Source organism: Dioscorea cayenensis, chromosome 11, assembly GCF_009730915.1.
Source record: "Dioscorea cayenensis subsp. rotundata cultivar TDr96_F1 chromosome 11, TDr96_F1_v2_PseudoChromosome.rev07_lg8_w22 25.fasta, whole genome shotgun sequence".
NCBI classification, from domain to species: domain Eukaryota; kingdom Viridiplantae; phylum Streptophyta; class Magnoliopsida; order Dioscoreales; family Dioscoreaceae; genus Dioscorea; species Dioscorea cayenensis.
This window is the reverse complement of record NC_052481.1, coordinates 15,436,637-15,508,725: the sequence shown is the minus strand read 5'-3', so window position 1 is coordinate 15,508,725 and position 72,089 is coordinate 15,436,637. Positions and strand designations below refer to the sequence as shown.

Here is a 72,089-nt window from a genome sequence, read left to right as displayed (position 1 = left end):
CTTAGATTTGGGACCATGTATTGAAGGATCTCCATGACTCGTTAATGCATTAGTTAGAAAGCATAATAGAGGGTTTTGCACTTAAAATGATTGTCCTAGGCGGAATAATATCCGGGTACCCGATTTTTATCGATTGCCTTACCTCTACTTTACGTGTGTTCTGTTCCTTGTCTCTTTTACTTTTGTTACGTTATATCTTGTCACACAACTATTATTCACTTTACGCATAGTTAAGAAACAATTTAAGTATTTTTATTCCTTTCTACCTGTGAATATGATACCCACTCATCCAGGATTCATTACTTCGACAAACCCGTGAAATTTGCGGGACATACACAAGTGGGGCTTGTCATGTTTTTGGCGTCGTTACCGGGGAATAGGTGTTTAGAGATACTTTGCACTTTGTTTTCTTAGCTATTCATTCATTCATCTATTTCACATCTTCTTTTTGTATCATCGTTTTGATTTGTTTTCTTTCTTTGGGTACAGCTCCAGGTTATGACCCGAGAGAACCCTTCGATATTGATTGAAGAAAATCGTAAACTTGAATGTACACTCAGAAGAAGGGGAAAAGAATCTGTGCAAGAACCATCTAATCAAGCTGAAATAGAAGTTAAAGGGTCAGATAATATGGTAGAACAGAATGAGCAATAGAGTACACTTTCTGATTATGCTAGACCCTCAGTTTTGGACACACAATCGAGTATTGTGTGACCCCCGATTACAGCTCCGAACTTCAAGCTCAAGCTAGCATTCATCCAAATGATTCAGCAATCAGTGCAGTTTAATGGTTTGGCCGATGAGGATCCAAATAACCATATAGAGAACTTCTTAGAAGTTTGTGGTATGTTGAAGATTAATGGTGTATCGGATGATGCTATTAGATTGAGGGCTTTCCCATTCTCTCTTAAGGGAAGAGCCAAGCAGTGGCTACATTCTTTACCCAAGGCCTCCATCACAACTTGGAACGAGATGGTCGAAGCTTTTCTTGCTAGATACTTTCCTCTGAGGAAGTAGGCCAAGCTTTGCAATGAGATATCATCATTTGTACAGATGGAGCTAGAGTCACTATTTGAAACATAGGAGCGCTTCAAGGCTCTTTTGCAGAGATGCGTACAGCGCGGATTTCCTGAATGGATGCTTATTCAGACTTTCTATAATGGATTGAATCCGAGCACAAGGCAATTGCTAGATGCCGCCGCAGGAGGTACAATGGGGAGTAAAACCCCAGAAGAAGCACGACAGTTTGTAGAAGACATGGCCATGAATAGTTATCAGTGGAATGCGTGGGAAAGGAAAAAGGTGGCCGGGCTTCATGAAATAGATGTTGTAACTTCATTGGCAGCTCAAGTACAATCATTGAGTAAGAACTTAGACCTTCTAACTTCTAATAGAGTGGTGGCCGTGACAACTTGCACCGGATGCGGTGGACGACATGCTCGCTCCGATTGCCCGATCTCTATTGTTGTTGCATCTTCAGTGGAGAAAGTTGATTTTGTGGGTAATACAATGAGGAACCAAGGGAATCCATATAGCAACACCTAAAATCCGGGTTGGAAGAGTCATCCCAATTTTTCATTGAGAAACCAAGGATCACAAAAGGCCATGGCACCAACGGGTTTCCAACAACAACAAGCCCTAAACATTGAGAATCGAGTTTCAAGCTTGGAAATCCGAATGACTGATTTACAGAAGGCCTTGACTAGGTTTATGTAATCATCGGATACAAGGTTCCAATCTGTCGAGGCTACACTTCTTTGCAACCACTCCACTTCTTTGCACAATCTTGAGAATCAAGTGGGGCAAAATGCGAATTCTCTATCAGAGAGACCACAAGGAAGCTTGCCGAGTAATACCGAGACCAATCCTAGAGAGCATGTGAAGGCGATAACTTTGAGAAGTGGTCGTGAAGTTGAGGGTAGGCTTCCAAGTCAGAAGCCCAATGTAGATGCACCCGAGGTCATAAAGGTTGAGGAGGGAGTAAGCAAAGAGAAGGAGGTGGCACCCCCACCTTTCAAGCCAAGAATCCCTTATCCTTCTAGATTAAAAAATGATCAAGGGGATAAACAGTACAGAAAGTTCCTGAGTTTGTTCAAGCAACCCCACATCAACATTCCCTTTGTTAAGGCATTATCCCAAATGCCTAAGTATGCAAAGTTCTTGAAAGACTTGTTGACCAACAAAAGGAAATTAGAGGAGAGTGCCTCTGTGATTCTAGATGCTTCTTGCTCAGCGGTCTTGTAAAAGAATATGCCGAACAAGAAGAAAGACCGGGGAAGCTTCATCATTCCGTGCAACATTGGCAAATTGGGTGAAGAAATGGTATTGGCGGACTCAAGGGCTAGTATTAACATCATGCCGTATACTTTTTTTCAGAATGTAGGCATGGGAGAGCCTAGGCCTACTCGGATGACATTGCAATTGGCAGCGGTGTAGACTTCGTAGTGTTGGACATCGATAAGGATGCGGATATAACTTTGATACTTGGGACACCATTCTCGCGCACTTCCAAGGCATTGATCGACATGGACTGCGGAGAGTTGACACTGAGGGTTCAAGATGATAAACTCAAATACCGCCTTGCTGAAGCCATGGGACATTCTCTTGACTTTGATGATACTCTTTACATTCTCGACACTACTGATGAGATTGTTAATGAATATATGCAGGAATATTCAATCCAGACCCATACGAGGGTTTGTTCGACCAAGAGGTGGACAACAAGGAAGTAATGATGCTTGGTTCAATGGAAGAAGTACCATCTACTCCGGGGATCATGAAGAAGGTGCTCCAGAAGATGAAGAGGGTGAGGCGACGCCACCGGAAACGCCCAAGGCTATTGCTAGGTGGTACTAACCCCGATAGTTCCCCCTCTATCTTCAAGAGACTTTGCTCATCATGCTTTCAAGCTATGGGTAAGATGGAAACCTTTATTTATAAACCCCCGTGAGGTAAGATAAGGTACGTCAAGCTTAGTGATGTTTAACAAGCACTTCTTGGGAGGCAACCCAAGTGTTTACTGTTTTCTTAGTTGTTAGCTTAGTGTTTGCATAAATAAAGTGTTGAGTGTTGGTGTCTTGATTTTAAGTTGCTTTTGCTATGATTTTATTGTGGACCCTTAATGTCATTGAGTGTTTTCATGTGGATTTGGCAAAGTTCTAGACGTTAGAGCTAGTTTCTCATGTTTTTCGCTGGTGTATTTTGCATAATAGGGCAGGCTCTGAGTGTGTATACATTTTTAGAAATTTTCTACAGAGCCTGCAGAGTTTTCTAAGGCATCCAGAGAAAATGCATGGGTGTGTGGAAATTCTGCACGCCCGTGGTTTTGCATTACGAGCTCATCCAGAAAAGACACAGGGGTGTGGACACGCCCCTGTGAGCGACCTTGTGACTCCCGCATGCCCGTGGGTAATTTCCGCATGGGCGTGCGTTTTCCTGGAGGACTTAGCAATTTATCCTAAGAGCAAACAAGGGCGTGGATTCGCCCCTGTGGGTGAACCTGTGACAACCACACGGGCGTGGGTATTTCCCGCATGTCCGAGTGGATCTCTATAGCAGAGCTCTCCTCCATCCCGAGAAGACATAGGGGTGTATGCTTGCCCCTGTGAATTGGACCTGTGAATGTTCACGCCTGTGCGGAATTTCCGCACGGGCGTACAAAACACTTAGTGATTCTTCTCGGTTGGACAGAGCAGCCACAGGGGCGTTCGTCTAGCCCTGTGGGTCGAGTGCACGGGCGTGGGCATTTTCTACATGCCCGCGCGGTTGTGTTCAGAGACAAAGGAGTGCTTTCCCGAGAGCGCACAGGGCGTGTGTCTACCCCTGTGGCTCTCTCCTTTGGAGGCGCATGGGTATGGGTAATTTCCTCAAGCCTGTGCCGATGAACAGGACGTCAAGAAGCACGAGTTTTTTTTAAAGTCTCGTCATTTCTCTCCATCTCCTACTCCAGCATCACCTATTCCACGTGCACTCTTCGGTCTAGCACCAGCATCAATGGTGGAGGAGAGACCTGACAACACCGACACTTGACTCCGCTTTTCATTTCTTTACTTCTTGTTTTATTTTGGACTTGTATACTGACACGTCTGAATATGCGTGTAAACAGTAAGTGCAAGGGTGTCGAAGAAATAATTACCCGGTGAGTCGGGTAGTCGAATCCACAGGGAACAGTGCTACTAGTACTAACTTCTCCTCTGCTTTCTAGCCAAATGATAATGGGATAGTGTGATCTAATGTGGGAAGAAATGAATACCGGAGACGAATATGCAAGGGTAAAATAGTGGAAGATCTCAGTCATTAAAATTGGGGTATTCGGGCAATGATCCCCCTAGGATTCAGGTATTAGGTACCGGATAGGCAAAGTGTTTTAATGATAAGTAAGTTAAGTCACGGAAATCCAAATATAATCGGATCTGTCTCTAGATCACTGAAACTAGCCCCTTACGAGGTCCCGGTGGAGAAATCGCTCAATCTTAACACTTCACACCACATATGACCGCAAAGCACTGTAGGGATTCCGAAAGGTGTAACCGATTCCTAAAGATTGATCCAACCTTGATTCCCGGCAAAGGGTCCTAACCCCTATAAGGTCTCGGTGGAGAAATCAAGCAATCTCACTCCTCACACCAAATATGTTTGCATAGAGTCTAGGGAATGGAGATAGAATACACCAATCGGAGGGGAAAGGGGATACTTCACTATCTCATGACTCACCCTTCAACTCTCTTCAATCTTGAGGTTCTAACCCTAATGGAGATCTCTCTCCTACCAAGGTAACAAATCATGAAAACTAAATAACCACAAGATCAATAATGCAAGAAAGCATTAAACAATCAAGAATGAAACTTAATCAAACTCGGATTAAATAGAAACACAAAGCAAATCCACACAAGATAAGAATCCTAGGGTTCACATGCCCAAATACACTCTAGGATTTTAGTTCTCCATTGAGCAACATACCAAACACACCATCAATGAATGAAAGTACATTAAAACCATAGAAATAAACCCCCTTATATATGAACTGATGACCTTGATGGAGAGCTTCGACGTCTTGAAGGACCCTCTACGAAGCTAGGTTCACCAGTAGCTTCCTTGATGCTATGACAGAGGAGGAATCGATCAAATTTGGTGACAAAGCATCTCCCAAACCTCAAAGACCTTCTCTCCAAACCCTAGCCGTCTTACCCCTCAAGAGCCACACAAAAGATGAGAAAGATTGGGGCAAAATGGCTATTTATAACCTGTCACGTGCTTCCACGCACACATGTGGGCTGCAGGAATTTTCACGCGGGTGCATAAACAGTAACTTTGCTACAGCGTTGCTGTAGTAAATCACTGCAGTACTTTGCTACAGTGATTTCCACAAATGCGATGACAAACATTCTCCTCTTGAGGCCACACAATCGGGCACACAATCATGTGGTAGGCTATAAGGCTTTTTGTCATCGACGCGTCTTGAAAGGTCTTAAAATCTTTACGAAGAGAAGGAATACTGATACATGATTACCTTTGTACCCTTCCAACTAGTGAATTAGCTTGCATAACCATGGAAGTTGGCACACATCTTCTCATACATGAACTCCTCTTGTGTTTTCATCCTTAACTCGCACAAGAACTCTCAACATCATGCCTTGATAGCCTATCTTCGCTCCCTTTTGAATTTCCAATGCATTCACAACCTATATGCATAAAAGAACACCCAATACACGAAATGAGAAATAAACCATATAAAATATGATGCTCAATGTATGTAAAACAAGCATAAAAATATGCTCACTCAAGCACTTATCATATACTTAGAAAGGACTTTCCTTCTGAGTTTATTTTGTTGTCTCGAGTTGTATTCATTGCTTTATCTTCTATATATACTCGAGTTGTTTAACTTTTATTGAGCTTTACTGAACCTCCCTCGTGTATGTGTGCAGATGGTCTTGTCAGTATGGGACTTGAGAACTAGTCATGGACACGGCCATTGTGGGCGGTGTGTGCTTCAAAACCCGTTGGAACTTTACTCCCAAGGATTTATCTCCATCAAAAGCAACACTCAGGGTCATGGGAGTACTATTTCAATTGCCACTCTCACATCTATGCTTGATTGATTTATTTTCTATTGTGAATGCATGGTACATTGGGGACAATGTACAACTTAGTGTGTGTGTGTGGGGGGGGTGGGGGAGTTTCATAGTGCACATATCTTTTATATTAGTTTGATTGTTATAGAGGCCCACATAGCCAATGGCGGTTCACCTTAGTTTCAATAACTGTATTCTTGCGTTTAGGAGAGTTTTTAACATTAAATGTTCTCATGCTCTAGTTTTTACTTGAATTTCTAGGAATTTTTCCCCGATTCACACTTGTTGTGCTACTCACTCTTTAAACTATTTTGGAAACTCAAGTTTGATATTAAAGGGACTAGTTATATTTGTTTCTTTTGTTAATTTCAAAAATAAAAAAGAGTTTCATTGTTTAGTTATGCTTGTTGGGTGGAAAGAGCTACCGCCTATGAAAAAAAGAGTATTCAGCCGTAATCGTGTCTTCATGTCCTCCGTGGCTTCTCCATGCTCCACAAAGCAAATAGCAGTCGATTAAGCACAAAACAAGCAACAATTCCTATGAAAATACATGCTAAGTGTATAGAATACATATTATAAAATACATACATTTAGACACTTATCAAATATCCCCACACCTAAACGTTTGCTTGTCCCCAAGCAAACAAATCATGAAAACAGAGAAAAAATAAGTGGCTAAATGTATTATCTCAGGATAGAATGAATTGACAACACCCCTTACAAGTGACTCGCAAGTGCACGGGTTTGTCAAAGTAATAAATCCCAGCTGATTGGGTATCGTTTCCGCAGGGAGTAGGGAATAAAAATACTAAGATTACTATCTAACTAAGCAAAGACGGAATAATGATTTTGTTGATAAGATGAAATAAAAGAAAGAATAAAGAAAACAAGAAAGAAAGAAGCATAAATAGATGAGAGGTAAGGCAATCGATAGAAGTGGGGTACTCGGATATTGTTCCACCTAGGAAAATTGCTTCAACTGCAAAATCAACTATCATATCTCCTAATTGACATTTAATGAGTCATGGAAATCCTTAATCAACTATCATGACTAACTCTACATTATGTCCCGGCAAAGAAATCGATCAATCTCAACACCTCACACTGTGCAGAGTTGCAAGACTCTCTACGGATTCCAAGTGATAACCCTATTGCAATGTATATGATAAGTGCTTGTGTGATAAGAATGCAAAGTGTTCTTTCCTTAGGATGAGCATTAATTTTATAAGGTTTTAGCTCTAATATGTATACATTTATCTTACTTTTATGCATATAGGGTTGTGAAGCCGAATGATAGAGAAAGAAGCCAATGTAGATCATGAATGCACCATTTGGATGAAATCTTTAGAAGGATCAAACACGAAGACATAAGTCGGGTTCAAGATGCGAGAATGTGTGCCAACCTCCTCGTATTCAAGTCAGCACAATGATTTAGAGGGGCACAAAGGCAGTCACATTCAAGTATTCCGGCTTGTGCATGTATAGCAAGATCCCCACAAATGTAGATGTTTATCAAAGAAGAAAAGCGATCTATGATGTAAACGTGTACCCGTTTACGTTATCTCGATGAGAACATCGATTCGGGAGTATTTTGGGCCGGTATCATAGGAGGGTAGTGTAGCAAACACTGAAGTAATTTACTGTAGTAGATATTGTTCACAGCTGGCCGAGAAAGGTGATTTCCAGAGAATCCACACTGACATGTTGAAATTCCACACACTTGTGCAGTTTTCCACAAGTCCGTGTTGTGAATCCATACAGGCATGTGGATTCCCGATTTTAGCCCTATTTAAGGATGATTTCAGCCGCCATTTGGTCATTCTTTTCTCCATATTTTCCCCAAATTGAAAGGGGCCGTCGGCTAGGGTTTGGAGAGGTATTAACTAGAGATTGGGACAGGTTCTATGGCTCCAACATCGCACTCCATTTGCAAGAAGGTAAATGGGAGAGCTTTTGTTGGCATAAAACCATCGTCATGACTATCGAGGGGGTTTTCTATGGATTACTTGTTTTTACATTCGATTTCGTTGATTGTAACTAGCTCCATATAGAGCTAAACCCTTACTGGGTACTTGGATTTGTGAACTCTAGGATGTATTTGTTTCATTAAACCTTTCATTATGCTTTCATTAATTGATGTTTTAATTGAGTTCCAATCTTGAATGCTTGATTGTGTGAATATTCTCTTAGAGTGACACTAGGATTGAGGATTCTTATTGGTAACCCTTGTGATTGAGTGACACCCCCTGAGAGTTGGACAAAGCTATATTGGAGAGGGTTAAGAGGGTGAGTCGAGATGTAGCGTAGCATCCCCTTTCCCCTCCGATGTGATTTATCCTCCCTCCATTTCCTCGAGTTCTTTACGGTCATAGTAGAGTGAATGGGCTAAGGGATGATCTTTCACTAGGGCTTAGTTGCAGAGGCAATGGAGTGAAGCATTGAAGGGATTTTAAAACCTAGGACTTAATTGTGATTATGTACTTTTGACCTGGACCAAAGTGTTAGGTCTACATTTGGGAAGAGGATTTATCACTTGGAATCCTTAGAACTCATTGCGATTTTTTGCGAGTGCGAGGTTGAGAGATTGTTCAATTTCTCCTCCGGGACATGTATAGAGTTAGGCATGGTTGACCTTAGATTTGGGATCATGTATTGAAGGATCTCCATGACTTGTTAATGCATTAGTTAAACAGCATAATAGAGGGTTTTGCACTTGAAATGATTGTCCTAGGTGGAACAATATCTGGGTAGCCCTTTTTTATCGATTACCTTATCTCCCCTTTACGTGTGCTCTCTTTTTTGTCTCTTTTACTTTTGTTACATTATATATTGTCACACAACTATTATTCACGCTACGCTTAGTTAAAAAACAGTTTAAGTGTTTTTATTCCCTACTCCCTATGGATACGATACCCACTCATCTAGGACTTATTACTTAGATACACCCGTGTACTTGCGGGACATATACAAGAGGCGTTTGTCAGTATAGATCTAACCCTTTGGTCCAGGCGAAAGACCTCTAGTCATAATAAGCCCTAGGTGCTAAAGTCACTTCAACACTTCACTCCGTTGCCTGTGCAACTGAGCCCCAATGGAGGTTATCCCTTAGCCTATTCACTCTACTATGACCGCAAAGAACTCTTGGAATGTGGAGGTAGAATAAATCACATCGGAGGAAAAAGGAGATGCTCCACTACCTCTCGACTCACCCTCTCAACCCTCTCCAATCTTGCAATGTCTAACCCTCATGATGTGTCACTCACTCACAAAGGTTACCAATGTAGACTCTCAATCCTAATGTTACTCTAAGGTAGAAATCATGCAACAAGCATTCAAGATTGAAACTCAATTAAAGACATCAATTAAATAAAACATAATAGAAAATTAATGAAACATATACGTCATAGGGTTAACAAATCCAAGTACCCAATAGGGGTTTAGCTCTCCATGGAGCTAGTTACAATCAACAATGAAATTGAATGTAAAAACAAGTAATCTATAGAAAACCCCCCTTGCTATTCATGTCGATGGTCTTGTGGAGTAACCTAGTCTTTTCCAAAGGTCCCCTTATCCTACCTGGGGCACACCTCTCCGGATCAGTGCCGATGAAAGCTCTCCCAATAACCTTCTTCCAAGCCGAGCGTGGTGTCGAATCCATAGAACCACTCAAAAGACTTGCCAAATGCCCCTCAAAACCCTAGCTACCGCTTCCCAAACGAGAGGAAAAAGTTGGAGAGAAGAATGAAAGATGGATCCCAAAATCATGCTGAATCACGACTTAAATAAGGCTGGAATCAGATATCCACACGCCCCTGTGGATTCTCCATATGGGCCAGTTGAATTATCACACGCCCGTGTGGATTCTCTGGAAACCTAAGTTTGGTCGGCTATGAACAGTAACTGATTTTCGTGCCCGTCCAACTGATTGTAATGGCTTCAATACAAGGAGATTGTCACACATTCACATATCTTAGAGCCCCACTTGTGTCTTCGCGTTTGTTCCTTCCAAGATTCCACCAAATAGTGCGTTCACGATCTACTTTTAGCTTCTTTTCTTAATACTTAGCTTCACAACCCTACATGCACAAAAGAACACAAATGCACATGTATTAGCGCTTAAACCTGATAAAAGTAATGCTCATCGTAAGGAAAGAATACTTCACATTCTTAAAACACAAGCACTTATCAAACTCCCCTACACTTAAGCGTTTGCTTGTCCTCGAGCAAAAATAAAACATTGAAGCATAGCAGAAAGAAAAATTGAAATTGCTTGGCCTTAGGTTCACCAAAGCATGGAAGGAGAACATTCTACAAGAAAGGGAACTTTCAACACTAAATACGAAAAATCAATGCTCTAGCTAAAAAATTGAATAAGAAAGGACAACAAACCCGACATCGTGTAAGTGTGTGTAAACTCACTTAATTCAACACAAAATATACTCCTTAAAGTTCTAATTACAAGGAACTTATTTATCTACAAGACATAACAAAACAAAAAGATGGTAATAGCTTCACACATTCTCTAAGGTAGCCCTTTCCGAAGAGGCCGCTAAGGCGGCTTTCACACTTTTGAGGTGATAGCTCTTTCTACCGGGGTGGTAGCTTTCACTCATCTCATGAGATGGCTCTTTCTCTCATTAGGGCATAACTAGTATCCGACTTATGAGAGTAGCTTCGTACCTCATAGGTGGTAGCACTTTCCACCCCTAATGCACAATTTAACAATCTATTTTTTTTTTTTGCAAAATAGAACAAGAAACAAAACTAATTAGTCCCTTAAACATCAAACTTGAGTTTCCAAAAGAGTTTCATCAGTGAGTAGTGAAACAAGTGTTCATCGGGCAAAAATTACTAAGAAATTCAAGTAAAAATTAGAGCATGAGAACATTCAATGTTAAAATTTCTCCTAAACTTAAGAATATAAGCATTGCATCTAAGGTGAACTGCCATTGGCTACGTAAGCATGTATGTCAATCAAAATTTGTGTAAAAGACATGTGCAAAGTGAACTCCACTCGACACTTAAGATGTATATTGCCCTCAATGTACACATGCAAGAACAATAGAAAGTATAACAATCAAGTAAATATGTTGGAGTGGGCAATTGAAACAATACTCCCCTGATTCCTAATATTGCGTTTGATGGAGCTAAATCCTTGGGAGTAAAGTTCCAACAGGTTGTGAAGCACACACCGCCCACATTGGGCGTGTCCATGACTAGTTCTCAAGTCCTATACTGACAAGACCATCTGCACGCATACATAAGGGGGTTTAGTGAAGCTCAATGAACAAAAACAACTCGAGTATATAAAAGATAAAGCAATGAATACAACTCAAGACAACAAAATGAAAATAAAAGACTTACTTGATTGATTCCCCACAAGTGTTCAGGATCGCCAAGTAATACCCTGTGTGTGACATAGGGGTCGTATTCCACAGGGCCAAGGAAGTACTATTACTCACTCTTCAACTATTATCTAGCCTGCAATCCTTAGTAAGAAGAACAAATAAAACAAAATAAACTAACCTAAGCTAATCCTATGGCTGGGTAACTAGCACACAGACGTAAACAAACAAGGGAGTATCAAGCATGAGAAGGGAGTGTTTGGATAAGGAATCCTCCTAGGGTTGTCATTAAGGCCCAAACTAGGATGGTTTAAAGATGCATTGATGATAGTTAAGACCTAGAGACTTTATGAGTATATTAGCCCCAATCTCTCGGTAACTAACCCCTGATCCCACATGAATACCAATCGGAATCTCTTCCAGATCAATACACCTATGATCTCATTAAGTTCAAGAAAATCTCTAATAGGAGTAAACCTACTCTTCTTCTGGGCAATGGAGGGCTACCAACACCCGATCTCTGGGCGTGTCGGCACATGTATCCCCTTTTAATCTCTCCTAGATCTAGTACGCATAAGTAGATCACATCTACGCATACAACTTATAATAGAATTATGGATTTCTCCATAAATGTAATTCTAAGCATCAAAGCATGAATTATGGAATCTCAAATAGCCATCAACTTAAATGAAGAACAACATCTCAAGTTTTTACACAAGAATACACCCTAGGGTTCATAAAAATCCAAACACAACAATAAGTTAATCCCACATGATAAGGGACATTTATACAACATATAAGGAAGACAAAAACAAAAAAGAAGTAATGAAAACCCCCTCTAGGTTGTGGTTCCCTTGAATGGATGAAGATTCACAAGTTTGTCGATGATGGCCTAGATCTTCACTCCAACTCCTTCTCCTTTGCTCCTCTCCCTCTTGGTGAAGATGTGTGCTCGTTGCCCTCAAGAATCTCCGCCAAAAGATGGTGAAAGGCCCCACAGAAGTGTGGTAGCGGCTGCCCAAACGGCTAAGGAAACATCCCCTCTTTCCGCCCTAGAACTCGGCATTTATACTCTCCAAAGCATACGGGACTTATGGGAGCTATATAGGGGCCGAATAACACTCAAACAACCTAGATTTGCGCTTCATACACGGTGCATACAGGGACCATATGGGGTGCATATGGCCTCCATACTGGGTAGTATGGGGGCCGCATGAAATTCCTGGCAGACAACTTCAAACTGTCCCACTACTATAGTGTTGCTACAGTAACTTTGTTACAATAGCCCTGCTACAGTGACATAGCTACATATGGCTGTTTTGAGATAGGATCTTTGTTCAAGACTAAATACTAAATACTAAGGAGTAGGTAAGCACAAACATACTAGATAAACTAAATACTAAGGAGTAGGCAAGCACAAACATACTAAATATGCATGAAATTCCTTAGTATTTAGTATGTTTGAAATCGCATAAACTAAATACTAAGGATTAGGCAAGAACAAACATACTAGATAAAAGGAAGCAAAGTTCCACACAAGTTTGGTAGGGCATCCCCTTCCCAACTTATTAAAATCAAACAAACACACTTGCAACAAAAGTAAAGCAAAGAAATAAGTTGCAAAAATAAAAACAAGTGTCAATGCTCAGAAGTGAAATATATCATCAAAAGGTGCTGCAGATGGCGGGGCGATGGAGCAGGAAGCAGAAGTGGCCTGTGAGGATGATCCATGGGAGGAGATGACAAACTACTAGAAATGCTCTGTGAGCTGGCGCTAACCCTCTAAAACCTGGTAAATTGGTCCTCGCATCTCGTGCTACTCATGATAGATAGCCTGAATGTCATCTTCCATAGTCTTGTATCTAGAGTTGAACTCTGATGGGAATGAAGTGCCAGGAGGGTCCTGAGTGGGTGCTCCATCAGATTCGGACTCTGACTCATCATAGTTATGCTGACAGGATTCTCCTGTGGTCAAGTGTGAAGCAAGTATGCATATGCCACTCTTTTTCTCTAACAAACCAATTGCTCGCAAGACAGGCGCTCCAAGACGTGCCACATCCCCGACTATAGTCATGCCTCGAGTGCAGTCCAACAAATTCATACCGCTGATTAATCTTGTGATGTAGGACCCTGCAAAGATAGAACCCAGATGAACATACTGGCCCTGATGAATGAACGATTGAGCAATAAGATGCCCAAGATGGATAGGATACTCCTCAAGGATGCCATACATGGTGAACAAGTCAGATTGTTTAACTACACCCATGCTATCTTTCTGACATCCAATAGAGCATGAGATGAGAGCATGAATATATCTGTGGAGGGGGTTCACCAAACGGGTAGCCTTCCACGTATTTATGGTGACACTAGGTGCTAAGGACTTCCAATATTTGCATGCACTCATGCCAAATGGATAATCAATGCCGGGCCGACTAAGCAATGACGCACTAATGAACTCATCATCATAAATTCCCATGTATTTTGCAAAATCCATGTGGTTCATTTCATGAATCTTGCCAAAAGCTTGGAACCTAATGGCAACTTTTCATCGAATGAGAACATTCCTCTCATCTTGCTTCGCCTCAAATGTGCTCAACACCTCCAATGTGAGTTGGCGAAAAGTAGGTTCATCGATTGAAAATAATTCCGCCCAACCATTTTCAATAAATAAATCTTTCACTTGCTCACCCCACCCGAGTTCTCCTAGGACATTCCAATCAATATGCTGAAAATTACCAAATGGTTGGTCTTTAAATTTTCACAGCGAGACTTGTGAAGAGAACAAGAGAAATAGGGTTCTTCGAGGGTGTGAGAGTCGTTCCTCGGCCATTTAGAAGCGAATCTCCTGACGTGTGGCATTCCTACATCAATAATACTTCAAGTAAGAATTAAAGGAATCCAAGAGGGTGCATATTGTGGCATGAAAATAGATAAAAACATGATGAAACTCAAGAGAATAGGATCCATATGGAGCCCGTATGGATACTACTTAACTTACAAGAGGTTCCCATCAATCATGACTTCGAAATATTTGTACATATTTTCAAGAAACTTCAAAGCATGATGTTCATACCACACAATACAAGCTAAAAGCTTGAAACAATCCACACAAAAACTCAAGAAAGCAAGAAGAAAAGAATAGAATAAATTTTCCTCATCAAGTTTCTTACCAACAAAAGCATGAGAGCACTTGAGTTTAGCTTGAAGAAGAACACGAGATCTACTCCCCAAGGAGATGGGGAGATGATTTAGAGCAAGAAGTGGTGAGATTCGGCCATGGTTTGATGAATGATGGAAGCTAGGGGTTGGCTAGAGAAGAAGAAGAATGGAAAGAAAGAAAAGGTGGCAAGGTTCCCATGTGACACTAGACTCCAAACGGCGTCAATGAGCACCTCATTGAGGCCGTTTGGAGTAGTGTAAAGTTTCTGGATTTTCCAAAAGGCCTCAATGAGGAGCTCATTGAGGTCGTTTGGCTTAAGCCAAACTTTATGGAGTTTCCAAACTTCCTTAATGAGGAGCTCATTAAGGCCATTTCGCTTAAGCCAAACTTTCTAGAATTTCCAAACGGCCTCAATGAGGAGCTCATTAAGGCCGTTTGGAGTTAAAATTAAGATTTAAGGATTTTAATGCTACTCCAAAAACATGGGCACGGCTACAAAGTGTTCTAAAATCATCTCCAACATGAAATAATGGTTCAAAATTTCGGTCTGATGCATGAAATGATAGCTCAAACAAGTGCTACTCAACAATAAAAATAGTAAACAACCACATGGACAATGACCATGATACACAAAATAATGAGAGCATGGACTTATTCAAATTAATAACTCCAAGAGAATACAAAAAATAACAAGAACATAAACACAAAGAAGACACAAACATCAAAATAAACCCCTGAATGCTTCGGTTTCCTCCCAAGAAGAACTTGTTTAACATCATGAGCCTGACGTACCTTGTCACTTACCTCACGGGGGTTCGAATAATTTGAAATTTCCCCCGGTAATCTTCGAATTGTTGGTGTTTCTCCCCGGTAAATTCAAGGACATCAATGAATGAATTTCACATTTTTCATGAATGAAGGGAGGTGAAGATTGTACCTTGTTTTCTTGAGGTGTTGGATGAGAATGATTGATACCTTTCTTATTCTTTCCCCGGACCTCCCTACAAATTTTCTTCAACATTGAATCTTTCTTTTCTTTCTTTTTGGTATCGGTACACATAACCTTCTTCTTTGGTTTCTTCAAATTAGAACTTGGAAGAGGAGAGTGAGGTTCTTCTTGATCTTCATTACCTAGTTCTCCTAAGTACTCATCCAATGGATTTATTGATAGTACCTCCTGCACACAATCAGAAATTAAAAATTCAGTTTCATCAACAAAATAAAGCATGTCATTATGGTCTAAGGAGTGTTTCATGGCCGCCGGTAGAGTGTACACTGCTTCTTCCTCTCCAAACCTTAATGTTAATTTTCCTCCTTTAAGGTCAATTAGGGCATCAGAGGTAGTGAGGAATGGCCGACCAAGAATCAATGGTGTCTCCACATCTTCATCAATATCCATGATGACAAAATCCACAGGGAATACAAATTTGTCCACCCGGACAATCACATCCTCCACAATCCCATGAAGCATCCTTGTTGATCGATCCGCCAATTGTAAAATCATTCTCGTGGGTCTAAGTTCATAAAAACCAAGCTTCAAATACATGGTATAGGGCATAACATTAATGCTCAGCCCAGAGTCTGCAAGTGCATTTTCTTGAACTCCACCTTCAAGTACACATGGGATTATGAAGCTTCCTGGATCTTTCAATTTTTGTGGGAGCTTCTTCTCCAAAATGGCCGAGCAATTTTCCGTGAGTGCAACTGTGCCCTCTTCTTCCAATTTCCTCTTGTTTGTTAGTAATTCTTTTAAAAACTTGGCATACTTGGGCATTTGAGTTAAAGCTTCCACTATCGGGATGTTTATGTGGAGTTGCTTGAAGATGTTGATGAATTTTTAGAATTGCACATCCTCCTTATCTTGCTTCAATCTGGCCGGATAGGGGATTGGAGGTTTGTACTCAGATGGCTTTGATGAACCCTTTGGTGAAATTTCCTTGTTTTCATCTTGCTTGATTTTCTCAATGACTTTCTCAATTAAGTTGGGGTCTTCCACTTCGGTTATCCCAGTTTCCTTGACACTTGGGTCAACTCCGACCCTTGTCTCAACCTGTCTCCCACTTCTAAGGGAAATGGCCTTCAAGTGTCCCCTTGGGTTCTCCTTAGTGTTGCTAGGTATACTGCCTGAAGGTTCCTCAGAATTTGCTTTAGCAAGCTGCCCCACTTGATGTTCAAGTGATTATACAGAAGCTTGAAGATTTCTCAAAATGGAGCCTATCTCACTGAACTGTCCGGTATGTTGAGCAAGTTGAGCATTCACCTTCCTGAACTGAGAATCCATACTCTGGTTATGCTATTAAACCTTGATTCAGTGTTGCTCATGAACATGGAAAGCACATCTTCAGTAGTGAACCTCTTCTATAGTACTGGTTGTTGCATTTGGAGACCTTGTGGAGTTGGTGCAGCTTTTTGTTGTTACCCCTGATTCTATGAAAAGTTCAGGTGATACTTCCACCCCGGATTATAAGTGGAGCTGTAAGGGTTCCCTTGTGGCCTTTGTCCTCTAATATAATCAACATTCTCAATTGGGACGATGGAGGAGCTAGCAATAGGACATTGGGCGACTCCATGCCCTCCACAACAAGTGCTACAACTCATCACTGACTCTAACTTCAAGCTACTGCCCATGAGCATGTCTAGCTTCCGAGACAACACATCAACCTTTGTGGCAAGAGCACCATTGGAACTAACTTCATAAATTCGGAGGGGCTACCAACATCCAATTTCTCGGCATGTCGATACAAGAATACCCCTTCTTGCTCATTAATGATCTAGTACATGTGAGTAGGTCACATCTACATCTACAACTCAATAAAAGAACTAAGGATCTCTCCATTTTATAGTTCTAGACATGAAGAACAATGAGCCAAACCATAAATCACACCAATGCATTCCAAAATAAAAGTATAGGATCCATAATACATGATGAACCCCCCAAGGTTCACCTACATCCATTGGCCTTGGGGGTCTAGTGTGCCATCATACAAACAAGAATCACAAACTCAAGAAACATAAGAAACAAAAGCATAAATGACACTCCCTAGTCCGAATGATGGTGACGAAGAACAATGCCGGCCGAATGACGCTTCTTCTAGCCCAAGGAATGCTGAATGTTCCTCCTCCTTTGATGATGAAGCTCTCCCCTTGAAGTACAAGCCATTGATCACCTCCAACCCTCAAGCTAAACTCTACCCAAGATGATGTCTTTGTTTCTCCTCTCTCCTCCAAAGTGTTGCCTGTCCAAGATGTCCAAAAGTCCCCTCAAAAGAGCCTCCAAATTCCTTCATATACCCCCGGTATACTCCCTCTCAAAACTAGCTTGTATGCCCTTAAAATAGACTCAAAACACCCTCAAAATGGCCTCTATACTGGTGGTATACTGGCTCAAAATGGCCTCTATACTGGCGGTATACTGGCTCAATGAGCTCCTCATTGAGGCCGTTTGAGGTGGGCAAAAGTGCACTCCAGCTCACGTAATAGTATCCATACTGGCTCAATGAGCACCTCACTGAGCCAGTATGCCTTCAAACCCATTATCCTCTTCTCTGGCTACAGTAATCATCTTGGGCTCAATCTAGGGTAGTAATGAGGCCGTATGCCATGGTTCAATTTCTAACTTGAAAACTCTCCACGTGCTATAGTTGCAACAACAGTGTCGATGCTACAATACCACTGCTACACTAGTCTAGCACCATTAATATGCTACAGTGAATACGCTATAGTAGCGAGACTTGGTTTTCTTCTCTTTTTCACCCAAATCATATCTTCGTGTCCTCTATGGCTCTTACATGCCCTGCGAAGCAAATAATACACGATTAAGTATAAAACAGGCATTAATTCTTATAAAAACACATGTTAGAAGTATATAATACATATACTAAAATATGTACATTTAGACACTTATCACGCCCCGACAAGTCAGATACAAAGAGTATACCCTAGTGAGGGCAAAGGCTGCTTCCTGGGAAGAGTGAAAGCTACTAACTATATAGAAAAAAAGAGAAGAGAAGGAAAAAAAAAGGGATGCATGTAGAAAGTGTTATGAAAAATGAAAAGCAGGACTGAGTAAAACCCTAGAAAGTGGTTTGCTTACATGATCTAGAGTATAAGATTGTGAACCAAGAGACTGATATTTGGGAAAGTACTTTTTACTATGGAATAGACTACCGTTTGGTTATTTCCCCTGTACTACTGAAACTCCATACTTAGTTGCCTGAGGTCAAGCACATTTTCATCCATTTTATTTGCTTGAGGGCAAGAAAATGCTTAAGTGTAGGGATATTTTATAAGTAATAAACTAACCATATTTTCTATATCATTTACACTGCATTTACCATGAAATTTTACTTGTTTGGCACCTCATTAGCATGAAATTTCATTCTTATTTTCACCATGACCTTTATTCTATTTTAGGGAAAAAAGCAAATTCGGGGGTGTTTTGAAGCAAAAAAATGAACCAGGTTGCTGAATCAAGGTTGTACGACGACTCACAATGGGCATTATGGCAACTTGTCACGCCCGTTCTATATACTTAGCATTGTCATGATTAAGCCCTGGTAGCATGAACCCACTGATAGCAACATAGAAGCCACAACGGCCTCACAAAGGCCATTATGAAGATCATCCATGCTGTTGTGAGGATAGATAACGCCTAAAGACCATGCCAAGATACAACTTGGAGCTCAAGGAATAACTTAATCACCACGGGCATCACAACGCCCATAGTAAGGCCATGGCAAAGATGGTCACTATAAATACCCTAGTTTTCTGTAAATTTACGGAGACACTTTTGCAAAATAGGATAGGACAGCTGGCTTTCTAGAGATATGAGTAAAGAGAGACAAGGTTTCTTCCATATTCTAGCAGATTCTGGCAGATTTCTCAAGAGTACATCAATGAGCATCATCATAGAAGATCGCATGTGACATACATCTTCAAGGATCATCATCTGAGAGGCACAAGTGATATGCATCATCCTAATAATCTTGGGATCCTCTATCCCCAACCCTCAGTGAACTATGGGAGAGAATTAATCTAGGAATACATTGAATGCTTATTTATTCTTTATTTGGTCTTGTGGCTCTCTTATGCTTTGATGCTTTGCTTTTTATGATCGATAAGAACCTAGTTCAAGGGAAATTGTATATCTAAGTCTCTCAGTCATTATTTATGAATTGTGATTGATTAATATATATTGTTTTAGTTTTTCTAATCATTTCATATTCTTAATTGATTATTATTGTTGATGTGGATGAGGAGGTTATGCCCCTATGGTGATGATGCCCATGCCATGATAGATCTATGCATAATCTAACATGTTAGGCATAGCTAGGTTTCTGTAATTGATTGCCCCTTAGGCTCAGGGTTTGATCGGTCTCTTCTCGTGGGATTCCCACACTTAAGACAAACATAAGAGGTTGGGATGGAAGCAATTCCATCTTTAGTTTCTAGTGATTTAGACCTAGTCGCCATGTGTTTTTTGGGTTAGTAGGCCTTCGAATTCTCCCAATTCTATCATAGAACGTGATTGACACTTAATACCTATGATAATTAATAAATAGAATAACTATAGTGCATACTCCCAACTTCTTGTAAGCTGGATAAACGCCTAAATATATGTATTTCATACATATAGATTTTGTACTATTTACTTGTATTTCGATGAACCGCTCCTATTTATTTGTTTAAATTGGTTTTATTTATGTTACAGGCCTAAAATAAGCCATAATGAGCTCTAGAACATGTTTGGGAAGACATAGGCATCAAAAACATCGTTTTAGTGTTTCAAGCACTATAATAGAGTTAATTGAGGCTACAAGAATTTAGCTGTAACTCTCACTGGCTCCATGAGCCTGCATGGATGCCCGTGAGGTTCACTAGAAAAGTTTGGCACCAGTACTATAGCAATTCATTGTAGTTGGATCACTGTAACACCTAAATGAATTTCCTGCTGGAAAGGCAGTAAGCTTCATGAGCATCCATGCACCCGCATGGAGCCCGTAAGGCTTAGGCAGATCTGATTAAAAGGGTATATAAGGCATCAATCAAAGGGTCTTTGATCACCGTTTCTCCATCCTCATCACCTAGTGCTTCAAGGAGGTGAGAGAAGGCAAATCTATGGCATAAATCTAAGTAAAGAAGAAGGTTGCTATCAAGGAGATCATCAAGGAGCTTTCTGGCACGATTCGACAAGTTCTCATCACCATCTTCTAGTCAACATTTCAAGGAGTTTTTTTGGATTTATTTATCTTTCATTTGTATCTTGAGATCTCTCTTTTATTCATATTGAACTAGACTCCAAAGGTCACAGGGCATCCTGTGAACCTTTGGATGAACTTACTTGTATGGATGTTGTGATTTACTTCTAGTGATTTTGGTTTGGCTTGTGGTTCAAACTTTGTGTTCTTTAATGCGTTGTTTGGCATGGGAACTTTGCAGTTCAATTTCTAGGTTGTACTTGGTTGTGTGACCATCGCCTTGTACTAGACTTAGCTCCGAAGGGATTCATGTGTGAATATGCCATGACCATCAGGTATTTCATACTCTTTAATCATTAGTGTTGGACCTAGGTATTGAGTATCAACCCTAACTAGAGATTTCCCTGGTTGTAATGCAATCATAGGAGGATTTGGTCGGAAGATATTCTATGCCAATACTTGTATGGGACTAGGGGTTATCACCGTGACTATCAGGATAACCTACTTTTGGAAATCTCTTGGCCCAAAACTACCATTTCCTGTGTAATTCTAGCACCTTTCTAGCTTTAGTAGTCCCTAGGAGATCCTCTCCCGGATGCCTCATACTTTCATTGTTATTTTCTTCCTTAATGTGCTTACATGGTGTGACTTAGTCCAACTTATCTATAATTATCTCTCTTGTTAGCTTTCTTATTTTGTTTTAAATCTATCTTTGTCATACTAGACAGTACCATCTACAAGAAAGTAATAGCAGCTCATAGGACCCCAGGGAATATGACCCTCTTGTGCTTGTGCAAGAGGTATTACTTGATAACCCGTGCACTTGCGGATCTCATAAAGTTTTCGGTGCCATTATCGGGGAACTCCAAGGATGCTAGGAAAACCTCTAGCTCACTGCTCTAGTTGTTTATAATTCCTTTTGTAAATATTTGTCTTTTTATGTGTCTTTTACCATTTTGTTCATATTTATTTATCTTCCTTCTTTCTTGTTCTCTTTGATAGCTTACAGGTGTTAGTTTTATTTATTTACACAGTGCAATGGATTTTCAAGAAAAATTGTTGGCCGCCAAAATCTATCCACTTGAAGAAAGGATGGAAATTTTTTTCGCCATGAATTCAAGACAAAGCTACCTAGACCATAATATCTATAATCCATATCTAGAAAGGCACCCAAATATTTCCCCACATCCTCACACATAACAATGGGAACTCCCCACGAAGAATCGCTACAAGAACCCCCTATCAAGAACCGTGGCATTATCATCCTCTAGTTATGCATAGTGAACAACCATAAAAAAAGGCAATTTAGGACAGAGGATGTCTTGGTAAGGTTCATGATAAACACTGAAGAAAGGTTTGAAGGCATTAACTCCGAACTAAAAGCCATTGAAATCAGATTCAAACTTGTCAAAGCCACAATTGAATGTTTTCAAGCATCTCAATAAAGACTTGGAAATTAGTTGGGAGAACTTCTCCAGCAAACCTCGGATTACAAAAAGAACAATGAACAAGTGGTAGGAGTCCCACCTACGGATGCCATTGAAGAAGAAAAGGGGGAGGATGAAATCATGGGCATAGAAAATGTGAGGAAGTGGAAGAAGCTCAGTTGACCACAACTGAAGAAGCTACTTACCTCAACATTGATCATTCCATCAATCAATCAATAATTTTTAAGTGTAGAGAAAAAATTCTAGGAATTGTATTTGAAGGTGTGGGTAGGAGGCTAATGTCATCCTTGAACCCACCTATGGTGTGCTTGGATAATTCCCAACCAAAAAGTTTTCCTTGGAAGCCCAGATAACTTTTGTCAGTCATTCAAGAAAATTTACAAAGGGTTGAGAAAAAAAGATGTGGATAGGATGTTGAAGCCACCCAAAGATTCACCCATGCCAAGCCTAGATAGCTCTCAACCAAAGCTTTTTCGTTGGAGGTCCAAGCAATGTAGTGGGGTACTCGAAGGAATTTCATCCAGAGGTAAAGAAGAAGCGGGGAAAATGCTCAAACCAACCAAGGATCCGCCTAAGATGAAATTACACAATGCCGGCCCAAGCTTTTTCCATGAAGACCAAAAGGTAATTCATACATGTTTTCCACCCTAACATCGTCTCGATAGGTACGTTTCATTTTCTTAGGTATCACTTATGCCACTTCTAGCCTAGAAGAACACACCATCTTCGAGCCTCGATGAGGTAAGAGAGCAACGTCAAGATAATGACATAAAACAAGCACTTCTTGGGAGGCAACCCAAGTTTCAAATCCTTCACTTTTCATTTTTTTTCATTTTCAAATTGTGTGTTAAATGTAGTTTATTGTAATTTTAGTTGTGTTATGTTTGTATTTTTGTTTGTTTGAACGATCAATGCTTGTCTTAGATTTGTGAATTTTGTCCAGTGGTTTGGTGTTGTTTGATTGTGTTTCAATGCATATTTCGATGTTATAGACTTTGTAAATTAATTTTGCTCTAAGGTGCAAGGGAGTCCATGCCAAAATTTTGATTTTCCAAGTTTGTACAGGCTCCATGCACCCTCATGGAGCCCGTGAGGCTTATAGCCCAACGTGTTAAAGGGAGTTAAATCCTCTCTCCTCTCCAATTTCCTTCATTCATTTTATTCCTTGTTCTCTCTCATTTCTCATCCGTTTTATCTCATTTTTTCACCATTTTTCTTCATTTTGCTTTCTCTAAACTTCTCTCCCACCTCTTGCAACTTGGATCTAGTATTTTATTGAAGGTTTAACCATATATTTCTCTGATTTTCATCGATCAATATTTTGGAGCCCTAACCATAGCTTTGGGCCAAACTTTATTTTTCTTCTTAGTTTTGCATGTTTATCTTGTGTCAAACTATGGGAACTGATTTGTTTAGATTTTGGGACATTGTTTGTAAATTTTTGGGCTTCAAAAACAAGGGAAAACTCTTGCTCTTTCAAGTCTTTACTACAGTAACTTTTGAATGGTGCATTCCTTCAATTTGTTTAACACTTGTACCTTTATAAACCCCTAGCAATACTAATGAGGACATCACTACCATGCCATGGTGGTGTTTTTAATTTCTTCTACCTTAATTGTACTTAGGTGTACCTAAAGTCAGAACATAATTTTAGACTTAGTCAAATAAGAGGATAGCAAGAGAGAAGCATTTAGAGCTACGCCATATATGGGCCTCACACTCATGTGCATGCCCAAGAAGGAAATTGTGCTTATCTTTGCTGGCCCCATACAAACTGAAGGAGATGTGATTTTCTTTTATGACAAATCATCCCAAAATATCACTTTTCTAAACCAACCCAATTTCTAGAAAGAACAAAATCAAATCCCAATCAACCAGGAAATCAAATATTCCAAGTTTAAGGATGAGAGATCGTACTTGCCATATTCACGTGCTACAGTACCATGGGATACTATTCCTATATTTAGATTAATTTTATAGCTAATTTTATTTTTCTATTTTTAGATTGTTTTCCTAGAAAATTTTAATTTACTATTTTTAGATTGATTCCTTAGCCAATTTTAATAAGAGAGTTTTTTTGTATCCCAAGTTTAAGTTGGCTATAAAAAGCCTTGTACCTTCTCCCTTGGAGGATAGAACTTTGATTATTATTCATAAAATAAGAGTTGTCTTACTACCAATGTTCTTGTGAGTTCTCCCAGATTCGTGAGAGGAAAGTTTCAATTTTCTCCTAATTCATGATCTATGCTTCCGGGAATTTTTTGTGGATTAGTTTCTAGTTTATCAGTTTGCAATTCTTCGTACAGCGGGTCGGAGTTCTTGAAGCTTCAGATCGTCTCTTCCTAACGTATGGGTCACGTCCATCCCCTATTATTCGCAGCTAGTTATCACTCAACCTGGATCCTACGCCGTGAAGATTAGGCCATCATTTAGATCTCTTTCTTCTTCACCAAGTTGGAGGCTATCAAACACTTGTAATAGAGATATTTGGACATTATGATATTTATTAAATGAGGGACTAGCTTGGATTATTTCCTGCTTTATTGTTTTTGGTTATGTTAGTTGTTTGCTTGTATGTTTTTGTATTTTCTTAATGTGTTTGTGTGATAGATGCCTTGAGATGACATTCCATTCTACTTTGTAGGGTGGAATTAGGGCATGAAGCACACCTTTCTTTCTCCATCATCTACCGGAATCATTGGTGGCCACCCCGGGCTCATGGACTTTAAGCCTCATGCTTCGACACTTGCGGAAGTTCATGAAACCCTCTTGCTATGCTTTTGATATCTATATTATGGCATGATGCTTGATAAGTGCTTGTGCGATATGAATGCGAAGCGTTCATTCCTTATGTTGAGCATTACTTTTCTCAGGTTTTTACATTAATATGTGTGTTTTTATGTTACTTTTATGCAGGTAGGGCTGTGAAGCCGAGTATGAAGGAAATAGGCCAATGTGGATCATAATACACTTATTTTGGAGGAGATGTTGCTAAAGTTCAAACGCGAAGACATAGGACAGGTGTGAGATGCTAGAGTGTGTGCCAACCTCCTCGCATTCGAGTGAGCACATCCATTTGCAGGGGCACAAAGGCAGTCACACTCGAGCATTCCGTCTTATGCATACAAGAACAGGAGCTCCACCAGCATATATATCATTGAAGAAGCAAGTGATTCACGACGTGAACGTGTGTCCGTTTGCGTTACCCTGATGAAAGTATGGAATTGGGAAGTTATTCAGGGCGAAGGCTGTAGCAGTACTGTAGCAGTACTGTTCATAGCCAGCCGAGAAACCAGAGAAACAGAGAATCCACACGGGCGTGTGGAAATTATCCACGCCCGTGTCCAAATTCCGCACGGGCGCGTGTATCGTCCACGCCCGTGGAGTTGCCCGATTCCAGCCCTATTTAAAGCCGATTCAGCCCCGATTTTGGTATTCTTTTCTCTATCTTTTCCCCAACTTGCGAGAGGGCTTCGGCTAGGGTTTCGAGGGGTATTGGCCAAGGTTTTGGAAAGGTTCTATGGCGTATCCCATACCGGACGAAGAGTAGAGGACTTTCCACAAGACCATCGACACAACCATCGAGGGGTTTTTTTTATGGATTCATTGCTTTTACATTCGAATTCTTTGATTGTACTTAGCTCCATGGAGAGCTAAACCCCTACTGGTTACTTGGGTGATTGTGAAACCTAGGATGTATTCGCTTCATTGAACTTCTTTATTATGCTTTCAATAAATTGATGTTTATTGTGAGTTCCAACCTTGAATGCTTGATTGTATGAACATTTCCCCTAGAGTGACACTAGGGTTGAGAGTTCTTGTTGGTAACCTTATGAGTGAGTGACACACCACGAGCGTTAGACAAAGCTAGGTTGGAGAGGGTTGAGAGGGTGAGTCGAGAGGTACAGGAGCGTCCCCTTTCCTCTCCGACGTGATAGATTCTATCTCCGTTCCTTCAGTTCTTTGCGGTCATAATAGAGTGAATGGTCTAAGGGATGAACCTCTGCTGGGGCCTAGTTGCACGTGCAATGGAGTGAAGCGTTGAGATGATCTTAGTATCTAGGGCTTAATTATGGCTAGGGACCTTCCGCCTGGACCAAAGGGTTAGGTCTAAATCTAGGAAAAGATTTATCACCCGGAATCCCTAGAGCTCATTGCAACTCTATGCGAGTGCGAAGTGTTGAGATTATTAGATTTCTCCTCCGGGACATATATAGAGTTAGGCATAGTTGACCTTAGACTTGGGACTATGTATGTAAGGATTTCCATGACTCACCATTGTATTGATTAGGAAGCATAATAGAGAGTTCTTGCACTTGAAGCGATTATCCTAGGTGAAACATCATCCAAGTACCCCATCTTTATTGATTGCCTTGCCTCCTCCTTACTTTTGCTCTCTTACTTGTTGCTTTTAATTTCTGAGAATTGAATCATTACCACACTTATCATTGTTGATACTCCACATAGCTAAGAATCGAATTAAGTGTCTATACTCTCTACTCCCTGTGGATTCGACCCCGCTCACCCGGGATTATTACTTCGACAAACCCGTGCACTTGCGGGATATACGCAAGGGGACCTTGTCAATGCTAGTTTAGGAATATTAGGGACAATGTGCATCTTTAAGTGGGAGGTAGATTTTTGTGAACTTTGAAATTTATTTCATAATTGAATGCTTAATTTACCTATGATAGTTATGATACATTGTTAAGAACTTCCTACCTTGAGAGAATGATATATGTGAGTTGTATTTCTAATCTGTGTTTGAATGGATGTCTTGTTTTATCTTTAGTGCACCTTCAAGACTTGTCATGAAAACTCCCATATTTTACACTCCGGCCAACCCCTCATAGTGAAATTGACATTCATTTGTTAAATCCTACTTTCAATGGTCATTTAAGAACCTTTAGTTCTTTTGTTTTTCCTTTAGCCCTAAGTGAATTTTTTAGTAGGTAGTAAACCATGGAACATCAGATAGGGTGTATATATACACATGAAAAAAAAGAGAAAAACATAAAAAAAAATATAAATATAAATAAAAAAGAAGGAAGTCTATGTCAGTATTCCTTTGCTAGTGAAGCATGAATGCGTACATGTAGATTTGTGATAGAGTAAGTTGGATGGCTCTTGTGCCTAATCAGCATGTGTATCCTCCAAAAGGATTTTGTGCAATCTACATTAGTCAGACATGAAATGAAAAGAAAACCTATTGATCTCCTAGAACCTATTTTAAAATTTACTTGAGAGCTAGATTTTTTTCTAGGAACCAGAGGATTCTTAATTAATCATTAAGTGTGTCTTTAGCATTTCCAATGCTGATTATCATTATGTGTGGGATGAATGGACATACTGGGGTAATCCAGGGTGTGAAGGTTGAGGTTGGAAGTTTACACACACTCACAGGAGCACTTTAGATAAAACATGACTATGAGTACTTGTTTATGTACTTCATAACTCACTTTCTAAATTTCTTTTCACTTGTGTTTGTGAAGTCCTTTACTTTTGAGCTTGAGGTCATACATTTAGCCATTTATCATTTTGCCCCTATTTTTCATGCTTGTTTACTTGAGGACAAGCAAATGCTTAGGTGTGAGGATGTTTGATAAATGCCTAAATGTATGTATTTTATACATTTAATTTTATTCTATTCACTTGTAATTTTATGAACCAATGCACTTTTTATGTTTAAATTGGTTTTATTTCTGTTACAGGCTTAAAATAAGCCAAGACAAGCTCTAGAACGCATTTAGGAAGAAATCGGCATCAAGAACAATATTTTAGGGTTCCAAGCACTATCGCAGACTTAATTAAGGCTACATGAATTTGGCTATAACTCTCACAGGCTCCAAACGCCTGTAAGGATGCCTGTGAGGTTCACTGGAAATTTTTGGTACAAGTATTGTTGTAAAAACATTGTAATAAAAATAGTGTAGCAAGTTACTGTAGCTAAAGCATTGTTGCACCTGGATGAATTTCTCGATGGAAAGATAGTAAGTCTCACGGGCATCCATGCACCCACATGGATCCCATAAGGCTTGCGCAGATCTGATTACAAGAGGATCTAGGGCATCAATCAAACGGTCTTTGGCCACCCTTTCTCCACTCTCATAACCTAGGTGACACACCCTTTGCGAGTGCGTACTACAAATTATGGGTTGTCGAAGTAATAAAGTACCCTGGTGAGTGGGTAGTCGTATCTATAGGGAATAGTGATCAGAAACACAGGAATTGCTATTTAACTATGTTGAAGATGATTTAAAATAGTGTGAGCAATATCAATGAAAATAGAGATAAAAAGAACAAGAAGAAGACTCAATAAAATATTAGGAGAGGTAGTCGATAGAAACTGTGGCACCCAGACATTGCTCACCCTAGGACTATTGCTTCAAGTGTAAGACCAATCATTATATCTCCTAACTGATGTTTAATATGTCGTGGAGATCCTTAAACACATGGTCCCAAACCTAAAGTCAACCATGACTAACCCTACAGTATGCCCTGGTGGAAATGAATGCTCTTGACGCCTTACACTGTGCAAGGTTGCATAAAGCTCAAGGGATTCCTTGTGATAAACTTTATTCCCTAATCTAAATCAAACCCTTTGGTCTAGGAGAAAGACCCCTAGTACAATTAAGCCCCATGAATAAGTATTACTTCAACGCCTCACTTTATTACTTGCGCAACTAAGCCCCAGGGGAGGTACTCTCTTAACACTTCACTCTATTGTGACCACAAAGAACTCTTGGAACGCGAAGGTAGGATAAATCACACATGAAGGGAAAAGGGAAGTTCTGCTACCTCTCGACTCATCCTCTCAACCCTCTCCAATCTAGCTTTGTCTAAGCCTCATGATGTGTCACTCATCCACAAGGATTAACAAGATGGATTCTCAACCCTAGTGTCACTCTAAAGGAAAATCATTTCAACAAGAAATCAAGATTGGAACTCAATTAGAACATCAATTAAAGAAAAATAATGAAAGGTCAATGAAACAAAATCATCCTAGGGTTTACAAGTCCAAGCATCCACTAGGGGTTTTGCTTTCCATGGAGCAAGATACAATCAATAATGAAATCGAAAGTAAAAACATGTAATCCATAAGTAAAACCCCCTTATAGTCCATATCGATGGTCTTGTGGAGTAGCCTCATCTTCTCCAAAGGTTTCCTCTTCAAGCCTAGGGCACGTCTCACTGAATAAATGTCGATGAAAACTCTCCCAGTAAATATCTTCCGAAGGAACGTGGTGTTGATGTCCATAGAACCACTCCAAAAACCTTGCCAAAGCCTCTCCAAACCTTAGCCGTGGTGCCTCCAAAGTTAGGTAGAAGATGGGAAAAAAAATATTCTTCAAAAGAACCACAAGTCGCAGCTTAAATAGGGTTACAATCAGGCATCCACACGCCCTTGTGAATTTCTAGGAATTGATTTTTTAGCGCGCTATAAACAGTAACTGCTACAGTAATTTCCTTCGGTACTTTGCCAAAAAATGCTCCTAAATCCACACTTTTCATCAAGGCACATGAATAGGCACACATCCATGCGGTAGATCGCATTGAGTCTTCAATAAAATCACATTCGATGAAAATCTTGCTAGTGTTGCACAAGTCGGAACATATGAATGTGACTACCTTTGTACCCCTCTAGTTTGCATGTTCACTCGAGCACGTCGGAGGTTGGCAAACACTCACATGTCTTTGAGCACAACTTTTGTCTTCACATTTGTTCCCTCCAAGATTTCATTAACAAATTACATCCACGATCTACTTTTGGCTTCTTTCTTTCATAATTGTCCCCACAACCCTACATGCGTAAAAGAACACAAATACACATGTATAAGCGATAAAATCTGAGGAAAGTAATGCTCAATGTTAGAAAAGAATACTTCATATTAATAATACACAAGCACTTATCACTAGGGCTTCAAGGTGGCAGGAGAAGAAGGTTGCTATCAAGGAGATCATCAAGGAGCTTTTAGGTGCGCTTCAACAAGCTCTCATCACCACCTTCTAGTCAACATTTCAAGGGGGTTCCTTTGGTTTTGTTTATGTTTCATTTGTATCTAGAGATCTCTCTTTTATTCATGTTGAACTAGACTCCCAAGGTCACCGGTAGACCTGTCAGTACAGACCGGCAGGGCGGACCGGCCCGCAGACTGCCAAATCCCACCATTTGGAGGGATGGGGTAGGCTGGACCACAATTTGGCTGGTTGGCAAAATGCCAACCCAACCCAACCCACCTTGGGTAAGCGAGTTGAGCGGGCCGGCCCACTAAAAATATAAAAAAATTAAAAATTATATATTTTATAAATTGATTATTTTTTTAACAAACCAAACCAAATCAAAAGATATTTATTAAAGCACAAAACATAATACAAAAGACATATTTCGAAAAATATTTTACATATAAGGTTATGATAAATCACACAACTAAAATTATAAAACAAGTAAATAACAACATATCCAACCAAGTTAACCAATAAACACAACATTCAAAAATTCCCATATGAATTGAACAATTATAGATAAGAGAAATATCAATACAATGATACTACATAAACTACCTTAAACATTTATCCTCATTTATCATCCATTAAAAATTTAAAAGCAACAACAATTCCACACATGCCAACTTAAATTTCAGATTGATAACGGAAATCAACCCCCTCCTTCCTATTTATAAGCAAAATGATCTTTTAAATTCCAATAAAAAGCATCTTAACATCAATAATGAAATAGTCTTTCAACCATAAGACAAACAAATATTTCATAATTCTTCGTGTCTCTCTCCCTTTTAAGTCTTAAGACATACAATAATAGAGTTCATTACAAATTTAAAATTTATCAACCATTAAATTAAATCATTCAAATTTTCCGCTTCTCCATCTCCTCCATCCATTCTATCTTCATCAATAACTTCAAGATTTTTTGAACCCTCACCAAATGTAGTTGGTTTAGTAATTGCTTCATCTTCATTACCTACATAATAAAAACCCCAAATATAAAAGTTACTTAAAAATTAAATTTAAAATAGACAAATGTTTCAAGATTTCAACTAAATAAACAATTTAAATTAATAACTTATAAATTACCAATGTTATAACCATGCAACCAATTGTGGGTACAAATGAGAGCCTGTACTTTTTCAGGAAGTGTACAACTTTTATATTTATTGAGCACACGAGCACCAAAAGAAAAGGCTAATTCAGATGCAACAGTTGTTATTAAGATGGCTAAGACATCACCTGCCATTAATGCAAGAATTGGGAACCTATGCTTATAATTCTTCCAATACTCCAACACATCCAAATCTTCATAGTATGCAAATTCAAGCTTTTGCTCCTCCAAATAAAGATTCAATTGAGATTTTCCCGCACTTGAAATTTATTGGCTCTCAAATGCTTTAATTTCCTACAATCAATAATTGCCATATGTTATCGTAAAAAAATATAAACAAATTAGAAAAATAAATAAAGAAAGAAAGAATAAAAATGATAGAGCACTTACATTAAATATTTTTTTACCCTTACTTTTAATTCCTTCACCACCTTGTGTAGATGTAGGTGTAATGATAGAAGAAGATTATGGTTGCCAAGGACTAGACTTATTAGCATTGGACTGATGCTCAAAAAGTGTGTATAGTATTGTTCTCACAAGTGACACCTTCTCTTGGCATTTAGTAGAATCACTCTCAACCTTCCCATAAAAATACTCCAACATTGACAATTTAATTTGTAGGTCAAGGATAGCACCAAATGCAAGCACCATGCTATATTGTCTCCAATATTTATCAAAATTTTCTTTCATCCTTCTACACATATCACTAATCACCACATCTTAAGTTGCCAAGTTTTCCTTTAATAAAACTTCAATCTTCCAAACTTGCATGAAATACAAATTTGATGTAGGCTAAGAAGATCCTGATATCAAGTTGGTAGTCTTATAAAAAGGCTCCAAGAACTCATATATTTTCTCTTCTCTTTTCTGTTATTCATTTGAATGGCAATACTTATAGTTTCTATCATTCAATTGAAGAGAAGTGAACACCCTTTTATACTTAATGACACTATCCAACTTCAAATATGTCGAATTCCAATGGGTGGATACATATAATTGCAAGCCAATAATGGTGTCAATGTTGCCAATTGCGGCCACACATTCTTCAATTTTTTTCATTCTACTTTCTAAACCCTTCAAATATTTGACAGATTCTCTGATTTTATGCAAAACATCATGAGCTACTTTCAAACCCTCTTGCACAATGAGATTTAAAATGTGAGCAAAACAACGAATATGGAAAAATTCACCACCACATAACAAACTATCATGTAAATTCATTATCCAATGTCTAAGAAAATACTTTTTTCTCAATTCCCCATTCTTTCAAAAATGAAAATAACTTTGCAGCCAATTCAACTCTCAAGTGTGGAGGTGGCAATTCAGCAAAGTTAAGAATTTTACTGTTCAATTTTCAATTTTCATCAACAAAATGTCCTATTAAGCAAATGTAGCCCTCACTAGTGCATGCAATCTGAACATCTGAAGTCAAGCAAATTCAATTTTGAATATTATCTAAAACATGCTTAAGTTTCCCTTTCTCTCTCATATATATTCTTGTAATATAAAAAACAAGAGTATTTCTTGAAATGCAAATGTAATTGGGATTTACATATTTTATCCAAGCTCTAATGCCATCATATTAAATAAATGGAAATGGCAAATCATGTTTTATAACTGCAGCAACTAATAAGTAACGTACAATTTTTTAATCTACTTTTTTTGAACTTATCTTCCCTTCATGATAAAAAAACATTTGTCCTACATCATTGAATTTAATCATTTTGCAGTTATCCTTGCGGCGCCTTAATGAAGAAGTCCCATAATTTTACCCCCACATTTGTATTCTTTCTTACATCCCTTGCATTCTTCTATTTATATGCCATCTTGATCCATCCCCTTCTTTATAAAACAATTCCAAACATCAGAAAATTCTTATGCCTTTTTACTTGTCTCCCTACCCGATTTAGTGTTTTCCAATTCTTCTTCATCTAAGTTCACACTTTGATTCAAAGAGACGGACTCCATGATTTTAATTTGTTCTGAAAATATATATGAAAAATATAAGAAATGATAAAAAAATATATGATATAATAATCAAATCTTTGACAATGATAACATATATATACTTGTATATATATATATATATGTGTGTGTGTGTGTGTGTGTGTGTGTGTGTGTGCTCATATTGATAACAATAACAATAACAAATGGGCCACTAGACTTATTAATTATCATATATATCTGACATAATTAATCATGCTTTTTAAATTTCCTTGTAATATTTAAATTAAGTTAATACACAACCACAAGAAGAATTCCAAATCATTCTCTCCATGTGCATTGCATGGTCCATGATATCACAAGGTCTTCTAGAAACTATGAGACTAAAATAAAACCACAAATAAAATTATACATGTTTAATTAGACAAATACAAGAATCATCCACTATTGTTAACCAAACAATCCTCTTCTTAAATTGATTTTGCAACCTCAAATAACATTTTGAAACCAGGTTTTTCTTGATGCTGGCCATCATATTGATTTTTTTTTGTAACACATGCTTTTAGGAGAATATCAACAAAACTTATATGTCAAGACTTGCAAAAGGTAATTCAGAGTGTTTTGTTACTAATTATAACAAGTAACAACAGCTCCAATTGCACTTTCATATATATATATATATATATATATATATATGTGTATACCCTATCACGTTGGAAAATCTTTTCAAGAAGGCATTTCATACCAACAAACACCAAACCACTAGAAGCTAAGGTGAATCCCAAGACCAACTTACAACAAGAGCTGTACGAGGAGAATGATAACAATTAATAGCTCAAATCCCATAACAATTAATTGCACATAAAGATTCCAGAAAGATCAGATGAAAGGAATGCATGTTTGTTTGATGGACACAGCAAAGATAATTAATTAAGACACAAGGTTGATTCTCCATTGAAATAGTAATAAAGAAATATAATCAAAGTATCAATGGTTCAGGGTTAGACTTATACATAAATATAAATATAGTTATTGATTGAAAGAGAGATGTGGATCTTACAATGTGTTTCTAACCATGCCTTCGTATGAATGGAAGGGAAATAAGAACAAGAGGTTTGGGGTTTAGTGAAGCATTAATTCAATCGTATTGTCTAAGGATATGGTCACTCCTTGGTTTCACCAATTGAAAACTTTGTTAATTAACGTCAGTGTAATCATAAACTCCTTAATTAACAAGCATATAATGATGGTTGTTAGATTGTGTTGAAATGTTTATGCTGATTAAGTAATACCACCAACACATAATAGTTGCTTATGATAGTTACTAGATTTGAAGCTTAAAATAATGCATCTTATTTCAATGCACACCATTATTAGCAACATCCACTAAACATGTCAATCTCTAGCACATTTAGAATAACACAGAAGATAATTTGTTGGCAATCATTCTTGGAGAAGAAAGAAGTACCTCAAGTGCAAGATTAAATAAAGATAGTTTGAATAGTTTCTTTGATCTCCTCCTATTGATTGTCCTGTGAGAGAGAGATTCATTAGAGAATAGAGAGGCAGTGACTAAAGAGAGAGAGAGAGAGAGAGAGAGAGAGAGGAGGAGGAGGAGTGGGGTTTGGACTTTGAAGATGGAGAACTCTTCACGTGGAGTAGGTCATTTGGTAGCCACCTGGCGGTAGCAATGAAGCGAGATGATGTTGGTGATGGTGATTAACGGTGGAGATGTGTGACAAACGCCTCTTGCGTATGTCCCACAAGTGCACAGGTTTATCTAAGTAATAAATCCTAGATGAGTGGGTATCGTACCACAGGGAGTAGGGAATAAAAACACTTAAATTGTTTCTTAACTAAGCATAAAGTGAATAATATTTGTGTGACAAGATATAACGTAACAAAAGTAAAAGAGACAAAGAAGAGAGCACACGTAAAGGGAAGGTATGGCAATCGATAAAAATGTGGTATCCGGATATTGTTCTGCCTAGGACAATCGTTTCAAGTGCAAAACCCTCTATTATGCTTTCTAACTAATTCATTAACAAGTCATGGAGATCCTTTAATATATTGTCCCAAATCTAAGGTCAACCATGCCTAACTCTATACATGTCCTGGAGGAGAAATTGAACAATCTCTCAACCTCGCACTCGTATAGAATCGCAATGAGTTCTAGGGATTCCAAATGATAAATCCTCTTTCTAAATGTAGACCTAACCCTTTGGTCCAGGTGGAAGGTCCCTAGTTACAATTAAGCCCTAGGTGCTAAAATCACTTCAACGCTTCACTCCATTGCCTCTACAACTAAGCCCGAGTGGAAGGTCATCCCTTAGCCCATTCACTCTACTATGACCGCAAAGAACTCGAGGAAATGGAGGTAGGATAAATCACATCGGAAGAGAAACGGGACGCTCCGCTATCTCTCGACTCATCCACTCAACCCTCTCCAATCTAGCTTTGTCTACATCTCGTGGTGTGTCACTCACTCACAAGGGTTACCAATAAGAATCCTCAACCTTAGTGTCACTGTAATGGAGTATTCACACAATCAAGCATTTAAGATTGGAACTCAATTAAAACATTAATTAATGAAAGCATAATGAAAGGTTTAATGAAACAAATACATCGTAGGGTTCACAAATCCAAGTACCACTAGGGGGTTTAGCTCTCCATGGAGCTAGTTACAATCAATGAAATTGAATGTAAAAACAAGTAATCCATAGAAAACCCCCTTGATAGTCGTGACGATGGTCTTGTGAAGAAGCCTCTACTTATCCAAGGGTCACTTTGTCCGGCCTGGCATACACCTCGCCGGATCAGTGCCGACGAAAGCTCTCCCAATAACCTTCTTACAAATGGAGCACGATGTCGGAGCCGTAGAACCTCTCCCAATCTCTAGCCAATATCTCTCTAAACCCTAGCCGACGCCCCCATTCAAGTTGGGGAAAAGATGGAGAAAAGAATATCCAAATCATGGCTGAAATCGGCCTTAAATAGGGCTGGAATCAGGAATCTACACGCCCCTGTGGATTCACCACACAGGCTTGTCGAAAAACGCATTTCCACACGCCCGTGTGGAGTCTCTGGAAATCACCTTTCTCGGCCGGCTATGAACAGTACCTACTACAATAAATTTCTACAGTCTTTACTACATTACCTTGCTACAGTAGTGAATACTACGTGATCTGAATTGGGTGAAGGCTCACGTGGATGCTTGTCAGCTTGCTTCTTTGACCGAGGTGCTATGATCTGTTAAATTTCAAAGCAAATCGATCAAACAATATCATTGAGCAGGACTGCAGAAATCCGCAAGGTTATATGGAATTTCCACACGCTCGTACGGATTCACAGGGCGTGAAAACCGCACAACCGCGCCTCAAAAATCCAAAAAATACACCATTTGATCGCTTCTAACTTTGTCCTAAGCATGCATAACCCCTCTAATTGTAGGAACGAAGCAACATTAACCAGTTTTACTGATTAAAATCAAAAATTGATGAAGAAAAAGAACAGATAGGTCTTATCGACAAGTTGAATTTGAAAACTTTGATTTGGCCCGAAAATCAAGTGAAAATCCCCCCAAATGAGTAATACGAAGTCGGGGAAAAAGTGCAGGTGTGCTCTCAGATGAATGAGGAGTATGAAAACGAAGAGAAATGACAAGACTTTAAAAAGAATTCGCGCCTCTTGATGTTCTGTTCATCCACACGGGTGTGTGAAAATTACCCACGCCTGTGCGCCTCCAAAGGAGAGAACCACAGGGACAAACATACGCTCCTGTATACTCTCGGGAAAACACTCCTTTGTCTCTGAACACAACCGCACGGGCGTGCAAAAAATTCCAACGCCCGTGCGCCTCGACCCATAGGGGCAGATGCACGCCACTGTGGCTTCTCTGTCCAACCGAGAAGAATCACTAAGTATTTTGCAAGCCTGTGCGGAAATTCCGCACGAGCGTGGACATTCACAGGTCCAACTCATAGGGGCAAGCACATGCCCCTGTGTCTTCTCGGGATGGAGGAGAGCTCTGCTGCAGAGATCCACACTGGCGTGCGGGAAATACCCACACCCGTGCGGGAAATACCTACGCATGTGCGATTGTCACAGGTTCACCGACGGGGGCGAGTCCACACCCCTGTGTGCTCTCGGTATAAATTGCTAAGTCCCTATAAGAAAACGCACGCCCGTGCGGAAATTACCCACTGGCATACGGGAGTCACAAGGTCTCTCACAGGGGCACGTCCACGCCCCTGTGTCTTTTTTAGACGAGCTCGCAATGCAAAACCACGAGAGTGCAGAATTTCCACACGCCCGTGTGTTTTCTCTGGATGCCTTAGAAAACTCTACAGGCTCTGTAGAAAATTTCTGAACATGTATACACACTTAGAGGCTTCCCTATTATACGAAATACACCAGTGAAAAACATGAGAAACTAGCTCAAATGACCAAAACTTCGCCAAATCCACATGAAAACACACGATGACATTAAGAGTCCATAAAAAAATCATAGCAAAAGCAGCTGGAAATCAAGACACCAACAGTCAACACTTTATTTATGCAAACACTAAACTAACAACTAAGAAAATAGTAAACACTTGGGTTGCCTCCCAAGAAGCGCTTGTCTAACGTTACTAAGCTTGGCGTACCTTATCTTACATTACGGGGGTTCATAAATGAAGGTTGCTCTCTTACCCATAGCTTGATAGCGTGATGAGCAAAGTCTCTTGAAGGTAGAGGGGGAACTGTCAGGCTTGGTACAACCTAGCATTGGTTCAACCAACTTGTTCAGTTCACGCACATCCCCAACAGCCTTGGGGCATTTCTGATGGCATCTCCTAGTCCTCTTCATCTTCTGGAGCACCTTCTTCATGATCCCCGGACTAGATGGTACTTCTTCCATTGAACCAAGCATCATTACTTCCTCGTTCTCCATCTTTTGGTCAAAAAAACCCTCGTACGGGTCCAAATTGAACATTTCCTACATATAACAATCTCATCAGTAGTGTCGAGAAAGTAAAGAGTATCATCAAAGTCAAGGGAATGTCTCATGGCTTCGGTGAGGTGCTATGTGAGTTTATCATCTCCAACCCTCAGTGTCAACTCCCCGTCGTCCATGTCAATCAATGTCTTGGAAGTGCGCAAAAATGGGTTCCCAAGTATCAAAGGTACATCCGCATCCTCATCGACGTCCAACACTACAAAGTCCATAGGAAAAATGTACTTGTTCACCTTGATAAGAACGTCTTCAATGATGCCCCTCGGATGTCTCACTATTCGGTCCGCCAATTGCAATGTCATATGAGTAGGCCTAGACTCTCCCAAGCATAGCTTCTGAAAGAAAGTATACTGCATGACATTAATACTAGCCCCTGAGTCCGCTAATGTCATTTCTTCACACAAATTGCCAATGTTGCACGGAATGATAAAGCTTCCCGGGCCTTTCTTCTTGTTCGGCATATTCTTTTGCAAGACCGCCGAGCAAGAAGCATCTAGAATCACAGAGGCACTCCCCTCCAATTTCCTTTTATTGGTCAACAAGTCTTTCAAGAACTTTGCATACTTAGGCATTTGCGATAATGTCTCAACAAAGGGAATGTTGATGTGGAGTTGCTTGAACAAACTCAAGAACTTCTTGTACTGTTCATCCCTTTGGTCATTCTTCAATCTAGAGGGATAAGGGATTCTTGTCTTGAAAGGTGGAGGTGCCACCTCCTTCTCTTTGCTTGCTCCCTCCTCAACCTCTATGACCTCGGGTGCATCTGCATCGGGCTTCTCACTCGGAGGCCTACCCTCAACCTCATGACAACTTCTCAAAGTGATCGCCTTCACATGCTCTCTAGGATTGGTCTTAGTATTACTCGTCAAGCTTTCTTGTGTTCTCTCCGATAGAGACTTCGCAATTTGCCCCACTTGATTCTCAAGATTGTGCAAAGAAGTGGTGTGGTTGCGAACTGTAACCTCGACTGATTGAAACCTTGTATCTGATGATTGCACAAATCTAGTTAAGGCCTTCTCTAATCGGTTATTGGGGTTTCCAAGCCTAAAACTCGGTTCTCCATGTTTGGGGCTTCTTGTTGTTGGAAACCCATTGGTGCCATGGCCTTTTGTGGTCCTTGGTTGCTCCACAAAAAATTGGGATGACTCTTCCAACCTGGATTGTAGGTGTTGCTATATGGATTCCGTTGGTTCCTCATTGCATTACCCACAAAATTGACTTTTTCCACTGAAGATGCATCACCAATAAAGATCGGGCAATCGGAGGGAGCATGTCCTCCACCGCATCTGGTGCAAGTAGTCACATCCGCCACTCTATTAGAAGTTAGAAGGTCTAACTTCTTACTCAACGATTCCTCTTGAGGTGCCAATGAAGTTACTACATCTATTTCATGAAACCCGACCACCTTTTTCCTTTCCAGCGCATTCCACTGATAACTGTTCATGGCGATATCTTCTACCAACTATCAGGCTTCTTCTGGGGTTATACTCCCCATTGAACCTCCTGCGGTGGCATCTAGCAATTACCTTGTGCTCGGATTCAACCCATTATAGAAAGTTTGAATAATCATTCATTTGGAAAATCTATGTTATGGGCACCTTTGCAAAAGATCCTTGAAGTGCTCCCATATCACAAACAATGACTCTAGCTACATCTGCACAAATGATGATATCTCATTGCGAAGCTGGCCGACTTCCCTAGAGGAAAGTATCTTGCAAGAAAAGCTTCAACCATCTTTTTCCAAGTCGTGATGGACGCCTTGGGCAAAGAATGTAGCCACTGCTTGGCTCTTTCCTTGAGAGAGAATGGAAAAGCCCTTAATCTAATACCATCATACAATATACCGTTAATCTTCAGCATATCATAAATTTCCAAGAAGTTCTCTATATGGTTGTTTGGATCCTTATCGGCTAAACCATTAAACTGTGCTGATTGTTGAATCATTTGGATGAATGCTGGCTTTAGCTCGAAGTTTGGAGCTGTCATCGGGGGTCGCACAATACTCGATTGTGTGACCAAAACTGAAGGCCTACCATAATCAGAAAGTGTCCTCTGTTGCTCATTCTATTCTGCCATATTATTTGACCATTCAGCTTCTATTTCCGCTTGATTAGATGGTTCTTGCACAGGTTCTTTTCCCCTTCTTCTAAGTGTACGTTCAAGTTCACGATCTCCTTCAATCAATATCGAAGTTTTCCCTCGGGTTATAACCTGAAGCTGCACCCAAAGAAAGACAAAAAATCAGAACGACGACAGAAAAAGAAGATGTGAAATAGAATGAATGAATGAATAGCTAAGAAAACAAAGTGCAAAGTATCTCTAAACACATACTCCCCGGCAACGGCGCCAAAAACTTGACAAACGCCTCTTGCGTATGTCTCGCAAGTGCACGGATTTGTCTAAGTAATAAATCCCAGATGAGTGGCACTTAAATTGTTTCTTAACTAAGGGTAAAGTGAATAATAGTTGTGTGATACGATATAATGTCACAAAAGTGAAAGAGACAAGGAAGAGAGCACACGTAAAGGGGAGGTAAGGCAATCGATAAAAATAGGGTACCCGGATATTGTTCTGCCTAGGATAATCATTTCAAGTGCAAAACCCTCTATAATGCTTTCTAACTAATGCATTAACGAGTCTTGGAGATCCTTCAATACATTGTCCAAAATCTAAGGTCAACCATGCCTAACTCTATACATGTCCCGGAGGAGAAATTGAACAATCTGTTAACCTCGTACTCGCATAGAATCACAATGAGTTCTAGGGATTCCAAGTGATAAATCCTCTTCCTAAATGTAAACCTAACCCTTTGGTCTAAGTGGAAGGTCCCTAGTCACAATTAAGCCCTAGGTGCTAAAATCACTTTAATGCTTCACTCTATTACCTCTACAACTAAGCCCGAGCAAAAGGTCATCCCTTATCCCATTCACTCTACTATGACCGTAAAGAACTCGAGGAAATTGAGGCAGGATAATTCACATCAGAGGAGAAAGGGGATGCTCCGCTACCTCTCGACTCATCCACTCAACCCTCTCCAATCTAGCTTTGTCTAACTCTCGTGGTGTGTCAATCACTCACAAGGGTTACCAATAAGAATCCTCAACCATAGTGTCACTCTAATGGAGTATTCACACAATCAAGCATTCAAGATTAGAACTCAATTAAAACATCAATTAAGGAAAACACAATGAAAGGTTTAATGAAACAAATATATCCTTCAGTTCACAAATCTAAGTACCCACTAAGGGGTTTATCTCTCCATGGAGCTAGTTATAATCAATGAAATCAAATGTAAAAGCATGCAATCCATAGAAAACCTCCTCGATAGTCATGATGATGGTCTTGTGGAGAAGCCTCTACTCGTCCAAGGGTCCCTTTGTCTGGCCTACGATACATCTCGCCGGATCGGTGCTGACGAAAGCTCTCCCACTAACCTTCTTCCAAATGGAGCGCGATGTCGGAGCCGTAGAACCTCTCCTTAGCCAATCCTTAGCCAATATCTCTCCAAACCCTAGTCGACACCCCTCTCAAGTTGGGGGAACAGGATGGAGAAAAAGAATGTCCAAATCGAGGGCTGAAATCGGCCTTAAATAGGGCTGGAATCGGGAATCCACACGCCCCTATGGATTCACCACATGGGCTTTTGGGAAAATGCATTTCCACACGGCCGTGTGGTGATAAGTGTCTAAATGTAGGTGTTTTCATATATGTATCGTATGCACTTTGCATGTATTTTGTGAGGTTTGATGCCCGCTTTCGCTTAATCGCTCTATTATTTGCTTTGTAGGGCATATGGAAGCCATGGAGAACAAGAAGATATCATTTTGGAAAAAAGAGAAGAAAACAGAATTTTCATACTACCCCCATACTACCCAAGATGGGGGCAGATGCATCTGTAAAGGAGAGGATTGATTTGGTGTTCTATCCAGATTTTCATACTACCCAGTATACGGGGCCGTATGGAGGCCATATGCACCCCGTATGGAACGTGAATCTAGGGTTTCTGAGTGCTATACGACCCCCATACGACCCCTATACGGCCCGTATGCCTCAGGGGGGTATATATACTCACTTTTAGGGCTGATTAGAGGACTTTTTGCTGGCCGACTTTTGGGAGATCATTTGGGAGATTTTTGGGCGACCTTGGGGAGGAGAAGAAGGGCAAGAAAGCTAGAAGATCATTCAAGCCCAAGGTCCAAGGCTCTCAAGGCAAGAAGGCAACATCATTCAAAGGGGAGATCGATCACGATTTGAAGGAAGGAGAACCGCGGCTAGAGGAAGCGCCATTCGGCATTCCTTTGGCGGGGAAGCGCTCATTCGGCATATTCTCGCCTCATCCTTCACCATTTCATCTAGGGAGTATCATACTATGCCTTTGTTTCATGTTTTTGCTTGATTGTATGCTTTTGTTACGAGATGATGATACACTAGACCCCCCAAGGCCACCGGGTGTTGGTGAACCTTGGGGGTTTTTTTATCATGTATTTTGGATGATTACTTGTTAATTCTATGCTTGGGTATTTTTTTGAGATCTAATCCATTGTTTTCATGCTAAGTGTTACACTAAGGAGAAATCCGTAGCTCTTTTATGAATGATGCATGTAGATGTGACTTGCTCGCATGTATTAGGTCATGAATGGATTAGAAGGGGGATGCTTGTATCATCACGCCGAGAAATTGGGTGTTTGGTAGCCCTCCATGTAGGTTTAATCCGAAGAAGAGTAGGTTTATTCCTAAGCGAGATTTCCTTGTACTTAATGCAATCGTAGGAATGTAGATTTGGAAGAAACTCCTATCTATGTTCGTATGGGATTAGGGTTCAATCGCCGAGAAATTGGGGTTGTTCTAATCTTGGAATCTCATGGTCCAATTTACCCTCGCATCTTTAAATCATCATCCATGTTGCATGATAACCCCTCAAGGGGATCCACATCCATAGGCCTTTGCACTTCATTGATTCTCTTGCTTGCTTATTGCTTGTTCTCTCTAATTTGCTAGCAAATCTTGTGTTTAGTTTTATTTGTATTTAGTAGAGTAAATCCATCACTTAAGATCTTAGGCTAGATAATAGCTCGAGAAGGAGTAATAGGAGATCCTTAGCCCCGTGGAATACGATCCTCGTGTCTTTGTACGAGGTATTACTTGGCGATCCCGTACACTTGTTTTTCTTTTCCCTTGATCTTAACTTTCTATCAATTTTTCTTGGTTTTACAAGGTACTGTGCATGACACGCTCAAATCCATCGACATTGATTACACCGGATAGTGAAATTGAAAGAACTTTGCATCGGAGATTGAGAGAAGTTGGTGAAGGTTCAGGTACACAAAACATTGAAATTGAGGATAGAGAGTCTTCAATCATGGCCGAAGAGCGTCGCACTCTATCCGAATATGAAAGACCCCAATTCACGGGTGATGAGTTCAGTGTTCAAGCACCGTCAGTGGCATCCAACAACTTTGAAATTAAAGCAAGTACAATCGGCATGATCCAAAATTCAGTCCAATTTAATGGTCTTGCCCATGAGGATGTGCATGATCACCTTTCCCGGTTCCTCCAAATTTGCTCTACATTCAAGATCAATGGGGTGTCGGACGATGCTATCCGTTTGAGACTATTTCCATTCAGTTTGAGAGATGGAGCTTATCGTTGGCTTACCTCATTGTCTCCGGGATCTATTAAAACATGGAAGGACATGGTGGAGAAGTTCCTCGGAAGATATTTTCCGCCAAGCAAAGCGGCGAAGTTGAGGCAAGAAATTTCAGCCTTTAAACAAGGGGAGTCCGAAACATTGTTTGAAGCTTATGAGAGATTCAAGGATCTCCTTAGAAGGTGCCCCCACCATGGTTTTGCTTCATGGATGCGAGTACAAATCATTTACAATGGGCTAAATTATGCTACTCGCCAACTCATTGATGCCACGGCGGGCGGTTCCCTTAGCAACAAGTACCCCGATGAGGCCGAGCAATTACTTGAGTCAATGGCAAGCAATGAATCACATTGGGCCTCAAGGGGATCTTCCCAAAAGACTGCTGGGCTTTATGAAGTAAGTAGTGATAATGCCTTAGCCGCAAAGGTTGACGTGTTGACTCGAAAGATTGATCTTCTTATGGGCAGTAGTTCAAGGCCCGAATCGGTGCTAAGTTGTAGTACTTGCGGTGGTGGGCACGGTGCGGCCCAATGTCCGATTGCTAGCTCATCTGTTGCATCTGTTGAGAATGTGGACTACATTGGGGGGCAACGCAATCAAGGGAACCCATATAGTTCAACTTACAATCCGGGTTGGAAGAACCACCCAAATTTTTCATGGAACCAAGGCCAACAACAACAAAGAGGTGCACCACCTCAAGGATCTCAATTTCAACAACCGGCCATTGAGAAGAAGTTTTCCACTGAAGAGATCCTTGCCAAGTTCATGCTCAGTACCAATGATAGGTTCAATAATCTAACTAGTAGCATGGATGCACAATTTGGCAAGGTGAATGCTCAACTCACTCAGCACGCCGAACAGTTTAGTGAGATAGGTTCTATTTTGAGAAACCTCCAAGCTTCGGTGAAGTCACTTGAGTATCGAGTAGGGGAACTCACGAAGGCAAGTTCTGAATGTCCCCTAGGGTGTCTTCCGAGTAACACGGAAGAAAATCCAAGGAAGCACTTAAAGGCCATTGCTCTTAGAAGCGGGAAACAAGTGGAGACAAGGGTCGAAGTTGACCCAAGTGTCAAGAAAAGTGGGGTAGCCTCCGGGGAAGACCCCAAGCTAGTTGAAGAAAACAGTGAAAACAAAAATCTGGGTATAAATGACAAGTTCCAACAACAAGGACCAACAAAATCATCCGAGTATAAGCCTCCAATCCCTTATCCAACCAGATTGAAGCATGAGAAGGAGGATGTTCACTTCAGAAAATTCATGAGCATCTTCAAACAACTCCATTTGAACATCCCGATAGTTGAAGCGTTGACCCAAATGCCGAAATATGCCAAGTTTTTAAAAGAGCTCCTCACGAACAAGAGAAAGTTGGAGGAAGAGGGCACAGTTGCACTTACGGGGAATTGCTCGGCCATTCTCGAAAAGAAGCTCCCACAAAAGTTGAAAGATCCGGGAAGCTTCATTATCCCGTGCTTGCTTGAAGGTGGAATCCAAGAAAATGCTCTAGCGGACTCGGGGGCTAGCATAAACGTCATGCCCTACACCATGTATTTGAAACTTGGCTTGGATGAATTAAGGCCCACGAGGATGACTTTACAGTTGGCAGATCGATCAATAAGAAAACCTCGTGGGATTGTCGAAGATGTGATTGTGCGAGTGGATAAATTTGTTTTTCCGGTGGACTTCGTCATCATGGACATAGATGAAGATGTGGAGATACCACTAATTCTTGGCCGACCATTCCTCAGCACCTCGGGTGCCTTAATTGACTTGAAAGGAGGGAAGTTGACGTTAAGAGTCGGAGAAGAGGAAGTGGTGTACACTTTGCCAGCTGCCATGAAACATTCTTTAGATCATGATGACACACTTTATTTCGTTGATGAAACTGATAGGTTGATTTCTGATTGTGTGCAGGAGGTACTCTCTTTAAATCCTTTGGATGAATATTTGGGGGAGTTGGAGAACGAAGAAGAAGAAGAACCTCATCGTCATCCTCCAATTCACAATTTGAAGCCACCAAAAGAGAGGGTATCCTGTACTAATGCTAAAGAAAAAGAAAAAAAAGATTCATTTATGAAGAGAATGTGGAGGGAGATCCATGGGAGAAAAAAGAAAGGTAACAAGCTTCATCCTCCCACATCCCATGGAGGAAAGGTAAATTTTTTTCACCCTCTCCACTCATGAACAATTCGAGGTATTTTTCAATGTTGTCATTCAATCTACCGGAAGAAGCAACACTACAAGGGAAACCGGGGGTGGCTTCAAATTGTTTGAACCCCCATGAGGTAAGGAACAAGGTACGCCGGGGCTCGTGACGTTAAACAAGCGCTTCTTGGGAGGCAACCCAAGCATTCGGGGCATTTGTTTGCATTTTTCCGTATTTTTTTAGTTCTTAGTTCATTTCAATTTTTCGTATTTCTTTAGACTTGTTTGTTTTTTTGAATAAGTTCATGCTCATACACTTGGCACATTGCTCTCATCATTTTTATTGTGGTATATTTGTGCAACCTCTTGAGACACACATTTGTAGGTGTTAATTTATGTGCTAGATCGTCGTTTTATTCATTTTAGTCGTTTTTGTAGAAGTCGTCAAGCTTTCTTTTTCATTTTTACATCATTTGAGGCAGGTTTTCATGGATTTGATTGGCCTTTAAAGGTTTACGGCCATACTGGGTAGTATGGAGGCCGTCTAAGCTGACCACAGAGCCGATCCGGATGGCTCCGTGCCCACTTAGACGGCCCCCATACGGCCCCGTATGGGGGCCGTCCAAGTTGGCTGGATATCTCGGCCGAGGGGAGCTGCTCACTCAGACGGCCCCCATACGGCCCAGTATGGGGGCCGTATGGTGGCGGGGCTCCCCCCCTTTAAAGCCTCTCATCCTCCCTCTCTCTCTTCCACCTCTCATTTCTCTTCAACTCCACCGAAATTTCCTCTCCTTTCTCTCTCGATTCTTGGCCGAATCTCTTCATTTTTCTTCCAAAAACTTCTTCCGATCCATTGGAGACTTCGATCTAGTGATCTTACCCGAGTTTAAAGCTTGTTTTCTCAAGGTTTCGTCGGTATGCTTTTTCAATGCCCTAGTTTTATTCTTTCCATTTTTTGGGCATTCTTGAGACTTTTGCATGGAATTTCTTTAGCAATTTGCTTGGTTTGGATGATGTGAATGTTGTGAATGAATTTTCATTCAAATTTATGTACAAATTTTTCGATTCCATGATTATAGGGGAGACTCTTGCCGTGTGAATAGTGACCATATCGGCCCCCATACGGCCGTATGGTCCCAAAAACCCAATTTTTCATTAGTCTCCTCTATCTCTACCATGTTATTATGAGTTATCTTGTCTCCCTTTGAGCTTGATCAAAGTTTTTCTTCATTGTAGGGATGCCTAACACTAAAAGGCTCGCCTCCAAGCGCCCAAGAACTACCGAACCATCCTCTACACCTGATGAACCCGTCTTCAAATTGTCCCACCATCGAGAGAGATATGATAGATTGAAGACAAAACCATTTGGGACTTTGTGCTATCTTGATTGGGAACTTGTGGACAACCTTGGGTTTGCAAGTCAAGTACGGGATTGGCTCTGACGCAATTATTGGGATAAACTCTTTGACATTAACGAGCCAACCTTCCGTCAATTAACCTTGGAGGTCTTGAGTACATTTGAGGCGCGACAGGATGGAGGATCCGTGCGGAATAAGAAGATTGTCACCATCCGTTTTCAAGCTTTTGGAAGGAAGCGCACTATGCATCATTTGGACTTTGCCAAGTACTTGGGGATATATGATGATGATTTTATCAAATCCATGCCCGGCAAACGTCTTGAGCTTGATTTCCCGAGTGAGGTGGGTAGGAGCAACTATTGGGCGACTTTGGCGGGTGAAGATACGACCCGAAAGGCCTCACGCATGATCGACCCGGCACATAGATTCATTCATGCCTTGATTGCCCGTTCTCTTTGGGGCCGGACCGATAGCAAAGGGGTGGTCACCCAATCCGATATCTTTACGATGTATGGCATCTTTGAGAGGCGCCCTACTCACCTTGGCTACCTTGTCGCTGATGCATTCCTTCACCAGGGCTCGTATACTCGATTGGGAGCTATCTTTATTGGGCCCTATGTGACCAGATTGATCCGTGGCATGGGTTTGTTTGAGCAGACGCGAGGTATGACTATTGTAGGAGGTACGGCACCCCTCGGGAAAGCACACATACGGGCGATTGGCTTGGTGGTTGCTGAGCGCATGAGGGGCAGGCCCCCACAGCACCAAGCCACTGGTGAGTCCAGTCAACAGCAGACAGAGCACACAGAGTCAGAGCCTGAGGGCGCACCTATTCCTACCCCCGGTACTACTTCATTACCTGACTTCGACATGAGACTGAGGGGGATTGAGGGAGAGGTTCAGGGCGTGCGTCAGGAGCAGCGCGAGATCCGTGACCAGCTTCACCAGGTCCTTGAGGGACAGCGTCGACTCGAGGCAGATTTTCACCGTTTCATTACCTCATACTATGGTTCTGCCTCGCATACTCCTTCTGCCACCATGCCACCACCACCAGCACCGGATTGTGATGAGTAGCGGCTCGTTTGAGCATGGACACTTTTTATCTACTTTACTTTATTCTGTTATGTTTTATGTTTGTGTTTTGTTGAGTTGGCATGGATCTCTTCCTCCCAACTCTTGGTGTTGAACTTTATTTTGTTTTCATCTATGTATTTTGTTGACTTTTTCCCTAGTCTCTCCCTTTGTGTTTGTATTTGTGAATTTTTTTGTGGAATGATGATGTCCCCTTTTGTTTCCTCAGCAGGCATTGAGGGAATTTGGTGAGCTTTCCTAGTTTTTAATGGAGGTCGGACAAGACGTGTATTGCTCACCACACCTTTTGTCTAGTCCCACCTCACGACGAACACAAGATAAACCGGGGAAGTTTTGTTTTTCACCCTCCTCTATTATTATTTGCATTGGCCCTTCTTACATGTCTTTCATGATTAGTGTACATTGAGGGCAATGTACAACACTAAGTGTGGGGATGGGTGCATTTCATGTTTTAGGAACATTGTTTACATGCTAGTGTTACCAATGATGGTTTTATTCATTCTTGTAAGATTCTTTTAGCTTGGACTAATGATGGATGTGAGTTACTTGTTTTTATGCTTTATTGAATCCTGTTTCACCCCATAGTATTGTCTTGTGCACTGAATTTTTTGTCGATGCCCTGGGAATAGCCAATGTGACTACTCTAACTCTCTTTTATGCTTAACACACTACTTTGAGTACTTGGCCTTAGAACACTAAGTTCTATCCTTCAATGTTTTCTTAAGAACTTCTAAGTCTTGTTGAGCTAATCCGAGTTTTGTGGCATGTAGTGTACTCTGAAGATGTGATCTAGGGTGAGAGTGAAAGTGACCAAAATAGGGTACCCGGATATTGTTCTGCCTAGGATAATCATTTCAAGTGCAAAACCCTCTATAATGCTTTCTAACTAATGCATTAACGAGTCTTGGAGATCCTTCAATACATTGTCCAAAATCTAAGGTCAACCATGCCTAACTCTATACATGTCCCGGAGGAGAAATTGAACAATCTGTTAACCTCGTACTCGCATAGAATCACAATGAGTTCTAGGGATTCCAAGTGATAAATCCTCTTCCTAAATGTAAACCTAACCCTTTGGTCTAGGTGGAAGGTCCCTAGTCACAATTAAGCCCTAGGTGCTAAAATCACTTTAATGCTTCACTCTATTACCTCTACAACTAAGCCCGAGCTAAAGGTCATCCCTTATCCCATTCACTCTACTATGACCGTAAAGAACTCGAGGAAATAGAGGCAGGATAATTCACATCAGAGGAGAAAGGGGATGCTCCGCTACCTCTCGACTCATCCACTCAACCCTCTCCAATCTAGCTTTGTCTAACTCTCGTGGTGTGTCAATCACTCACAAGGGTTAGCAATAAGAATCCTCAACCATAGTGTCACTCTAATGCAGTATTCACACAATCAAGCATTCAAGATTGGAACTCAATTAAAACATCAATTAATGAAAACACAATGAAAGGTTTAATGAAACAAATATATCCTTCAGTTCACAAATCCAAGTACCCACTAAGGGGTTTATCTCTCCATGGAGCTAGTTATAATCAATGAAATCAAATGTAAAAGCATGCAATCCATAGAAAACCTCCTCGATAGTCGTGATGATGGTCTTGTGGAGAAGCCTCTACTCGTCCAAGGGTCCCTTTGTCTGGCCTACGATACATCTCGCCGGATCGGTGCTGACGAAAGCTCTCCCACTAACCTTCTTCCAAATGGAGCGCGATGTCGGAGCCGTAGAACCTCTCCTTAGCCAATCCTTAGCCAATATCTCTCCAAACCCTAGCTGACACCCCCTCTCAAGTTGGGGAACAGATGGAGAAAAGAATGTCCAAATCGAGGCTGAAATCGGCCTTAAATAGGGCTGGAATCGGGAATCCAGACGCCCCTATGGATTCACCACATGGGCTTTTGGGAAAATGCATTTCCACACGGCCGTGTGGTGATAAGTGTCTAAATGTAGGTGTTTTCATATATGTATCGTATGCACTTTGCATGTATTTTGTGAGGTTTGATGCCCGTTTCGCGCTTAATCGTCTATTATTTGCTTTGTAGGGCATATGGAAGCCATGGAGAACAAGAAGATATCATTTTGGAAAAAAGAGAAGAAAACAGGAATTTCATACTACCCCCATACTACCCAGTATGGGGGCCGTATGCACTGTAGCAGAGGATTGATTTGGTGTTCTGTCCAGATTTTCATACTACCCAGTATACGGGGCCGTATGGAGGTTGTATGCACCCCGTATGGAACGCGAATCTAGGGTTTCTGAGTGCTATACGACCCCTATACGGCCCGTATGCCTCAGGGGGGTATATATACTCACTTTTAGGGCTGATTAGAGGACTTTTTGCTGGCCGACTTTTGGGAGATCATTTGGGAGATTTTGGGCGACCTTGGGGAGGAGAAGAAGGGCAAGAAAGCTAGAAGATCATTCAAGCCCAAGGTCCAAGGCTCTCAAGGCAAGAAGGCAACATCATTCAAAGGGGAGATCGATCACGATTTGAAGGAAGGAGAACCGCGGCTAGAGGAAGCGTCATTCGGCATTCCTTTGGCGGGGGAAGCGTCATTCGGCATATTCTCGCCTCATCCTTCACCATTTCATCTAGGGAGTATCATACTATGCCTTTGTTTCATGTTTTGCTTGATTGTATGCTTTGTTACGAGATGATGACACACTAGACCCCCAAGGCCACCGGGTGTTGGTGAACCTTGGGGGGTTTTTATCATGTATTTTGGATGATTACTTGTTAATTCTATGCTTGGGTATTTTTGAGATCTAATCCATTGTTTTCATGCTAAGTGTTACACTAAGGAGAAATCCGTAGCTCTTTTATGAATGATGCATGTAGATGTGACTTGCTCGCATGTATTAGGTCATGAATGGATTAGAAGGGGGATGCTTGTATCATCACGCCGAGAAATTGGGTGTTTGGTAGCCCTCCATGTAGGTTTAATCCGAAGAAGAGTAGGTTTATTCCTAAGCGAGATTTCCTTGTACTTAATGCAATCGTAGGAATGTAGATTTGGAAGAAACTCCTATCTATGTTCATATGGGATTAGGGTTCAATCGCCGAGAAATTGGGGTTGTTCTAATCTTGGAATCTCATGGTCCAATTTACCCTCGCATCTTTAAATCATCATCCATGTTGCATGATAACCCCTCAAGGGGATCCACATCCATAGGCCTTTGCACTTCATTGATTCTCTTGCTTGCTTATTGCTTGTTCTCTCTAATTTGCTAGCAAATCTTGTGTTTAGTTTTATTTGTATTTAGTAGAGTAAATCCATCACTTAAGATCTTAGGCTAGATAATAGCTCGAGAAGGAGTAATAGGAGATCCTTAGCCCCGTGGAATACGATCCTCGTGTCTTTGCACGAGGTATTACTTGGCGATCCCGTACACTTGCGGGGAAGCGATCATGTGGATTCTCTAGAAATCACCTTTCTCCACCGGCTTTAAACAGTACTTGCTACAGTGAATTGCTACATTGTTTGCTGCATTACCCTGCTACAGTACTATCCTGAAATACTCCCGAATCCATGGTCTCATCGAGGTAACGTAAACGGGCACACGTTTATGTCGTAGATCACTTTGCTTCTTCGATAAACATCTACATTGGTGGAGATCTTGCTATACATGCACAAGTCTGAATACTTGGATTTGACTGTCTTTGTGCCCCTCCAAATCATTGTGCTGACTTGAATACGAGCAGGTTAGCACACATTCTCGCATCTTGAACCCGACTTATGTCTTCACGTTTGATCCTTCTCAAGATTTCTTCCAAATGGTGCATTCACGATCTACATTGGCTTGTTTCTCTAACATTCAGCTTTACAACCCTATATGAATGAAAGTAACATAAATGCATACATATTAGCGCTAAAACCTAATAAAAGTAAAGCTCATCATAAGGAAAGAACACTTCATATTCTTGTCACACAAGCACTTATCAATGTGCCAGACCTGGCTGGCAGTGGGTGAAGGACGGATCGATTAAGGTGAGAATCGTGAGGTTCATGAGAAAGATTGGCCGAATTTCAATTCATGAAATCTTTTTTTAAAAGAAATTAATAAATTAAAGGGGTGGGCTAGCCTGCCCAAAGCCGACCTAGCCCAACCTAGGACCCTAGCCCAAATGGGTTGACCAGTTTTGTCTCGCTTCCAAATGGGCCTAAAAAAGGCTAACCCAACTAGCCAATTTTTGTTGGCGAGGCGGGCCAGCTGACGAGTTAGGCTCATTTTAACAGCTCTAGTCACAGGGGATCCGGTGAACCTTGGGATAAACTTACTTGTATGGATGTTGTGATTTACTTCTAGTGATTTTGATTTGATTTGTGATTTAAGCTTTGTGTTCTTTGATGTCTTGTTTTGCATGAAAACTCTACGATTCAACTTCTAGGTTGTAGGTGGTTGTGTTACCATCGCCCTTGTACTAGACTCACTTAGCTTGGAAGGGATTCATGTATGAATACACTGTGAGCATCTAATATTCCATACCCCTCCAACCATTAGGATTGGACCTAGGTATTGAGTATCGGCCGTGATTACAGATTTTACTAGTTGTAATGCAATCATAGAAGGATTTGGTCGAAAGATATTCCAAGCCAATACTTATATGGGATTAGGGGTTATCACCATGACCATCGGGGTAACTTACTTTAGGATATCTCTTGGCCCAAAACCACCATTGCTTGTGTAATTCTAGCATCCTTCTAGCTTTAGTAGTCCTAAGGGGATCCTCACCCGGGGCTTGGTACTTTCATTGTTAATTGCTTCCTTAATGTGCTTACGTGGTGTACCTTAGTCCAACTTGTCTATAGTTATCTCTCTTGTTAGTTTTCTTATTTTGTTTTAAACCTACCTTTGTTAGACTAAACAATGTCGTCTAAGAGGAAGTAATAGCAGCTCTTGGGGGAATACGACCCTCTCGTGCTTACACAAGAGGTATTACTTGATGAGGCATGCACTTGTGGATCTCATCAGTATGCTTAACGATGTCTCTAATGGTTTTATTTAATAGTGTTGTACAAGTAAACTAAAGATAGAACATAAATGATTAGGCTATTAATTAAGTGAAAAGGAAGTAATATTAGCCTCTCACTATTTCTGGGGAAATACGACCCTCATGCTCACCCACGAGGTATCACTTGATGATCTGTACACTTGCGGTATCACAAACCAATTGTAGTATTAAGCGCATACTTGCATGTTTATATATTAGCATAATCTACACAACCCATAAGTGTTTGTTAGTACTCTCTCCCTTATCTAGGTGAACAAAAGTGATTATCAAATTCTAAATTTGAAAAGAAACAACAACTATATACCTGATTCAAAGAATGCAAACATAGGGATGAAGAAAAGATTAATTTCATGAAAATGACACTTCAAGTAAGAATTCATTTTCTTGTTAAGTGTGAAAAACTTCTAATTTAATGAATCTTGATTTTAATTTGCCTAGATCATTGGACCATGAAGATTCCTTACATAAGCTAGCCCTTATCTCTAAGTGAATAATTCTTAAAAATTTAAGAATAGGTATTTTGCAGATTTTCCTTATGAAATGCGTTATATTTTTTGAACCTCTCTATTAGTTCACCCTATTCCAAAGAGTTCTTATCACTTTTACTCTACGGAGTGAAATCAAAGTCTTTTAATTATGGGAGATCTCACACACACTTGGGTTCTATTTAACTAAGTGCATCCTCAATCATATTATCGGGGTCTCGTGAACTAAACCTATACTCACAAGTTTAGGCTCTCACAATCTAAATTCATGGATTAAGTATTGCACAAATAAATCTCAATATCAATCAGAATTAGAATATTAAAAAAGAAGCTAAGAAATTGAATTACAGCAAAAGTTCCTCAAGTTCAAGCACCAAGAAGATGCTTAAATACTTATGAATTTAAAGTTTATTCAAAATTCAATAGTTTTATAAGAAAACAAAGGTTCCACGGAAAACTCCCTGTAGTTATTAAAGTTTTAATGATGAAACACATGATCTCTTTTAAAGATTGATCTTCCCTACAAATTCTTCCTTGCCACTCCACTTGTATATAGATTGGGAATCATATACCTCCGAAGAATACTCCAAGAGGTGGTGAGAACTCTCTGGATTCATCCTTAAGAAGCTTTCTGATAAGTGCTTATGTATGCATGTTAATTAGTATATTTTAGTTACATTTAGCATTGTTTTCTAACACGATCGAAGTAATAAATCCCAGGTGAGTGGGTATCGTATCCACAGGGAGTAGAGAATAAAAATACTTAAATTGTTTCTTAACCAAGTGAAAGATGAATAATGGTTTTGTTAACAAGATGTAATTTAAACAATAATAAAAGAGACAAGAAAGAGAAGCACAAGTAAAAGGGAGGTAAGGCAATCGATATAAATGGGGTACTCGGATATTGTTCCACCTAGGACGATCTATTCAAGTGCAAAACCCTCTATTATGCTTCCTAACTAATGCATTAATAAGTCATGGAGATTCTTCAATACATGGACCCAAATCTAAGGTCAACCATGACTGACTCTATACATGTCCCGGAAGAGAAATTGAATAATGTCAACACCTCGCACTCGTACAGAATCGCAATAAGTTCTAGGGATTCCAAGTGATAAATCCTCTTCCTAGATGTAGACCTAACCCTTTAGTCAAGGTGGAAGGTCCCTAGTTACAATTAAGCCCCAGGTGCTAAAATCACTTCAACGCTTCACTCCGTTGCCTCTGCAACTATGCCCCAGCGGAAGGTCATCCCTTAGCCCATTCACTCTACTATGACTGCAAAGAACTTTAGGAAATGGAGGTAGGTGATAAGTGCTTGTGTGATAAGAATGTGAAGTGTTCTTTCCTTATGATGAGCATTACTTTTATCGGGTTTTAATGCTAATATGTGTGTATTTATTTTACTTTCATGCAGATGGGTTTGTGAGGCCGAATATTATAGAAAGTAGCCAATGTGTATCGTAAATGCATCATTTGGAGGAAATCTTGAGAAGGTTCAAATTTGAAGACATAAGTCATGTTCGAAATGCGGGAATGTGTGCCAACCTCTTTGTATTCAAGTTAGCACAACGATTTGGAAGGGCACAAGGGCAGTCACATTCAAGCATTCCGGCTTGTGCATGTATAGCAAAATCTCCACGAACATGTCCATTATTGAAGAAGCAAAGTGATCTACGACGTAAATGTGTGATGCCTGTTTATGTTACCTCGATGAAAGTATGGATTCGGGAGTGTTTCTGGCCGGTACTATAGCTGGGCACTGTAGTAAACACTATAGCAGGTACTGTTCATAGCCGGCCGAAGAAGGATGAAAATAGAGAATCCACACTGGCGTGCGTTAATTCCACACGCCCGTGTGAAAAATCCACACGGGCACCCACAAGGGCATGTGGATTCCTGATTCCAGCCCTTTAAAAGCCGATTTAAGCCCCGATTTCAGGATTCTTTTCTCCATCTTTTCCCCAACTTGAGAGAGAGCGGCGACTAGAGTTTTGAGAGGTATTGGCTAGGGATTTGGAGAGGTTCTATGGCTCTGACATCACGGTCCATTTGGAAGAAGGTTAGTGGGAGAGCTTTCATCGGCACCGATCCGACGAGGGGTATCCTATGCCAGACAAAGGCATCCTTGGATGAGTAAAGGACTCTTCACAAGACTATCACCACGACTATCGAGGGGGTTTTCTATGGATTCTTTGCTTTTACATTTGATTTCATTGATTGCAATTAGCTCCATGGAGAGCTAAATCCCCTAGTGGGTACTTGGGTATTTGTGAACCCTAGGATGTATTCATTTTATTGAACGTCTTTATTATGCTTTCAATTAATTGATGTTTTATTTGAGTTCCAATCTTGAATGTTTGATTGTATGAATGCTCTCTTAGAGTGATAGTAGGGTTGAGAGTGAGAGTTCTTGTTGGTAACCTATGTGAGTAATTGACACACCACGAGAGTTAGACAAAGCTTGATTGGAGAGGGTTGAGAGGGTGAGTCGAGAGGTAGCAGAGCGTCCCTTTTTTCCTCTGGTATGATGTATTATACCTCCATTTCCTCAAGTTCTTTGCGGTCATAGTAGAGTGAATGCGCTAAAGGATGACCTTCCGCTGGGGCTTAGTTGCGGGTGCAACGGAGTGAAGCGTTGAAGTGATTTTAGCACCTGAGCTTAACTGTGGCTAGGGACCTTCAAACTGGACTAAAGGGTTAGGTCTACATCTAGGAAGAGGATTTATCATTTGGAATCCCTAGAACTCATTGCAATTCTATATGAGTGTGAGGTTGAGAGGTAATTTAATTTCTCCTCTGGGACATGTATAGAGTTAGGCATGGTTGACCTAGATTTGGGACCACGTATTTAAGGATCTCCATGACTCATTATTGCATTAGTTAGAAAGTATAATAGAGGGTTCTTGCACTTGAAATGATTGTCCTATGCTGAAGAATATCCCGATACCCCATTCATATCGATTGCCTTACCTTCTCCTTTACTTGCTCTCTCTTTCTTGTTCTTTTACTTTTGTTATTTCAAATCTCGTCACATATATCACTATTTATCTTTCACTTAGTTAAGAAACAATTTAATTGTTTTTATTCCCTACTCCCTGTGGATACGATACCCCACTCATCTGGCATTTTATTACTTTGACAAATCTGTGCACTTGCGGGACATACGCAATGGGCGTTGTCAAGTTTTTGGCGCCATTGCCAGGGAGTATGCGTTTAGAGATACTTTGCACTTTGTTTTCTTGGCTATTCATTCATTCAATCTAGTTCATTTCTTCTTATTCTATCATCGTTCTGATTTTTTTTCTTTTTTTTGGTGTAGCTCTAGGTTATGACCAGAGGGAACCCCTAAATATTGATTGAAGGAGATCCCGAGCTTGAACGTACACTTAGATAAAAAGGGAAAGAACCTGTGCAACAACCATATAATCTAGATGATTTAGAAGTACAAGAATCTGAAAACATGGTAGAACAAAATGAGTAACAACAGACATTATCCGATTATGCCAAACCTTCAGAATTAGGGACATAATCGAGTATTGTGCATCCCCCGATTACAGCTCAGAACTTTGAGCTAAAGCTGGCATTCATCCACATGTTGCAGCAATCTGTATGTTCAATGGTTTGGATGATGAGGATCCAAACAGTCATATAGAGAACTTTCTCAAGGTATGTGATATGCTTAAGATAAATGGGGTGACGGATGATGACATCAAGTGAGAGCCTTCCCATTTTCCTTAAAGGTGAGAGCGACGTAGTGGCTACACTTATTACTAAGAGCATCGATTACCACATGGGAGGAGATGGTAGAAGCTTTTTTTGCCCGTTATTTCCCTCCCAGAAAATCTGCAAAGCATAGGAATGAGATCTCGCCCTTTATACAGTCAGAATTGGAGTCTCTATTTGAGACGTGGGAAAGGTTCAAGGAGATCCTGAGAAAGTGCCTGCAACATGGATTCCGGGAGTGGATGACTGTTCAGACCTTTTACAACAGGTTGAAACTGAGAATATGGCAACTCTTGGATACGGCATCAGGAGGTACCTTAGGTAGCAAGACCCCCGGTGAGGCCCATCAACTAATTGAAGAAATACAGTTAAATAGCTACCAATGGAATGCTAGGGAGAAGAAAAAGATGGCCGGGCTCCAAAAGATAGATGTAGTAACTTCATTGGCGGCTCAAGTGGAATCATTGAGTAATAAGTTAGATCTTCTAACTTCGAATAGAGTGATGGCCGTGACTACTTGCACCAGGTGTAGTGGAGGACATGCCCCCTCTGATTGCCCGATCTCTATTAGTGATGCATCTTCGGCTGAGAATGTCAGATTTGTGGGTAATGCAATGAGGAACCAAGGGAATCCATATAGTAACACCTACAATCCAGGTTGGAAGAATCATCCCAATTTTTCGTGGAGCAAACAAGGTCCACAAAAGGCCACGAGGCTGTAGGGTTTCTAACAACAACAAGCCCCAAACATGGAAAACCGAGTTTCAGGTTTGGAGACCCGAATGACCAATTTAGAGAAGGCCTTGACTAGGTTTGAGCAATCGTCAAATACAAGGTTTCAATCAGTCGAGGCTATACTTTGCAACCACACCGCCTCTTTGCACAATCTTGAAAGTCAAGTAGGGACAGATTGTGAAGTCTCTACCAGAAAGGCTACAAGGAAGCTTGCCGAGTAATATCGAGACCAATACTATAGAGCATGTGAAGGCGATCACTTTGAGAAGTGGTCATGAAGTTGAAGGTAGTGTTCCGAGTGAGAGGCCCAATAAACACGCACCCAAGGTTATGGAGGTTGAGGAGGGAGCAAGCAAAGAGAAGGAGGTGGCACCCCCATCTTTCAAGCCAAGAATCCCTTATCCATCTAAATTGAAGAATGACCAAGGGGATGAACAGTACAAAAAATTCCTGAGTTTGTTCAAGCAACTCCACATCAATATTCCTTTTGTTGAGTTATTGGCCCAAATGCCTAAGTATGGAAAATTCTTGAAGGACTTGTTGTCTAACAAGAGAAAGTTGGAGGAGAGTGCTTCAATGAACTTAGATGTGTCTTGCTCGGCGGTGTTGCAAAAAACACATGCCAAACAAGAAGAAAGACTCGGGAAGCTTCATCATTTCGTGTAATATTGGGAATTTGGGTGAAGAAATGGCATTGGTGGACTCAGGGGCCAGTGTCAACGTAATGCCATACATCTTCTTTTAGAAGCTAGGCTTGGGCGAGCCTAGACCCACTCGGATGACTTTACAATTGGTGAATCGAATGGTGAGACAACTGAGGGGTATCATCAAAGATGTGCTTGTCAAGGTAGACAAGTACATTTTCCCTTTAGATTTTATGGTGCTAGACATCGATGAGGATGCGGATATACCTTTGATTCTTGGGAAACTGTTATTGCGGACTTTCAAGGTATTGATTGACATGGACGGCGGGGAGCTAACATTGAGAGTTTGACATGATAAGCTCACATACTGCCTTGCTGAAGCCACGTGGCATTCTCTTGATTTCAATGATGCTTTGTATTTTCTAGACACTACTATTGAGATTGTTGATGAATACATGCAGGAAAAGTTCAATCCGTACCTGTACGAGGGTTTGTTCGAACAAGAGGTGGAAAACGAAAAAGTCATCATGCTTAGTTTGACTGAAGAAGTACCATCTACTCCAAGGATCCTGAAGAAGATGCTTTGGAAGATGAAGAGGGCGAGGAGACGCCACCAGAAATGATCCAAGGTTGTTGGAGATGCACGTGGACCAAACAAATTTGATGCACCATTGCTAGGTGGTCCCAAGCACGATAACTTCCCCTCTACCTTCAAGAGACTTTGTTCATCACGCTTTCAAGCTATAGGTCAGAGGGCAACCTTCATCTATAAACCCCCATGAGGTAATACAAGGTACGTCAAGCTTAGTGACGTAAAACAAGCCCTTCTTTGAAGGTAACCCAAGTTTTTAATGTTCTAGTTTTTAGCTAGTATTTGTATGAATAAGGCTTTAAGTGTTGGTGTCTTGATTCTTAGATGCTTTTGCTGTGATTTTCTTATGGACATTATGGTGTTATCATGTGCCTAATCATGTGTGGCGAAGAATCTTGGTTGTTTGAGCGTGTTTTTTTGGTGTTTTCTCTGGTTAAAAATTGCTTTGTCAGGCAGGCTCTGAGTGTATATCTGTGTTCATGAATTTTCTATAGAGCATGCAAAGTTTTCTAACTGTCCAAAAAAAACCCACGCCCGTGTGGAATTTTTGCACGGGCATGCGTTTTCGTTCAAAGCTCATCCAGAGATGGCACAGGAGCGTGGGCTCACCCTTGTGAGCGACCTTGTGATTTCCGCATGCCCGTGGGTAATTTTCGCACGGGCGTACGTTTTCCTGCAGAGACTTGGCAACTTATCCCAAGAGCTTACAGGGCCATGGACTCACCCCTATGGGTGAACTTGTCAAAAACACACGGCTGTGGGTAATTTTTGCACGCCCGTGTGAAACTCTGCAGAAGAGCTCTCTCCATCCCCAGAAGGCACAAAGGCATGTGCTTGTACCTGTGAGTTGGACCTGTTAATGTCCACGCCCGTGCGTAATTTCTGCACGGACGTGCGGAACACTTAGCGATTTTTCTCGCTTGCACAGAGAAGCCACAGGGGCGTACGACTGCCCCTGTGGGTCAGGCGCATGGGCGTGGGTATTTTCTGCATGCCCATGTTGTCGCGTTCAGAGAGATTGAGTGTTATCTCGAGAGCGCACAGGGGCGTGCGTCTGCCCTGTGGCACTCACCTGTGGAGGCGCACGGGCATGGGTAATTTGCGCACGCCCAAGCGGATGTACATAACGCCAAGAGGCGCGAGTTCCTTTTAAAGGATCACTGTTCCTCTTCATCCTAACATTCTCCATTCATCTGAGAGCACTCTCACATTGTTTCCAGACCTCGCATTGCTAATTTGGAAGGAATTTTACTTGGTTTTCCGACCGATTCAAGGTTTTCAATCTTAACTCGTCGGTAAGCCATATCTTTTGTTTTCTTCACCAATTCTTGATTTTAATCGATGAAACTAGTTAATAATGCTTCATTTCTACAATTAGAATGATTATGCATGTTTAGAATGAAGTTAGAAGTAATTTAACAGTGTATTTTTGGATTTTTTACAAGGCCGTGCATTTTTCACGCCCTGTGGATCCACACGGGCGTGCGGAAATTCCACATGACCATGTGGATTTCTGCAGCATTACTTAATTAACTAGTTTGATCGATTTTCTTTCAAATTTTGTAGTTTATGGCACGTCAGTCAAAGAAACAGGCCGAGAAATGGCCGCGTGAGTTGTCCCCCGAGGCTGAGAACATGAGATTCACTATCCCCGAGCATTAGGCTCATTTTGAGCGGCTGTCGAGACTTCGGTTCGGACAGACTCAATTCCTGGACACGAGCATATTTAGAGATTTACAGTAGGGAGATGAGTTCACAGATGAGGTCAAGGATCTCGTTTCGCTTGGTGGATGGACGCAGTTATTCTCGACTACGGAGCCAGCCATTCGTGAGCTTACACTTGAGGTCTTATTGTCATTTGAGTTCGATAGATCTTTTGCGAGATTCGACAGCCTCGACGCTGTTCAGTTCAGAGCATTTGGATATTATCATAACATGAGCATTACTCAGTTTTAAGTTTGGCTTGGCTTGTACGAGGAGGCATTTACAGACACTAAGGGGTATTCCAAGTTACCAACGGATTACCCTGGAGAGTTAACCCAGAAGAGAGCTTACCGAGCGTTGTGTGGTTAGGGCTAATATGAGCCAGGGGTGTCCAAAGCCACGTGTCTTTCCTAACCTACGTATCAATATTTACACGCCATTCTGAGCAGGACGGTGAATGGATGTGGTGATAGCACTAGCGTTCTGAGTCAATAGGAGCTTTTGTACTTCTATTCGATGGTGCAGCTCATACTGATTCATCTAGGGCACATCATCGTAGAGTACATTCGATATCAGGGGCAGTATGCCAAATTGGCAGTGATCTTCTCGGGCCCCTACATTACGAAACTAGTTTTGGGCATAGGTTTCTTCGATGCGATTCGCGGGGCCGAGAAGACGAGAACACCGGCGCCCCTGAGCCTGGAGACGATGAGATTGATGGGTATGGTCCGCAGGGTTCGGACGGGAGTTTATGCATTGGTGCTATCAGCTCCAGATATAGTTGAGGATGAGGATGATGATGGCGAGGCTTCTTAGCATGCTCCCGAGCCTCAGCTAGCACTGATGGAGGCCGAGGCACCTCCGGTGGCAGAGGACCCACCCCCATGATCGCTTTGAGAGGCTCGAGAGTGATGTGGGGGTGATACGGACAGAGGTCACTGAGGTTCGAGCAGAGATTGCTGAGATTAAGGCTACCCAGGCCGTAGAGTATACAGAGTTTATTGCACGTTTCGACACATTATAACAGATTTTAGAGCGAGACGTCGCCTCATCATTTGTCTTGCAGCTGAGGACTCCTCAGGCGCCTCCGGCATCACTACCACCACCTCCACCAGCACCCTTTGATCTAGCACCCACAGCAACAGAGGAGCCAGAGCGCGACACCGACACTTGATTTATTTTCTTTTATTTTATTACTTTTTGCATTTTATTTTGGACTTCTATACTCAAAAAGGACTTTCCTTCTGAGTTTATCTTCATTTTGTGGTCTCGAGTTGTATTCATTGCCTTATCTTTTATATACTCGAGTTGTTTTTGTTTCATTGAGCTTCACTGAACCCTCTCATATATGCGTGCAGATGGTCTTGTCAACATGGGAATTAAGAACTTGTCATGGGCACGGCCAATGGTGCTTTGGCACTTGGCCGTGTGTGCCTCACAACCCGTTGGAACATCACTACTAAGGATTTAGCTCCATCAAATACAACACTAGGAGTCAGGGGAGTATTGTTTTGATTGCTTCTCCCCCATTTGTTCTTGATTGATATAAATTATGAGTGATCTTGCATGTGTACATTGGGGACAATGTACATCTTAAGTGTGGGGGGAGTTTTATAGTGCACACATCTCTTTTATATTAATTTTGATTGATATACATGCTCACATAGCCAATGGCGGTTCACCTGAGTTGCAATGATTGTATTCTTGAGTTTAGGAAAATTTTTAACATTGATTGTCTTCATGCTCTATTTTTTGCTTGAATTTGTAGGAATTTTTGCCTGATTGACACTTGTTGCACTACTCACACATTAAACTCTTTTGGAAACTCAAGTTCGATGTTAAAGGGACTAGTTATTGTTGTTTCTTTTGTTATTTATGAAAAAAAAATTGTGAAATGAAAAGAAAGAATAAAATAGTTTTATTGTTTATTTGCTTATTGGGTGGAAAGAGCTACCACCTATGAAGTACAGACCTACTCTCATAAGTCGGATACTAGTTATGCCCTAATGAGAGAAAGAGCTATCTCATAGGATGAGTGAAAGCTAACACTCCGGTAGAAAGAGCTACCACCTTGAAAGTGTGAAAGTCACCTTAGAGGCCGCGTGGGAAAGGGCTACCTTAGAGGATGTGTAACGCTACTACCATCCTTAAATTTTTGTTACTTTTTGTAGATAAATAAGTCCCTTGTACTTAGAACTTTGAGGAGTATACTTGGGTTGTTTTGAGTGAGTTCACACAATTACACGATTTTAGGTTTGTTGTCCTTTTTGATTCAAGTTTTTAGCTAGCCATTGATTTTTCATATTTAGTATTGAAATTTCCCTTACTTGTAGAATGCTCTCTTTGTATGCTTTGGTGAGCCTAAGGCCAAGCACTTCCAATATTTCTGTCATCTATGCACATAATGTTTTAATTTTTGCTTGAGGACAAGCAAAAGCTTAAGTGTGGGAGAGTTTGATAAGTGCTTGTGTGATAAGAATGCAAAGTGTTTTTTCCTTATGATGAGCATTACTTTTATCAGGTTTTAACGCTAATATGTGTGTATTTATGTTACTTTCATCCAAATGCGGTTGTGAGGCCGAATATCACAGAAAAAAGACAATGTGGATCGTAAATACATCATTTGGAGAAAATCTTGAGAAGGTTCAAACGCAAAGACATAAGTCGGGTTCAAAATGCGGGAATGTGTACCAACCTCCTCTTATTCAAGTTAGAACAATGATTTGGAGGGGCACAAGGGCAGTCACATTCAAGCATTCCGCTTGTGCATGTATAGCAAGATCTCCACCAACATGTCCATTATTAAAGAAGCAAAGCAATCTACGACGTAAATGTGTGCCCATCTACGTTACCTCGATGAAAGAATGGATTCAGGAGTGTTTCAGGCCGGTACCTCGTATTCAAGTTAGAACAATGATTTGGAGGGGCACAAGGGCAGTCATATTCAAGCATTCCGGCTTGTGCATGTATAGCAAGATCTCCACCAACATGTCTGTTATTGAAGAAGCAAAGTGATCTACGACGTAAACGTGTGCCCGTCTACGTTGCCTCGATGAAAGAATGGATTCAGGAGTGTTTCGGTCCGGCACTGTAGCAAAACATTGTAGTAGGTACTATTCACAGCCGGCTGAAGAAGGATGAAAACAGAGAATCCACATGGGCATCCACATGGGCGTGCGGATTCCTGATTCCAGCCCTTTAAAAGCCCATTTCAGCCCTGATTTTAAGATTCTTTTCTCCATCTTTTCCCCAACTTGAGAGAGGGTGGCGACTAGGGTTTTGAGAGGTATTGGTTAGGGATTTGGAGAGGTTCTATGGCTCTGACATCGCGCTCCATTTGGAAGAAGGTTAGTGGGAGAGCTTTCGACGGCACCGATCCGGTGAGGTGTATCCTAGGACGAACAAAGGCACCCTTGGACGAGTAAAGAACTCTTCACAAGATCATCACCATGACTATCGAGGGGGTTTTCTATGGATTCTTTGCTTTTACATTTGATTTCATTGATTGTAATTAGCTCCATGGAGAACTAAGTCCCCTAGTGGGTACTTGGATATTTTTGAACCCTAGGATGTATTCGTTTCATTGAACCTCTTTATTATGCTTTCAATTAATTGATGCTTTATTTGGGTTCCAATCTTGAATGCTTGATTGTATGAATGCTCCCTTAGAGTGACACTAGGGTTGACAGTTCTTGTTGGTAACCCTTGTGAGTGAGTGACACACCACGAGAGTTAGACAAAGCTAGATTGGGGAGGGTTGAGAGGGTTAGTCGAGAGGTAGCGGAGCGTCCCCTTTCCCCTCTGGTGTGATTCATTCTACCTTTATTTCCTCAAGTTCTTTCCAGTTACAGTAGAGTGAATGGGCTAAAGGATGACCTTCCGCTGGGGCTTTGTTCCGGGTGCAACAGAGTGAAGCGTTAAAGTGATTTTAGCACCTAGGCCATAACTATGGCTAGGGACCTTCAACCTGGACCAAAGGGTTAGGTCTACATCTAGGAAGAGGATTTATCATTTGGAATCCCTAGAACTCATTGCGATTCTATATGAGTGTGAGGTTGAGAGGTTATTCAATTTCTCCTCTGGGACATGTATAGAGTTATGCATGGTTGACCTTAGATTTAGGAACATGTATTTAAAGATCTCCACGACTCATTATTGCATTAGTTAGAAAGTATAATAGAGGGTTCTTGCACTTGAAATGATTGTCCTAGGCCGAACAATATCTGTGTACCCCATTTATAATGATTGCGATACCTTCTCCTTTACTTCTGCTCTCTTTCTTGTTCTTTTACTTTTGTTATTTCACATCTTGTCACATATATCACTATTCATCTTTCACTTAGTTAAGAAACAATTTAAGTGTTTTTATTCCCTACTCACTGTGGATACGATACCCTACTCATCTGGGATTTTATTACTTTAACAAACCTGTGCACTTGCGGGACATACGCAAGGGGCGTTGTTACTAGGATAAATCACACCGGAGAGGAAACGGGTCGCTTCGCTACCTCTCGACTCACCCTCTCAAACTTTTCCAATCTAGCTTTGTCTAACTCTCATAGTGTGTCACTCACTCACAAGGGTTACCAATAAGAACTCTCAACCCTAGTGTCACTCTAAGGGAGTATTCATTCAATCAAACATTCAAGATTGGAACTCAATTAAAGCATCAATTAATGAAAGCATATGAAAAGATTTAAGGAAACAAATACATCCTAGGGTTCACAAATCCAACTACCCACTAGGGGGTTTAGCTCTCCATGGAGCTAGTTACAATCAACAATGAAATCAAACATAAAAGCAAGTAATCCATAGAAAACCCCCTCGATAGTCGTGATGATGGTCTTGTAGAGAAGCCTCGACTCTTCGAAAGGTCCCTTTGTCCAGCCTAGGATACATCTCACCGGATCGACACCAGCGAAACCTCTCCCACTAACCTTCTTCCAAATAGAGCGCGATGTCGAAACCGTAGAACCTCTCCAAATCCTTTGCTAATACCTCTGAAAACCCTAGCCGTCGCCCTCTCTCAAGTTGGCGAAAGATGGAAAAAAGGATCCTGAAATCAGGGCTGAAATTGGCCTTAAATAGAGCTGGAATCGGGCATCTACATGCCCCTATGGATTCTCCACAAGGGCATGGATAATGTCCACACGCCCATGTGGATTCTCTGATCTTTACTTTTTCGGGTAGTTGTGAACAGAACCTGCTATAGTAATAGCCCGAAACACTCCCGATATCATGTTGTCATTGAGGTAACGTAAATGGGCAGACGTTTACGTTGTAGATCGCCTTGCTTCTTCAATAAATGACTTTGTTGGTAAAGATCTTGCTATCAATGCACAAGCCGGGATAGTCGAATGTGACTGCCTTGGTGCCCCTCCAAATCATTGTGCTAACTTGAATACAAGGAAGTTGGCACACATTCTTGCATCTTGAACCCGACTTATGACTTCGCGTTTGAACTTTCTCAAGATTTCCTCCAAATAGTGTGTTCGCAACTTACATTGGCTTCTTTCTTTAACATTCAGCTTCACAACCCTATACGCATGAAAGTAACATAGATTCACACATAGTAGTGCTAAAACCTGATAAAAGTAATGCTCATCATAAGGAAAGAATACTTCGCATTCTTATCACACAAGCACTTATCATTTTCATTAGGTTTTATGGCTCATTATTTTGTTTTTGTATTCGTTTGTGTATTTAGAGTTGTGATGTATATTGAGAGGAAAAAGTGCTAAAATAGGTCATCAAGGCACATTTTGGGATTCTCTTGGATGGAGCAAAGATCAAAACACAAACCGTGATCATATACACAAGGGTGTGCGCTAACTTCCAAGAGTGTTCAAGTCAATTCAAGACTTGGAAGGGCATAAAGTTAGTCACACACTCATGTTCTAGCTTGTGTAAAGAGTTTAAGAGCTTTCTCAACATGTTTTAAAATTAAAAAGTGACATGACCTACCACACGGGTGTGTGCCAAGCTGTGTGGCCTCAAAGGAAGAAGAAAAAATCAAGAAGTACTGTTCACCACGGTTATTGTAGCAGGTTTCAACGTTACTATAGTAGGAATTCCACACACTCGTGTAAAATCCCAATTTCATGATATAAAAGGCCGAGTTGAAGAGTTATTAAAGGATCATTTTTGCAAGTTTTGGGGAGAAGTCAGCTAGGGTTTTGGAGATGAGGTCTTCGCACTCAAGGGAGCATTTCTTTATGAGCTTTCATCGATTTCTTCATTGTTATAACCATTGAGGGAGCCCGAAAGACATCAATTCGGAGGGGTGTACCCTAGCTTCATCAGAGGAAATCTTGTAGAAGTTGAAACATCCCTTGAGAACCATCAGCATGGATCAAAATGGGGTTTTCCTTATGGCTTTCATGTGTTTTCATTCATTGATTGATTGCATTTTGTATGACTCAATGGAAAGCTATACCCTAGTGGGTAATTGACATGAAAACCCTAGGATATATTTTCTTCATTGATTTTTTTTGTGTTTCCTTTAATTGAGAATTTATTTGAGTTTAAATCTTGTGTGCTTGATGTTTGGTTTTCACTTAGAGTGGCACTTGGGTTGAGAACCTTTTCTAATCATCCTTTTGACGAGTGACCATTACCATTAGGATTAGATTTACCAAAGTTTAAGAGGGTTGAGAGGGTGAATTGAGAGATAACGGAACATTCCCTTTTCCCTTTGATGTGATTTATTCTATCTTCACATTCCAAAAGTTCTTTACAATTGCATACAGAGTGAGGCATCTAGATTTTTCTCTCCACTGGGGCATAGTTGTGATTAGGGATCTTTCGCCTGGATCAAAGGGTTTGATCTAGATTTGGGAATAGGGTTTATCACTAGAAGTTCCAAGAACATTAAGCAATAATATGTGGTGTGAGGCATCGAGGGTCTTTTATCAGCCAAGGTCTCATAATGGACAAGACATGGTTGCCCTTAGATTTTGGACCTTGTGCTTTGGATTTCCACGACCATTAAATCTCATTTAGGGAAGTGTAATTCTAGTCTTGCACTTGAAATTAGAATCCTAAGGGGAGTATCTTCTGGGTACCCCATCTATCTTATCTGATTCCTCTCTATTTCTCTATTTGCCTGCTTCATTTTCATCATTTACTTGTTTGTGAAATTTATTATTCATAGACTCATTCCATTGATTACACTAGATAGCTAGGTTATAGTTATTACTAGTACATTTGTTTCCATTGGGTACACTTTATTATTTGAATGACCCATGCACTTGCTGACATACACAAGGGATGTATCACTTCCTTCCAAATCTCTCCCCTAAAAGTCCTTGTTTAATCTATTCAATAGCTATTTATGGGGTCTTCATATAACTGAACATGACTACAAAACAAAAGGGGTGTTTGGTAGCCATGTTTGGTAGTTGAACATTCTTGAAAACAACAACTTATAGCAAGATCACTGCTTAAGAACACATTTCAACAAAATAGAATATGGCCCTACAAGACAAAGCATCGTTGACCATGTTTTGAGGCCATGTGTCCACTTTGAGATCAAAATAGGTTCATATCCAGTTGTGTTCTAGAATATGTCGTGTTTCCTAGACTTTTTTTAGTTTTTTTACCTCATTTTCTTTGCTACTTCAGCTTGAAACTTGCTCAAATTGCTTTCATTTTCTTTAATAGTAATGAAATAAACTAAATTACAAAAAACAACAACATTAAGTAACAAAACTTATCACAACAATCAAGGATCAAGCAAATTCTACTAAAATAAATATAATCAAATATGTATCATCAAGCATTTAAGGGTATGTTTGTATCAAATAATAGGAATGGGGAATGAGAGTAGGACCTTGAATGAGAATAGAAATAACAATAGTATTTGGTTGGAAGGAATGGGCATTGGTGATGAAAAAAGTAAGAGAAGAAAATGAACTAAAATTAGTTCTATACCCTTAATACAAGTAAATGATATAAATGTATAAAATAGTGAATTATATTAAGAAATAAATAAATTAATTATTATATAAAATATTTTAAATATAATTATTACTCTAATTATTATAATTAAATATTTAACTTCAATAATTCACTTTATATATTGTAACTAATTAATTAATAGTTAATTAATCAATTAATTAAATACTTAATTAATTAGTTAAATTAAATTTAAATAATTAATTAAATTTGAAAAGGGTAAAAACATCCTTGGAAATTGTATACTCCATTTTACCATTGTGGAAAGACCACAAACTTTTGTTTTTTAACTTCAGGATCTATAGTCATCTAGAAGAGGAACAAATAAATAATTGTCAAAAATCAAAAAAGATAATGAACATGTTTCTAATTGAAAATGCATCCATTTTTTCTGAGCTAGATTTGCTAATAAAGACCAAGGCGACCTTTGGGCAAGTCTGAATCCTCTGTAGCAGCCATTCCAAAGGTTAGCCATGGAGTCCGGTGTCTATTTGTCCCAAGGGCCTTAGTAGAGTGATGCCAAGTATCTACCATGATAGGGTAATGAATGAAAAGATGATCCAAAGTCTTAATCACTATATGACATAAGGTATATGTGATTGCTGGTAATTTGTTACAACCCCTACCAGCTAGGTTGTCTAGGGTGATGATCTTGTTACCTTGTGCTAACCATTTGAAGACATTAAGTTTTTGGGGACAAAAGCTCTTAAGGATGGTTGGTGTTGTCCTACATCATAAGTTCCCATCAATTAGGAACCTATAGAAGGAACGGATAGAAAACCTACTATTTGCCATCAATCTCCATATAAGATTATAATAATTATCCCTTTGATATGTTCTGATTCTCTCCTTTATCTCATTTAGTAGGGGGTCTAATATTTGGTTGGAAAACATGAAGGGACCTATTAGGTCTTTAACTATTGCCATAAGGGAAAAAATAGTTGAGAACAAAGTAGATTAAAGGTTCATTAGAGCATGACCTTATAGCTAATTATCTGGCCAAAAGAGGGTGAAGGTGTCATCCTCAATGATCGCTTGTATGCATTTTCTAAAATCTAATAGTGGATATTAAATGCTTCTCCGGAAGGAGCATCATTATTGTCTTTGGTAAACTAGGTTCTAGGTCAGTTTGTTGCGGAAGTAGATGAATTGTATCACTTGAGATTCATACCATGATTCGTCTTTTATGATCTTCTATGACCATTTCCCTATTAAGTTTTTTGATGCGTGTGCAATCCTACAAGTATAAGGGTCATCAAGTTATATCTCTCGGACAAGCACGAGAGGGTCATATTCCCTGGGGCCTGAGAATTCTACTAAAATGACTACTTTGAGTGATGCAATGAAATTACAAAGTAACAAATTGAATTCTACTAAATTTTCTACGACAAAGGCAAACTGCTGGTGACAATCAAGGAGGGAAAATGGTCACCGATAAAGATCGCCTTGGGGCTACTAAAGTGCGAAGGATGCTACAACTATCACGCAAATGGTAGTTTGGACAGAGAAAATCCTAAGTTAGGCCAACCCGATGGTCACGGTAATTAACCCCTGATCCAGAACAAGTATTGATACAAAATTTCTTTCGACCAAATCCTCCTTCGATTGAAATGAGGGTAATGGATTTGTCAATTTAGGGTCGAAACACAAACTAGGAACAACCCCAAAGTCGGAGGGGTACAAAATACCCGATGATCATGGCATATTCGTACATGTATCCCTTCCAAGCTAGGTGTGTCTAATACAAGGGCAATGATCACACAACCTTGTATAATCTAGAAATCGATACAAAGAGTTCTCATGCATACAAATACCATAAAGTACACCAAACATGGATCACAAACACATCAAATGCTATAAACCAAGTCATAGAATCCAATCTACACAAGTTCACACTACGGTTCACCAATATTTAGTGACCTTAGGGTTTAGTTGTTCATGCTAGAAACATACAAAATCTAATCCATGACAACAACTAAATAAAACAACATCAAACTCCCTCAAAGATGAAAGGCCGAATGACGCTTGGAATTCCCCGTAGAAAGACTTCCCTCGCTATCTTCAACCCTCTAAAATGTACCCAAGGAATAGATCTTACCAAATCACATTCTTCCCAACGAATTCCTCCTTGGAGATGCTCTATTTTGCCTTTTTCTAACTCAGATCGAAGGTGGTGGTGATGAGATCCAAGAACAAGGCCTCCTCCTTTTCTAAAGACGCCCTAAAATGCCTTTTAAAAGCTGATCTTAGCATGGCTTGTGGCCTAGCTAACAGTCAGTAAACGGGCCGTGAGGATCCTCAAATTTTTGTCAAATTTCTAGTAAGTTGCTATAGTGGCTACAGCAGTTCTGTTTCTTAGGTCAGCTTGGGTCATCGTCACGACCCTAAGGTTGCCCGTGAGGAATTCCAGGATTAGCGTTTTCCTTTAAATCTTCATGCTTGCGGCTATTAAAGTGTTGCAATAGTGCTCGGGGCTCTAAACGCCATTTTTGGTGTTGATTTCTTCTTAAATCTAGTTGTCAAGCTCACTAAGGCTTCTTCTATACTTGTAACATGAAAAGAACCAATTAAACCATAAAAGGGCATTGATTCACCAAGAAAATAAACAAGTTATACACAACAAATATGTATAAAATATATACATTTAGGCGTTTATCAAAAGTCCCACACCTAAGCGTTTGCTTGTCCTAAAGCAAATAAATATGAA

General features: G+C 40.5%; 2 non-coding genes across 2 annotated transcripts; both read right to left on the bottom strand.

The window, feature by feature from the left end:
- Positions 1–44,019: 44,019 nt before the first annotated feature.
- Positions 44,020–44,126, bottom strand: LOC120272822. The gene has a single exon (XR_005540357.1). It is a non-coding gene; the product is annotated as a small nucleolar RNA R71 (small nucleolar RNA).
- Positions 44,127–57,876: 13,750 nt separating this feature from the next.
- LOC120272945 lies at positions 57,877–57,983 on the bottom strand. The gene has a single exon (XR_005540476.1). It is a non-coding gene; the product is annotated as a small nucleolar RNA R71 (small nucleolar RNA).
- Between the last annotated feature and the right edge of the window lie 14,106 nt (positions 57,984–72,089).